At 42.6% G+C, this 72,089-nt stretch overlaps 4 protein-coding genes across 4 annotated transcripts; 2 read left to right on the top strand and 2 right to left on the bottom strand.

The window, feature by feature from the left end:
* Positions 1 to 19,980: 19,980 nt before the first annotated feature.
* LOC306786434 (dexamethasone-induced Ras-related protein 1-like) lies at positions 19,981 to 21,009 on the top strand (the record flags this gene model as incomplete). The annotated part of the gene is made up of 2 exons (XM_079281209.1): positions 19,981 to 20,251; positions 20,370 to 21,009. 2 exons carry the CDS (start codon positions 19,981 to 19,983, stop codon positions 20,891 to 20,893), a joined length of 795 nt encoding a protein of 264 aa, XP_079137335.1. The 3' UTR covers positions 20,894 to 21,009.
* A 504-nt stretch (positions 21,010 to 21,513) lies between these two features.
* med9 (mediator complex subunit 9) lies at positions 21,514 to 22,527 on the bottom strand. The gene is made up of 2 exons (XM_079281051.1): positions 22,435 to 22,527; positions 21,514 to 22,221 (listed from the first exon to the last, which is right to left on the bottom strand). Exons 1-2 carry the CDS (start codon positions 22,512 to 22,514, stop codon positions 22,002 to 22,004), a joined length of 300 nt encoding a protein of 99 aa, XP_079137177.1. The 5' UTR covers positions 22,515 to 22,527; the 3' UTR covers positions 21,514 to 22,001.
* A 4,131-nt stretch (positions 22,528 to 26,658) lies between these two features.
* On the top strand, positions 26,659 to 49,435 carry LOC306786603 (ubiquitin carboxyl-terminal hydrolase 22-like). The gene is made up of 14 exons (XM_079281420.1): positions 26,659 to 27,075; positions 27,968 to 28,000; positions 37,676 to 37,808; positions 39,251 to 39,364; positions 39,459 to 39,560; positions 40,209 to 40,375; positions 41,794 to 41,953; positions 42,522 to 42,627; positions 43,764 to 43,922; positions 44,888 to 45,014; positions 45,750 to 45,841; positions 46,312 to 46,374; positions 47,150 to 47,299; positions 47,388 to 49,435. Exons 1-14 carry the CDS (start codon positions 26,956 to 26,958, stop codon positions 47,428 to 47,430), a joined length of 1,569 nt encoding a protein of 522 aa, XP_079137546.1. The 5' UTR covers positions 26,659 to 26,955; the 3' UTR covers positions 47,431 to 49,435.
* A 2,465-nt stretch (positions 49,436 to 51,900) lies between these two features.
* LOC306787064 (somatostatin receptor type 2-like) lies at positions 51,901 to 53,013 on the bottom strand (the record flags this gene model as incomplete). Its single annotated transcript, XM_079282076.1, has 1 exon — positions 51,901 to 53,013. The coding sequence occupies one exon, from the start codon at positions 53,011 to 53,013 to the stop codon at positions 51,901 to 51,903; it is 1,113 nt and encodes a 370-aa protein (XP_079138202.1).
* Positions 53,014 to 72,089: the final 19,076 nt, after the last annotated feature.

Genomic DNA, 72,089 nt, shown 5'->3' with positions numbered 1-72,089 from the left:
GTATTTAAAACCTGGACAAGGTGAGCTTATCTAAACAGCAATTTAATTAAACATCACTTGAATGAGTGCAACTGTTGACCAACACACTTTCAAAGTCTCCATCTGCCCAAATAAAAGTTTCAACAGCAAAACATTTATTGACTAAATCTAATTCTACTCATTGTTTTGTTTATTTCTTGTTCATTGCCCTCATACACCCATTTGGGATTTTATTCTCACCAACACATTTTTTTTTCTTTGATGAAATATTGTGTTTAATTATTCTTACATATCCAAATATAGAGACTAACTAACAACTGATTCTTAGCGCTGCACACTTCATTCAACAGCGTGCATGCTCCAGGACTGACTGCTGACGTGGTAGCTGACTTTATTTATGTTGCTGGTTGTGGTTATTCAGGAATTCTGTGTTTCTTATTTCTCATTTTCCCATCATTCTTGACACTTACCGCTCTTTCTCAGCTTTGTTTTCCTTCCTCCTCTCCCATTATAGGGTGCACAATGCATGTAAAGTGTGTGTGTGTGTGTGTGTGTGTGTGTGTGGTGGGGGGGGGGGTACACATGCCTGCTTGCACACATGTAAAATGTAGCCGCTCTACCGGGATGGGACTAATCCCGGGGTGGCAGGAGTGCAGGGGGAGCCAGCACATGTGCAAATCTTTCAACTGCGGTTTGCGATGTTTAGTCTTGCTTCGTCAGCACTTCTTGAACCCGGTCCAGAAAAGCTTTCAAATGGCCCACAATTCTAGACTCCCTCTGCATCCTTAAGCCCAATCGCCCTCGGCCCATGGAGTTCCCGGTCACAAGATGAAAACATAACAAAATCATCATCATCATAATGTGATGTTGATTTCATTAGGAGGTAAAGAAGAAGCCCCTTTGGCCTCCAAGGATTTTGCCCTGCAGGGACTTTCCAAGTATCACTCATGATCTTTCATCACAAGGCAGGTTGGCACCACCAGACTAAGGTATCACTTGCTTTTCATCCCAATTTCTTTCCCGCCTCCCTCTCTCTTGTCATCAGTTCTCCTCTGAAATATCTCCAGGGCAGCTGCTTTGACTGGTAAAACAAGCCACATTCTGGCAGGAAGGTTGGGGGGGGATTCCCCTACATTTTTGGACTACGGTTCATCTCTGGCGTCCCTGTCAAAATACAACCCACAGTCATGTAATAACATCAATTATCAGCATCTGAGAGGATGGGAAGGTGGTTGTTGCTTGCTGTATGCTCTTCATTACATTTCAGACACAAGCAGTTGAATTATTTGTCTCTTTCTTTGCTGTTTGCGTTGACTTATACATGTGCATACAACAAACCTAAAGGACACACATCTCCGCCCCTCACTCTCATTGCTGTCACTGCACCTTTAGCTACAATAACACTCGGTTGCAAAAACACAGGACAACTGCTCGGCACAGTAATAACTTTGCATCTGTCGAGCAACAGATGCAAAGCGGTCCGGTCACCCTGGTCCTCGGATCATAACAACAGCTGAGGCTCAACCACTTTCCTTACAGCAACTTACATGTCATGAGTGGCCACATAATCTCAGATACAATCCCCCCAAAGCTCTCCTCTAACTGTTAAAACATGTTTGTTCAGCCTTTTAACTTTTTACTGTACTTTCTATCTACCGTCCACCTAAAATAATTCAAACATCCATTTAACAATGATCACATCATATTATCATTCACAGAGTGCTCATTATGCCCACTGAACCCATTCACTTTAACACTATAAGGAAGTAGAAACAGGGCTTCTTGTAACAGCTAAACACACCCAGTGTATCTGTCCCACCTCCTGCACACACAAACACACTTCCTCTCTCTGGGCTGGGGGAACTTGGAATCCAACAGAAGAAGTGATCAATTTACAGTTCAAGGTGGGTGATGTGTGTGTTTATCTTTACTTTCTCCTGGAAAATATGAGACCCACAGGTGGTTAAAGCTGCTCTGGAAGAGGAGATTACCCCCCAAAGAAGAGGCCAAGTTTCACCTGTTCACCCGGTTACCACAGAACTGGCTGAATAACACGACACTGTCGAACACATGAAGCAAAGCGCGAAATTATTTTTGTTGTAATTTTGTGGCTTTACACTGGGAAAAAAAAAAACATGCACATACAGGTATGGTATGTTGTATAATGTAAAGGAGTTGTGTCATTCAAAACGGCCTGCGGACTGACTGTGGAAACACATTAAGAAGTTCACCAGGAGATGGCACTGAAGCACTTCAAATACATTCATTTTTTTATTCTGGTATCTGTTGCGCCACCGAGTGTTCAGAGGAACACATTACACACAACTTTAAATAACCACACTGCCTTTTGCTTCATTGCTCGAACTCCTGTCCCCTCTCTGCATGGTGATAGTATCCCTTTATTAATATACTTTTACATTCAACTTGACATGAATAAGCTGCTGACACTTAACAATACAGTGCACACATCCCGAGGAATGAGAAAGCAGCTAATCACATCAACTAACTGCATTAGTATTTACATTGTGACCCCCTTTACCAGTGACAGCAGATATATGAAAATGACTGCATTCTATATCTCATGAATAAGAATGAATGTTGTTTATTTGAATAAAGTACCAATTCAAGATGACTGAAAATGATTCATTGTCACAGCATAATATCAAACATGGCAAAGACTGTGAAATCAAGTTCGCCCCAAGACAGAATGAAGATGTTATGTGTCTGTACATTGCAATGCATGAATCCCAAAACAGTCTGGCACACAATTTAGCTCTTCATAGTTACAGTTGCCAAACAAATATGGAATCCATTAATTTCCTGTACACTGATGCCAGCAATGAGAGACGATGTCTCCTTAAACTCGTATCCTCCCAAACTGGTTCCACAATGAGCCACTGTGTAACCTGGCAACTCATCTTGTTTGCACATTGCTGTTTACCGTCGCAGCATACGGAAAGTTTTATTCCAAAAAACAATCCAAGTGTATAAAAATCAGTTGCATACTGATAATCACTTGGTGAATCCTAATGCAGAACACCTGAGCTGTTGGATCATGTGACCAAACCAAAGAACTCTGGGAGCTGTAGTCCCAAACTCAAGACGACGGCTTGAGTGGCATGATTCTAAATCTCTTGCTTTTTTTCCACCAATTCTGACAGACCACACTTTGTTTCCATTTTCTAACTTTTGTTTTAAAATGGACAAACACTCAAAAATATGGAAATCTGTTTGACCACATTGATGTTTGTACATCACTTTTAAAATCCTTTCACTTTACCCACTTCTGTGGTTAAATTAGGACGATTGAAAATGGCAAGTTGGCAAACTCAATGAACCACTGTCAACAGCTCAACAGAGTCCAGACGTTAGGCTGTTAGGCAGGCATTTGCATGCAGAGGCTCTGTTCCCACAAGGCAATGCAGGATTATGGTGGAAATTCACTTTCATAAACACACAATGCTGCTGGCTGATGGCTCCTACATTTTGATTTATTTTGCCCATGGGATTGTATCCTGCCTCTGCATTTGGAAAAGTCGGTTCATTTGATTGGATTGTGTTGAGGCAGACCTGGCATTTTCTGGAGATAATGGAATCACGCCCCACTATAATGAGTACACATGGCAGTCAGTGGGCATGTACCAGATATACTATGAAGAAGTAAACAAGTTACTTTTACAACAGAGGCTCAATGTATGATCTTAAATCAGAACAAAATCTTGTCCCTCTCCCTGATGTATTCACTTTTATAGTCAGCACCCAGTCCTGAAGCATGCATGTGTGTCAAATATAGGCACGGTTACAAATATAACAATCAGACATGCCGATCATGAGAAAAAGCAACAAAGGATTTAACGTGTGTGTTGTGTTTATCATTTCAATATGAAGGTATCACGGTTCTATTCTAATTATGTCTGCTGGCCATTCTTTAAAAATCCTCTGTCCATCTTCGCTGCTGCTGTCTTTTGAGCATTACCGAAGATGACAAATTCAAAAGGAAATGAAAGAAATAAAAAAGAAATGATTTTGGTTGTATAGGAAACTGCAAATGCATTTTTAATAAAGTATAAATGAACCAGGTTATAGTTGCTTTTCAATCAACATGTATCAATATGCTCCTACTGAAAAAGAGTGCAGATTGTAAATATTGCCATCTCATTAAAGAAGGTGATTTGAACTCAATTCTAAATATTAAATTAGGTTAATTATAATATTTCAGTTTTATCAACAGTTATGTTTTCTCATGAAAGAAATATAGCAATTGATTGTGTCTTCATGCATCTGCTGACATTACCCTTTGGCAACTATGCTCACAAAGCCACTAGGTGGCATATTAATGTTGCTGAGAAATTACAGGTTTTTGTCTTATCTGAAGAGGGAGCTTCAAAACAGTGCAATGCAACACACAATGCCACCACGAATCCTGTGTGGATGCAGCTTCATAATACATTTCTCGTGACACTTGCAGTATATATTTATATAGTTTAATACATAAAACCCGAACCAGAAGTCAGCATCTAGCAAAGTAAAAACTTAAGGGTGAATGTGGAGGTGAGTAGAACTTGACACTTTTACAACAGCGTAAGCACAGCTGACACAAAACACCCAATAAAGAGTTTAGAAAGCAATATGCGGGTACAATGAGAATAAAGAATAAGAAGGAAATCTATAAAATACATCTAAATTTGATGCAATATCCCAAGTCAGCGGCTTTCATTTTATTTCCTGAAGTCGCTATATTTTGTCCCCCCACCCCAAAAAAAAGACAGAAGAAACATCAGCAGTTGGCTCAGCGGATGAAGGATCGGAAGAGGCTGAAACTAAGCATATATATCATATATCATGGAGGTAAGAGCTGGCTGTAAACTATGAGCTACAGCTTTGGGAGTCGCAGTCAAAGCAAACTTTTATAGTCAGCACCCAGTCCTGAAGCACGCATGAATATTTGTGTGTGCCAAATAAAGACATGAATCCAAATAAAACAATCAAACCAGTCAACATCACCTTCATGAGTAAACAGAGATTTAATTTCCGCATTTGTGGAAATATATCATTAACGCCATTTCAGGGGAGGAAATTAATAAAAGCCGTGATCCGTTTGCCACAGAGAGGGAGGCTTGCTGAGACACAAGTGCAACCTTTAATGTGATTGCTCCTATGGGCTGGCGATGCGGAGCAGATGGCTGTTATTACAGTAGGCAGTGTGGGCTGAGGGCATTTGTGAAAATGAACTGAGAATGAAGATTATTTGACGATTATTTTTAAATTATCTTATTTTAAATGATTCATCTCACCAGGTTCCAGAGTATGGATTGTAGTTTAAAATGTTGAAGAGGCAAAAATACTTATTGGAACAGCAAACCAAGTAAACAGAAGAAAATACAAGACAAGTGAACAAAACATACACAGCAAAGGAAAGACAAGATGATAAGCAGTTCAGTCAATAATAATACACCTAGTAACTCTTATTTATTACTACATATATGTCTGCAGTATAAGTCAGTGGGATATTTACTGTGAGAACATTGCATTCATCTCCCAACTGCACTGCACTGTGCAGACCACATATGCATGAATCTGATTAGCTGTCATGAATATCCTGACCGTGTGTGTTCCCAGCCTGTACAGGATGTGTTCTGACTTTCATTGTTAAAGAAAAGAAGAGCTCAGGAGGGAGGAAGAAGAGAAGAAGAGGAAGGGAGAGCACAAAAAGGGAGAAAAAAGCACGGGGGACAGAGAAGGCTTCATTCAGCACTGTACCCTGAAAACAGTGTTATTGCCACAGCTTCCATCTGAGTCCCTGTTGTCAAGGAGACAAGCACAGGATGTATAAATGTGGAAATAAATAAGAAACATGCTTTCCAGTTTTCAAGACACAATTATATACTACGACAAACACCTTTAGGTCTTTGTGGTCTTTATTGTTTCATGTTTGTTTGTTGAGTATTTGCAGCCACACAAAACTTAACTTCCATGGATGAATGGATGAATTCATTTGAAATGAATTGGATTTGATTGTTTTTCTGATTGTGAAACATTAAGACATACATACGACATAAGACATATGGGCTCCGAGATTGCATTTCGGCAAATACATCCCTCTTTTGCTCTCCGTACGGAATGTTTACCTGCATTCAACCAAAGCCTACTCCAATGTGACTGGTACATACTACTCTGACCACAAAACCAGAAGACTTCCAATACCACATACGATTCAGCATACGATATGTAGAGATTGACTATTAACTAGTAGAAATAGTTTGATGAATGGAGCCTCTTGAGACCAAAGGTGTATGTTTAAGGGTGATAGACTCAAGTCACAGTTAAACCTTCAATTTGCCACTTTCAGAATTGGAGGTGGGGGTTTCATTGTGAGGAAACCAGATGACGCTTACGTAACAAAACACTGCTATGTTAGAGTTCACAGTGCAACACACTGCAACAGGTGAAATAAAACAACTCTTCCCTACTGAGGCAGCTGACTGCGCGTTTATCTCAGAGAGCTGCTGCAGTAGAGAAGTGTTGTTTCCTTTCACCTGGAGTACATGCAACATGTCACACCTCCTTCAGCTTCTAGCAATGTTATAGATGTGCGTTATGAAGCAGCTTTTTCTAGTTGGCCTGGATGAACATCGAAATATTTTCAAGTTGTTGTTGAGCAGCATCGTCTTCACAAAAACCCTCCTGAATTGCATTGGAATTGTATTTGTGCATATCTGTGATTTTGTTCAGTTCCTTGGGTGCATGTTTGCGATGTATCTGTTATTTCCCGTCTCAATTCAAGGAGGCGGGTTTGACATAGTCGACATCATCCAGTGTTGCTTCCATCCAAACCACTGCAAGAACATCCGGAGAGTACACTTGCTGATTACAGTTATATGTACTGGGGATAATCTGCATAAGCACCTACTTATGCACATGTCTTGGATTGGTATGTGGATCGGAGTTCACACATAAAACAAATCCCTTGTGTGTTCATTTGACCTTACTCTCCGCTAACTTTCATAGTTATCTGTTTCCAAAACACATTTTTTACATTTTTCCAAGACCTGTGTTGATTTGTTAGCATTTCCCTCACTGTGACTCTCCAAGAGAAAGAGGTTAAGACTGTCATTTGCATACACATGCATCATAATCATTCAGCTGCTGCGTTGTCATGCTGCTACTGTATGCCAGTGAATGTGTTTGTGAGTGCATGTGTGTGACATCTCACCCATAACCAATGAGTGTGTGTCGGTGTGTGTCCAAGTGGACGTCACAATGTGTAAGAAGGCGAGCGCGTGTCCCTGAGTGTGAGCTGGAGAACAGAATCAACGTCAGCAGCTCACGGTTTCAGCGCTGCTTTCATGTGCTCCACATTATGGTTTGCTCCGTGTGTGTAATGTGAAGCACCCAGCCTGCTACGGGGTCTGTCCTCTGGTTTAATATTCCTCCACCTCGGGGTGATGATGTAGAATTGGCGCGACTACTTTAACTGCCTGCTGTGAATGCTACGGGGTTGAGGGGAGACAAAAAGCTTCACGTGTTCTTTATGGAGTCTGACAAGTCGTTCATGGCATGTGCAGATTCCTAAGTCCATGATGGACAAACTATCCTTGGAAAGCTGGTTTCTCAGAAATGGTCTGAACTCTGATGAAAATGCACTCATAGAAATAGCTCTTTTATTTAAATGAATGGAATTTATAGACGGTCACGTCCATGAGAGTTAATCTATTTCGATTATATGTCTTGCAATGTTCTGAAAAATACCAAGCAGAAGAAATGAGGCTTGAAGCAAATTCTCCATCACCTCCAAAGCCCCATCTATTGCTAACATGAGGGGCAAACTCCTTTGCAATATACAGGAAAGAAAGAAACATCTGAAATTGGCTCGTCTTTTATTGAAGACACAGAACCCAACTTTTGCTCTCCCTTTTGCTTTCTCAGCCCACAATCGTAATGGATTGATACATTTAACATGCTGTGGAACAAATAGCCATGAATAAATTATTTCCCGAAGCAAAATGAATGGCAAGACATCCAGACCCACAGACAATGCTGTTAAAGTTGAGAAAAACACAGTCTGAGAATAACTCCCCACTTCTTGTCACTGGCCTCAGTTAGAGAAACCGTCCCGTTGGTAATTGCATTTGTGTGACTGTGTGCTGAGAGTCAAACCTGTGGAAGAAAGATTCCAGTGTAATCAGGTACCAAAACGTAGGCTATAGCATATCCACATGGTGTAATAAAGTTATAAATAGCCTAAAACTCAGGACCAAAAAGCAGTTGTACTTTAATCCCAATTCTATGATTTGTAGAGGGTATGATTAGATGAGTGTACTAAATTGTAGTTTCTAGAGAACGTACGAAATTACTCTTTTTACAGAAGTGGAACTTACCCAAAACAAATCTGTAGATATTATTATTATTATTATTATTATGGTTAAAATGAATCGAATGATGCCTGAAGGCAAAGGCACATCCTTGCCTGTATGTAAGCTCATATAATGAGCATGAGATATAATGAACAAGATCAAAGAAATAAAGAAATATATATATATATATATATATATATATATATATATATATATATATATATATATATATATATATATATATATATATAACAAATGAAGGCCAACTGTGAGAGGAACAATGATGGTGTATTTTCTAAAATGAACTGTTTTTCTGTTCCATGCCACCCACCACTCACTCATCTGCACTTCAACAGGATTAACCAATGTGTCCAACTCTGATGCGGAGGAGTAGCATGTTCTCTAACATAGACGTATGGTGTTTATCATCTGTTCCATCAAACTCTCGTCCTCTCTAATGTGAATGACACATTGTTGTTCAAGATGTTACCTGTCCATTACTGATGGGGATTAAAGGAGATCTGGCTGTGCACTCTGGGGAGGTGGGTGTGTCCTAAGCGGGAGAGATCTCATTTTTCCTTTTTGTCTAAATAATGGAAAGAGGGACAAGAACAAGAACACGTGTGTGTGTGTGTGTCTGTGTGTGTGTGTGTGTGTGTGTGTGTGTGTGTGTGCGTGTGTGTGTGTGTGTGTGTGTGTGTGTGTGTGTGTGTGTGTGTGTGTGTGTGTGTGTGTGCGCAGCTGTTCTGATAGGGAGATACAAGAGGAAAAAAAGTAATTTGGAAACTGGACTCAGCAAGGTGTAAAGATGTGCTCAACAACAGTGCATGCACACACAAACAGGCCAGGATGTGTTTGGCCTGCTGAGTCGGGAGAGAGAACAGCTTGTCCAGTGTGTGTGTGTTGGCGAGCTAACCTTTACCACTACAGGTTCCACTTTTTGGCCCAGGCCGTGCTAAGTGCCTCGGATAATGTTCTGCTCTTTTAATTTTGCTTTGACTGCGATGGCCTTAGCATTAAGGTCCTGTGATACTGCCACCGAGTTTATGAAAGTCAGCACTTTTCTCATCCGTTGGTGTCATTCTGCACTTTATTGCATGTCCTCTTGGGAGAACAGAGTGTTACGGTCATTTTCATTGGATTTTTTTTGTCTCTATTGCACTCAGCTATGAAAGAGATTCATTAAAGTTCAAACTGTTTCATCCTGTGAGAGCTTGACCTTAAACCTGCTGAATAATAACTATCTGATCGTTTAATGTGAAGATAAAGTCACCATTCATGCATAAAAGGAGTTAAAGTTAGTCTCTTCACTCTTCTCTCCAACTTTAACCATCACACACAAGTAGTCACACAAGTATACACACAGGGGCATGACCCCTAATAACATCCAGCCACTACTGAATTGTCCCTCGCAATCATTTTATTCAAAAAAGAAGCTTTGAATACAGCAGCAGATTAGCCCACTGACCAATCACAGCACACGCTGCACCTCACTGCAGAGCTGCACCTGAACACTGAGCTGCCTGTTAATGCTGACGTAGTTGTACGCCAGCTAGAAGCTCTGGCACGTCAAAGAATACGCCAAACATGCCAAACTAAAGATCTGATTGGTCGAAGAATATGACAATCAACAGTATCGTCCCCACTGAAACTGCACTGGATGCACTTGAGAGTCTGCAGGCCTCTGGCTCTGTTCTTACCTCGAGACACAGAGGTGAGATCTGATTGGATAAAAGCTCTACTTAAAACAAGCTGCACTGGAAGCAGAGCAACTGAGGAACACAGTAGCTGTGCAATGAGAAAATAAGATAACGGGGAAAATATTTTTCGAAATTATAATACATGTAGTGTATTTAAGAATAAATATAAAATTATAAAAAAGCTATAACTTTGTGATTCTGTTTAGGCCAGCAGAGAAGGCCTTGCTGGCCCCGACGGCCCACCACTGGTCTAAATCAAGCCAGCTCTTAGCAGCTGAGGTAAACATTCTTCCAGTACTAATCAAGCTTTTGTAACAGTGTGGCGCACATAACATTTCTAGCTGTAACTAAGAATAAGCAAACAACTACGACGAATCCTTTCAGACTGAACTTTTCTACATGCAGTCGTTATGGGTCACTGGTTCCGACAACAAAAAGATGACAATGTAGGTTCCAAATGAGAGCAGGCATGTTCTTGTCTCTGGCTGTACTGAGGGAGCACACGTCTGGGATGAGGTCCCTCCCTCCCAGCTGCTGCTGCTGCTGCTGGGAGGAAACTCAGTGTTCAGGGCTATCCGCTTCTTGCGTATGTTCCAGACGCATTACGTAGTCCTTGTTAATGTTAATAACGACAAACTGTTGTGTTCTTGCTCATAACAGCGATGAGCATTGTTTAATGACGTGAACGGAACTAAATGAGAACCTGCGACAGTAATGGATACAGCAAAAACAAAAACAAGCTGTCGTAGTCTCTTTTTAGAATTCAAGTTCAGTGCATTCGGAGGAAATATGTGTGTCCACATTCAGACAAATTTCTGTCTAGACACAGGATGTAGACAGTCTCAATGTTGATGTTACTCTCCACCAGCATATCAACTTTATCTATGAATAGACACTTTTTTCCAAAAAAAAAAAAAGTTTATCTTTGCCATCTTTCTTATTTTGTTTCTCAAAGTGCCTTAATCGCGTTGTTTTTTTTGTAAACAGACAATCAATGACTATCTGTCTTCATTATTCACGTCACATGAAAGCAAACATCAAGCATTTGGACAGACTAAGAAGTCATAATCATAAGCATACCTCAGACTCACACAAATAGATGTTTTTATACATTTTTCACAGATCCAGGTATATTATCATCAACTGTATTCAATCATCAATCATCAATTTGTTATAAAATCATGATTCACTGTAAATGCTGACATGATTGCACAGATGTGCTAGAAACCCAGTTTGTGGTTGGGAAAGACGATGTATGTCATTATGAGGATCAAAGCAACATCTCATTGCATGTATTGTGTTTAATTATAGCTCATTGTAAACACAGGCTGTTAATTGCTATGGTAAATCATGTATGTACATAGAATAACACATTTTAAATGTGTGCAGAGTATGCACTCACCACACTCCCCAGAGAGATATTAGTAACACACAGCAAACATAGAAAATATGACTTCAAAATAATAGTTTCAACATGCTTGCTGGGTGTGCTTTTGAACTTTGTCGTATAATATAGCTTTAGGGGTTGTTCCTACATCCAAGTAACGTTCTCCTCTTCTCACCATGTCACTAAATATCTTCTTCCATCGTCAAAGGCACCAAGAAAACCCATTAAAAGAAAAGCGGAGAGACACAGCTAGTTTTGATGACCCATTAAAGGACAGCAACATCAATCACATTTAAGTGACACATCAAACTCACCCTCCTTCTCTCTGTCACTCTCTCTGTAGCGCTGCATCTCATCAACAAATAAACATTGAGCGGCATTACTCAGCAACCATTTTAATACTTAAACATTTGATTTAGTTTTGCGTCACCTCTTCTCCGCCTCGATCAGGTGCCTCAGTGCTGATTAGCAACACAGGCAAAGTGTTCTGATTATGTGGGTTATAAATAATAATCGACTCATTTTAACCACAGTCAATGCACGCAAAACAGGTTCTGGTTATTGTGGCTTTCTGTTCTTGCTGCCTTTAAAGTTAAAGATATCCTCTATCCCTGCAATGTCACAATTTGCTGGGGTCACGAGTGTTGAGAAAACCTGGTGTTATCGATCCTTGCATATCTTCATTTCTATTTTTTATAATGCAATGCAAGCCTCTTCTCGGCAACTGCGAGGTTTTCCCAGGTAAAACACAGCATACTGTGTACTTAGTAAGGCGTAACTAGCCAGGTTCCCTGAGGTTAGAGAAACATTGGGTGCACAGGGTTGTTCATCGGGGATGTTGATCACTATCATGCTCCATAAACATGGTTGTCCAAATTAAGATATGAGGGATGGTCAGAACACAAAAGCTGCCATGACGCAGAGCGAACTAAGATGGCTCACAGGTTCAGATGAGAGCTCAGGTAAGAGAGTGCACCGGGGGTCAGCATTTGCATGTGTGCATGAGTTTGTACGGGCATGTGTACGCGTGCTATGTAGCTACATCGGCCGAATATGTTTGCACCACCTTTTCACATCCGCGTCTATTCTCACATTACAGAACATCAGTCCCTCGATAAGGTCCATCCAATCCATGGTGGACTCAGAGCCGCTAGAACCAATTATACACAATTAGCATGGTGCAGTGGCTAGGCTAACAGGCCGCCAGTATTGACCCAGTCTGTCATTAATTCCGCTCTCTGTGTACTCCTGCTGTTGATAATGATTTTTGTGGGGCCAAGAGTTCCAGTTAGATGATTGGGCATGGCCTACTGTTCCCTCATCGTGTCACATGGTGTCCAAAGAACCTACAGACATCTCTGCCACATTTAGCAACAGGAACATGAGGGAATTCTATTTTTGGTCGATCCATGTTGTATATTGATTGCTTTTGACTGATTGGACCTCGTTAGCTTCTCAGGAACCCGTACTCTCACTGCAATACCTCTCTCTTTCTCCCTAAATATAGCTTGATGTTTGCACTGGTGCATTTACTGGGGTTTACACTAAGCTGTGTTTACCAGTACACTGATTGCAGAAGGTGCCAGTATAAGGGCAGAGAGTTAGACAGGCACAGGTGCCCTAATCTTCTTATCACTCAGCTCATTCCTTCAAAACCCTGCACTCACTATTAGAATGCAGTATTTTTATAGTTCAGGAGCAGATTTTTTAAGAAGTATGACGAAGGGACTTTTTACAGTTCAGCCATTTGTCCAAAATAAGCCATGGCTTGGACCTTTTTCCTGATATTTGGCAAAGGGCATGGTGTTCTTTTGATTTTGACTGCTACACATGTTATAGTTGATGTCAGTTACCGGGTTGAGCAGCGTAATGTGAACGTAACATAATCAGTGAAGACGTGACACTAAAAATGTATATTTCAGTCTTGCAAATGTCCAGCTGTTTTTTTTGGAAAATAAATGTCGTTCACGTTTTAGTTTTTCATTGGTGTGTGTGTGTGTGTGTGTATGTGTGTGTGTGTGTGTGTGTGTGTGTGTGTGTTTTATCTGTCCTTCTGGGAACAAAATGGGGGGGAAATGCACACCCCTACAACGTAAGTCATTGCATTTTAGGGTGAAGACTTGGTTTAGGCGTAAGGTTATGTTTAGGTTAAATTGGTCTTCTAATTCATCTTCTTGTTTACATATCTGTTCAAACTCCAAAGGAGATCAGCACAAACTCACACAGATACACACAGATCAGACTTCATTAGGAGGGCTAGCTTGTGTCCAACTTGAAGCCCACTACCGGCGCTATAAGCATGCCTGTGCATGCTGCCTGTGTAATTATTTGAAAAGAACGTGCATATAGTATGCCTTATTAGTCAAACGGTAATGTCCGTGCTGGCCACTGAGCTGTAACCCTCCTAGCAGTTGGTGGGATTGGTGTCACACTGAGCCAGAACGGGCGCTGGCTACACAGCGTAGATGTAAACAAAAACAGAGGAAATGGGCAGTACAGGCCACGTGTTTGTGCATATGATTTACAACGGCTCATCTTCTGTTATCAAATCCTGCTTTGCTGATTTGAGTTGTAGCACCAAGAGAGATATTCTCTCATACAAGGATTCAATGCAAAATAAAATAAAAAACTTCTATATCAATGAATAATACAACTTGTATTGGACTCAATTTAAAAACGATCATTTCCTCCATATTATTAAAAAAAAATGCCAGTTTGGTATAGTGATTGATGAGTGGGCTTTTAGTGGCGATTCGTCACGACGAGGTTTGCATTAAACCGTGATGAATTGTAATGAAGCCCTTTGGAGACCTGCGATCAGCTCATGCAGTGTTAGAGGGAGGGCATGTTGGGTGTCATTTAGGTCTCACAGCAGTCAGCAATGTAGAACCATGCTTACACTTTGCTGCAATTTAAATTCATACAAAGATGCTTTTGAACCAACTGCATCGATCCAGATGAGATGTTTCATACACCAGCTCATGTACCACCTGGAGTTAATGTAATGTTTGTTTGGGGCTGGGAAGGGGTGCTGGCGAGGAGATCGCAAATGTTTGCATAACTGCCTGGAGGGTGCGACAGCTGATGTTATTCATTTTTAATATTAAAAGTGTGTGTGTGTATGTGTGTGTGTGTGTGTGAGACAGAGACAGAGGTGGAATTAAATGTATCAATCCTCACCAAAGACTTGCTCCCTTTATTTCTTTCCTTTCTTCCCCTCTCCCTGTGTGCGTGAAGCTGTTACGTAAACAGTCCTGCAAAGGGCAGCAGCTTGCTGACGTTAAGGATTTATAAGATCACTCAATGGTAGTCACGTTTACCAACTTCACTGTTCAGTGAAGTAACACAGATTTGGAATTGACCATTAAGTCTGAAGAATGCCTCATGGAAACAGTAAAGCGCCTGCGGCCAATTTTCCATTTTCGTTTGCTGACTCAAAAGGAAAGAAATGATCTCATGTTCCGTCTATGACATACAGCTCTGAAAAACAGGTTTGATATCCACCTTAAAACAACCTGTAACCTGTGTTGCTTGAGTTGACTTATGTGATCCTTTTGTTGATGTGTTTATCATACCACCTCCACAAATGCAGGTTGGTAGAAATTGAGAGCTAAGAAAAATAAAGCTGGGCAAGTGATTCTCAATCTTAAGGAATAAGGCCCACTACTGAATTCTGAGGACCACCTTCCCAAATAACATCTAAAACCCAAAAAACATCGAAATAAAAGGAGAACAAAATAAAGTGAGCTGTAAATATGCCTCTATCCGCTTTAATGATAAATATACTGCCTACCCTCACCGATCACTGCCTGCCATTATGAATCCAAATGTTAAGTATTCAGGGTCCTATTCGCTCACCACACACTTCAGAGCTTAAAACAAATTGAAAAAGGTTGGGCTGTACGCAAAATAACCAAACACAAAATTGGTAACCAATTTATTCTTTTTCACTACATACCTGATTTGAGGATTTTTTGAGACATATTTATTTAAAAAATAAAATAAGCCGTGTCGAAAGTGTCTGAGGTTGACTTGCAGATGCAATGTCACTTTTCCTTGTGCTCAGATGCTAGTTGATTAGTAACTAGCCTGTCTTTCTGTTTGTTTCATGAAGTGAACATGTATATTGATCAGATTGACATCCTTCCAACTTTGTAAAGTGAGTTCAGGTCTCCGGGTCCACGTAATCCGATGTGTTTGTCTGTGCGTTCACTGCTCTTCAGTCCATTAGCAAAATAACCACCTGTTCAGAAGAATCGCAGGTCAGACAAGAACCCTCTGAACCGCCGTCTGTTCGGTGCATGTGATGTTGTCGACCGATGCCAAATCATTTCTGATAACTGACACAAAGAGTGCTTATAGGTCTAGCAGCCTGTTCTGTCTTCATAAGAGTTCCACCGCCATCACTTCTCAAAAGGTTAAAATGACATTGATGGATCAAACATGATCATTTTCTGGGTATGTTTCCCTCAGAGTGGGATGAAATTGGTGCCGACATCGGATCATACAATACTGAAAGAGTCTAACCCTGATTGTGCATGGAGGCCTTAAAATCACACAGAATGATGTTTTGCTTCACATATTGTACATCATGCAGGGAGTCTGACATGAGGTTGCATGTCACGGATAATAACACAGTTAACAGATTGTAGGTTTATCAAAACATGCAGGTGGTCGGCAAAGCTCTGATTGGCTCTGAAACCTGAAGCCTTTGTACTGGAAACCGCAGGATGATGCTTCATTCAACAGTTTGAACAGTCATGGCCCGGCCTGACACGCAACAGCCGCAAGTCTCACGCCATGAAAACACAGAATGACCCCTCCGTCCCTCACCATACAAGATCAGATAGCCTCTCCTGCACCCGGAAGACTGAATTAATCAAGTCTTATCGCTCCATAAGGGGAGATTGTATCTTGCCGAGTTAAACTGGTCAGTGGTGATTCTGCAGAGAGAGAAAGATGATGTTATAAACATATCATCCATTTGTGGAATATAAAAGAAATGTCCTTAGAATTTTGTTTCCTTGGTTGTTCCAATGAACACAGCTGACTACACTTGCAGGCTTCATTGCACATAGTCGACAGATGACCTTTTTACATTTTTGTATTTAGATATTTTCCAGAAAATTGGGGCCTTTTAGCAAAATACATGGATACAAACACAGCTCAATTATCATCCTCTTGTGAGGTCAGAGATTTTGAGTCGAAGGAGGGCAACAAAACAAATCCAAACTCTTTGCCGCTGTTTAAAAATAGCACCAAGAAAAAAAATGAGTCGTGTAGAAACTGTCAACCAAAAACAATTAAATGGCTGTAATATCTGGAGGAAATGTTTGGAGAATCTAGAGTTGTTGCTGTCTCACTGTCACCTGGCCTGCTCATGTGTTATAAAAAATATTCTGGAAAACAAGTAAACCCAGCAGACTTTATTGGCCTTGCTGTACAGACACATTGCCTCTGCGGCGTAAGCATAAAAACATAAAAGCTCCAAGCAGCAAAAAGACTCTCAGACTTCTCCATGCCGCAGCTGTGTCTTTAGACTTTATCGTATTTTAACTGGCAAAAAATAACGAGACAATCCATTCTCCTATTTCATCTTTCTTATTTTTTACAAGATTGGATCCTTCATAATAAAACATGGCTTGGATGTGTTTAACTGAACACAGCTTTAATCACTTCACCAATTAAAAATAAATAAAAACATCAGCTGTGAAGCTCGGTGTCCTCGCAGTTTTTTCTGTCCTCTGCACTAATAGATGAAGGCAAACATGGCTGAGAAGGAAATGAGTCTAATGTGTATCATTGGCCGTGGCCTCAGTGGGCTGCAGCTGGTGTGCTTACTCTGCTTGAGGGCCCCGTTGCCAGGACAGTGCATGTGTCGAACAGAACAAGCTGCAAACAGGCTGAGACACAAACACAGGTTAAGACTAAAGACCCGAGTCAAGAGGCGCACAGAGAAAGAGATTGTGCCTTAAAGACGAAGTATACTGTCCTGTTTGTGTGTTCTAGGACTGACCCTGAGCCAAGTGTGTCATAAAAAATGTGATTACTTAATTAAATGCCTGAAACAACTGGCCAATCAAAATGCACAGAAATAATTACCGTTGCGTTTCATGATATTCCCTATATCGTGTTTTTGTGCAGGTGTAAATATGTAGTTTTTATGTAAATATGTAGGGTTTTTTTACGCCATACAACACTGCCTGCAGTGTTGTATGGCAGTGCCGTGCTGAGCAAGCCTGTCTGCATGTGTGGTGTTATACGCATCGCTGGGAACACACTGGCTTAATTACTCAACAATAGTGAAGGCAGTAGCAATGGTTCACTCCGACCCGGTTACACAAACCCGTTGATCAAGCAGGGAACAACCAGGCTTAAGCACACCGATCTGATTTCATCCCCAATGCCCTACAGAGGGCGAAAAAAGGTCATCAGTGTTGGCAGGTTTTAGGTTTCACATGAAACCAATGTAAATACCACGACTTAGGACTATAGGTTTTTCTCAGATCTGTTTTGGACATTGTGTAAAAAATGTTCATGATTAATGATTTAATTTAAACCTTCTGAACCTTGCTGCTTTCTTCAACTTAATCCAGTGATGATGCAAGTTTGTAAACTCAGGGAATCTTGACACACTGACAGATACTGTATATCTACCAACTGCTGTCAAACTGGACATTAAGTAACACAATATATCTTAAATTAAAAGGGGTAAAAATCCTTATGGCTAGAATAATTTATAATGAATTATGATCATAATAGCCTTTCCTAAAAGCTCAATAACTGTGTGGTTTGGCTTATGTTCTTTATCAGCCCTTTGAAATGACACGTGATGGATATATTATCTGTGTTTGTATAACTTATTTATGTTTTACTATAATTTGTAATGTACACATATATAAGTTCAGACATGATAAAACAACAGCAAATAGAAGAAGCAATACGAGGCTCATGTATCGGAGAAACGTTAGGGAAATAATTGAATAGATGGTTAACACGGTTTATATTAGTGTAGATGCTGACACCGTCTTGGGAGCACAAGTAACACATGAACCACAAACAAGATTTTCTTTTTTAGAAGTAATTTTCTCCCTCCACACTGATTCACAGGTGAGAAGAGATGAAGGTGATAAGTGAGTAAGGTGATAAGTGAGTAAGGTGGCAGAGCGGATGAGCAGAGGTTCAGTCAATAACGGGGGGCTCTATCTTCAGACCATCTCTGTGGTACTTTAATTAACACATACGTCAATACTAATTTGATTCGATGGCTTCCAGGCACCATTGCCGCTGTTAGTTAGGTTTTTTTTCTTCTCTCATTGTTATTTTTGTACATTGTTGCTTGCATTCACAATGATCTTACATTTGCTCTCACCCAGATGTAAAGCTTTTATGTTTAGAAGTTGGATAAATCCATTATCCTCTTGGATTCTAATTTGAACAAGGATCTGGACGATAGCACTGCCACTGCTTCTAAATGTGTTGTATATATTTGGAAACTCGTGCTTGTTTAGCCTCCTTAGCTGTATATTGTTTTCAATCTGATCGCATGTGACAGTTGTCAGCCTGATTATGTGGTTTGTATTGTATTTATTGTTGTAACAATGTTTTTGCTGCCCTTTTGGCAATCACTCTGAAATATATGTTAATCCCAATGAAACTGTTTACCTTAAGTAAAGGAAAATGTCATTTAATTGCATGTTGCATTTTACGAGACTTTCAGTTGCCCCCACAGAGGACTGTGGTATACAGTATACTCACAACTTTTTTAAATCTAATAAAAAAAACGTTTTTAAACAATAACTACAATCGATACGAGGAATTAAACACATTTTAAAAACATGACTTCAATATAAGACCGCTGTACACAGGCCTATGAGAACAAGCTTTCAGTGAAGATGATACAACATCACACATCAAGTCATAAAGTCAGTATGAAGATTATAAGAGCAAAAACACACTTTTCCAGTTTTAACAAGCCCCTGTGTTCACCTCACTTCATCCCGCTGCTCTCTCCTGAGGGAAAGTCTGTTCACTAATTGTGATTGAGGAAACAGATAAAGCCAATATTGCGTTTCTATAAGCTACACAAAGAAAATGCTGTTTAGGTCCACGCACATACGAGGTTTATTAAAACCCAGTATGCACGCAGTTACTTTTGTTTTTAAGATTTAAAAAATGTCAAATGACATAATCGACATTTCATAGGAAGTTCATTTGTGGTAATTACGCATGAAACGATGGCAACTTGTTTTTAAAGATTTGGCATTATTTTTGGAAACAAGCTATATCTTTCCCCTTTTTCTGTTGAGGGCTGAGGGCTGACGCACAAAAACAGCTATAGTAACATTATAATATCGGGTCTCGCTCCAGCTCCCCAAACTGGTGCGTGACGCATGACACATTTGGGAGGCGCGGCTAACTTCCCCGATAAATACCCAGCCTGCTCGACTCGGGATTCAGAGAGACAGCGAGGTTAGAACCTCTCACTTCACTGAAAGGACTTTAAAAAAAGCATCTCTCGCTGCAGCACCATCGACCTCCGGGTGCAACTGCTGCAAGCATGATTAAGAAAATGTCACCATCCGAGAATGAGTTCAACATACCGGCCAAGAATTGCCAAAGGATGGTGATTCTGGGCTCCACTAAAGTTGGAAAGACAGCCATCATCTCTCGGTTTCTGAACGAGAAAGTTGACGACCAGTACACACCCACCATTGAGGACTTTCATAGGAAACTCTACGGCATCAGGGGAGACGTTTACCAACTGGACATTTTGGACACGTCTGGGAATCATCCGTTCCCTGCAATGAGGAGGCTTTCAATTCTAACTGGTGAGTTGAGCTTTAAAACGTCACGCCGATAGCATCATGCAGTTTGCAGAGTGCATATGCTGCTATTAAACTGTTATTATTATTTGACATTGATCGCGTCTTCCGTTGTGTTTTCCAGGTGATGTGTTCATCTTGGTATTCAGCCTGGACAGCAGGGAGTCCTTCCGAGAGGTGCAGCGCCTGAAGCGCCAGATTTACGAGTCCAAGTCCTGCCTGCGAAACAAAACCAAGGAGAACGTGGACGTCCCGCTGGTGATCTGCGGCAACAAGTGTGACAGAGACTTTTACCGTGAGGTGCAGGAGGACGAGGTCGAGCAGCTGGTTGGTGGAGACGAGCACTGCGCTTACTTTGAAATCTCAGCGAAGAAGAACACCAACGTGAACCAAATGTTTCAGACTCTCTTTACCTTGGCCAAGCTGCCGAACGAGATGTGCCCCGGTCGGCACTGCAAGGTTTCCCTGCAGTACTGCGAGGTTCTTCGCAGAAAGTCCTCCAAAAGCAAGAAGTGCAAAGATGGGAACGCATATGGTATCGTGGCGCCGTTTGCACGGAGACCCAGCGTGCAGAGTGACTTGATGTACATAAAGGAGAAAGCGATAGGAGGCAGCCAGGCCAAAGAGAAGGGCTGCATCATATGCTGACACTTTTCTTTGCCTGACTTCCTGAGACTTTCCAAAACTGAAACGAAGCCATTGTGCATACAGCCCTAACTATAACACTGTAGCCTGCAGCGCCCGAGAGACTCATTGTGATCCAAACTGATGAGACACTTACACAGGGCATGTGGCCCAGCTCATAGGCCTGTCCCCTTGAAGTGATGCAGTATGCTCTGAAAATGCTGTACAAATCTGCCTCGATATTAGATTGCCGAGAACGGCACTGCAGAAAAAAAAGTTTACATTTTGCTATTTTTTTCTCTCCAAACTTGTTGGACCTTGAATGTGTTGCGTTACGAACAAATTTGAATCTAAATGTTTGTCTACATCAACTTTTGGATAAAAGAGAAAATAAAACCACTTGTTACTCAGTCTGTCTTCATCTTCTCTTTCTTTTCAAGCAAAACAGTGAAGTTACACAACACTGCACTCACAAATGTCATGAAACAGTACCCCTGGGTTGTCACTTTACAGGGAAAGTCATACTTTTTGAATACGTGCCCTATAGCTCATCCTGTCACTTCTTACAAGCAGATAACTGACATGGTGGTCAACAGGGACCATTAACAAGCCCCACACTTTTTCAACTGTATTTCAGCCATCTACCATGGACCAGCAATTAAATGTGGATAGGTATTATATATTCCACTGTTGAAACAAATCCCCAAATCAAACATATCCCCTTTTAAAACAATCACTTTTCGTGTCAAGATGTTTCGGCTACTTTATAATGATGTTCACAGGCTTAAAATAATGTGTACGACTAGTTAGCAAATAAGGCTTTAAGCCAATAGTTGATAATCAATTATTTTAATACAAAACATGAAAACATGCAAAATGCAAGATATTACAAAAGGATTAACTGAAAAACTACATTGAATACAAATACTATAAAGCAACTTTGCATTTTCGCAAGGCAAAAAAAGGGACAGTGTGTGACGTTCAAAAACAGAGGGAAAATAAGTCCTTGTTCATTTAATTTGTCCACACAGTGTTCTTGAATGCCACAACTGCCCCACATGTGAGGATGAAAACAAAACCTCAACAGTCTGTGAGCTTCCTCCAATCAGTGCAGTAATCCAGTCTTCGGCTGTCACGATGCTTTCGGCACGTCAAACATGCACAAACTCTTGTATTTCTGAAGCAGCTGGTTTTTGGTGCGGACCTGCTCCCGCAGGGTAGCTAGCTGCTGCTGCTGCTCCAGCGGACTGCTGTCTACCCCGGGCATGTTGGATATCTGCTCCCGAGCCTCCTGGATCTTTACCTTCAGCTTGGCCAGTTCTTGGTGGACATCCTGGCTGTCCTTGTCCATGCTTAAAGGCAGTAGGGTGAATATGGGGAAATGTTAGTGCCATGTTGACATTGTCTTGGACATTTAGCTACCGTTTCTAGTTAGCCTAGCGGAATAAGCTAACGTTAGCTTTAGCTAACAGAGTTTTGCTACACCCCCAAATCGACTATTTACGACAAGCAAATATCTTTTCACATAGCAGCGAGTAAACACGTGAATCTTCGGGTAATCTTACCATTTGATAATATCATGAACTAAAGGCAGCAAAGAGCAATCCTCGCTCTCTTTCTCTTGCGTCGGTTGAGACACCGCCATCGTCTTTTCCTGCTTCCGCGGCGCAGATAGTTTACGTCATGCGCCATATGATGACGTCGAGTCATAAAGTAAACATTCTGCTCCTGCTTCAAATGGGCCCACAACTCACACCACGGGGAAACATTCTCACTTAACCTTATTGAACATTTTCTTTGGTCACACCTCCGACTGAGTGGTAGTTGTGAGAATGACATTGCTCGTTACAAACTGAATTTACAGAGATGGATTATGTGACCCAGATTTGAGTTTGTAGGGTAATTATGTGCATCAAGTGTTTTACCTTTTGGGTCATGGGGGAAGCTCTGACCCGTCAACATTGATGAGGAAAAATGGGCCATTTTGTGACCCAATAATTCAATTTCACACACACAATTGAACATATTCGACTGGAATGAAATGCACATTGTTATTGTAATTAGACAGATATTAGAACACAACAGCTGTGTCATAGAGTGAAATTATGTGTGTGTGTGTGGTGATAGTAAAGGTTGTAAAATATCACAATGACCATATGGAAAGCATAAATAAGGTTACTCTTTTGATTATGTCCTCATCTAGTTTTTTGTTTTAGTGTAAACTTGCTATTTAAATCACCACTGCAAAAAGACTTTTAAATAAGAAGCAATAATTCTGCCACAGAGCTCTATCAGTAAACTTGCTTGAAATGGGAACTTTTGGTCTCTAAAGCAATTCATTCTTTATGAATATATATTCATGAATACACTCTCTATTCACACGCACGTCCTTCCCTCAGCTCAGCAACAATAGTACAGAAAGGCAAAAATCACTGTTCCTTGTATATGGTTGACTGAAGTTCAACGTTCTATTTAAAAGCCTAATGAAGCACCATTTAATCAATTATAAATTAATTTGTATGTTTTCCCTCCACACTGTGTAATGGTCGTTCTTAAATATGTGCAAGGAGAATATAATATAATTTATTTCGAGTTAGTGTCTGAATTGGTTATCCATTTTTTAAATAAAGTTTAGATTCACACAAAATCCTTCATGTGTCATCATCTGTCTTGAGAAATACCTCTGAAGAAATGAGTCTAATCCCTCAGCACTTCTAAGAAATTTCAATGATAAACTATTAACAAAAAATGAAGATCACTTCACGCAAAATCAGTGAGAAATGCCAAAGTTATATTGTTTTTCATAAATTCCGGGCTCTTAGCAGAAACTCCCATGAACTCCAGTGATGAAACACTGGAAAATATCTCATATGCTGAGTAAACATGTGTTTTATGACTACCATAACTTTTATGGCCTGGGTGACTTCAGGCCTCTTCTGGTTGAACCCCTCCATAGCACTCTCAAAGTGGCTTGCCTTGCCCCACCCAGCCCCTGTGATGACATGAAAGGGCCTCTGACTGCTTCCCACAGATATGTCACCAGCAGAGAGCTGGCAGGATGCAGATGTCCATTTGACAGGAAATTGATTCCCATGAGTCCAGAGAAGCTTCTTGGAAAGAAACCTTCACCAACTGTAGCCAGTCAGCTGCGGATCATTATGTAATCCAAAATCACCTTTAATTAAATTAACAAAGCTCCCATAGCCATGCATTATTGGGATCATTAAGTCATAAATTCCTGTGTGTGTCAAATGGATCAAGAGTCAAGAGTCTCAACCAGGTCCGAAACCACCTTATTAAGTGAATCAACGAAATGAATCAGTGAAAATTGAATTAATTCAGGTGCTTCATTTTACTCAGAACTGGCTCGGCATAACACATACCCATCAGTGTCTGTTAGAGCGCTCACATTTCCCAGAAAGCAGAGGTTCAGTTCCATGGAGCCTAAATAATCCATTGATTTTAGCAGGCCTCGTTGGGTCCTTAACTGTTTACAGCTGGTGTTATTGCTGCAAAGGAGACACGCAAACCGACTGTGTAGTTGCTGCCTGTTCGTCAATCAGTTAAGCACTTTGAGCAAAAGGCTGATTGTTTGCAGCAGCACTTCATTCCATTTCAGATGAGGGACACGGTATGATTGTAAAATGCTGTAATGATTCCAATTACTAATGCTTAGAACTAATGGTTTACCCCCTCATCAAACTAAGAGACTTGAATGACATCTCAACTACTTTTCCGAACACTTAAGCTCATAAGTTCTTACACTATCACTCTCATTTCAACACCTTTCGTTGCCTACACTATATTTGGCCCCCTTTATCCCTGTCCTATCATTCCAACAATTCAGCTGCTCTTTAAAACAAAGTTAAGCCCGCAATGCAGTTTATCTCCCAGACATTTATCAAATAATTCGGTTCAGCTACCAGCTATTCATAATTCGATTTAGTTCAGTTTACAGCTTTTCAAGCAATGCAGTTATGCTCCTCCATTTCAGCGGCAGCATTTCCCAGCACAGTTGTGTCTAGTTTATAGCAAATGTACCATTTATCTATGTTTTTACTCCTTACATACCTTGGACAATTGAAAAATAAGTCATCAGTCATTGAGAATATTTTACTGAACACCCTTGCATTGATTAATACTGTGAAGGGACATTAATCAAATAGAAGATGGAACGTGAACACGCTGTTCTTTTTGTTTAAGATGTGTTGTTTCTCTGTTGTTGCAGTCTCTCTATTGGTCAGTTGGCTTTGTTAACCTGTACACAAAGACATATATTCATTATGTTTCGCCATACTCAGTTCTTATCATGATTATTTTATTTTCTGTTAATACCAGACAATGTCAATGAAAACACCCAAAACACATAATTTGATGATATAGAAGCAGAATGCTCAGACTTAATTTATTTATACATAAGATTATAGGGAATGAAAACAATGATGCAAAAAGCAGTCTGCGCAGAGAAGACAAGAGAAGAGAAGTGGAGAAGTGCAAACTCATGTCATTTGTATATGTGAGTTTATTTTAAGATTTTAAAATGGCATACATTATAACTCATACAGGACTGAGAAGGAATGATAATACACATGTTTTCTTACTTGAACTTATATTCATTTTTACAATTAGTAGTACAGGACTCTGACTAACAGCACATTTTCCTCCTTAGAGATACAAAGTTTAACTGTGGGGCTAGGTAGTCTTGCACTGCCCCCAAGTGAAAAGTTGAGGGAATCACAATTTCACAAACAAGGCGGAAGAGCCTTTTTTTTAAATCTAGAGATATAAAGCATTATTGAGAGACAGATGGAAGTCAGCATGTAGTTCAGATTATGTAGTAATGGAGTAGGAGTACCCAGACGAATATGAAGAATAAACAGGTCAGCGGCTTGCTCTGGGTCATCTCCCTTGTCCATTACAACTATCTCCAAAGATGAGCGATGCCAAATCTTATTTTTGAGTTCATCAGGGCTTTGGGATTGTATATTTTTAAGCTGTTGATGTGAGCTGTCGTCATCGGAGCATCAGCCCTGCAATTGTTTTGCCTCCATGTCAATCACAGCTGAGATCCCATTTGAGACATGTGAGGCCGTCATGGTCAGAGAAGCCTGGGCCCCGGTCCAGTTGGCACATCACACAGCATGTATTCATGGAACCCTGTTCAATTGAGTCTTGTTATGCTATCGGTGACTACACACATACACCATACAACCACTAGGTGGTAGGCTTTAATTGACGATACCAACGGGTTGGACGTTTACTATTATAAATAAGGAAAGGGGCTTTTTGCTGATGTTCAGATTAAAATATTTAGGCCTCGTTTCTACTCTTTAGATGTCACACAGTCAACTAAATTGCAATCATGAAGTGACGCGTCTGCGTACGTGATGAATACATCCATCCATGAGACAGTGGAAGCATCTAGCACATCAATCAATGATTGACATAAAGTAAGGGCAATAACAGATGACTTTGAGAAAAAAAAGACACCATTCAGAATACCGTTGTAAATGTCAGCCTCGGTTATATCTTCCACACTACCCTGCGTGGTGGGTGTTGTTGTGTCGAGGTATCGTCACCGATGCATTATATGATTTTAATACAACAATCATACGGAACACATAGGAATCAAAACCAAGCACACCCGACGTGCCCTAAACCCGACGTGGTGACGCAACGTCTTTGTGTAGGCAAATCACGGTGCACGCTGGGCGGGCATTGTGAAGCTTCAGTGTTGAGCGTTAGCAGGCTAACTAGAGAAAGAAAGCTAACTAATCGTGAGAGTGGAAGTGGAGCTAACGTTTTGAGGAAAAAAGGCAACTGTCAAAACAGCAAGAGGAGCAGAAATTTGAGTGATTATTCCGTTCGATGACCACATGAACAGATGCGTTGCTAGTTGATCGCAGACCGTGTTTTGTCAGATGCCCGAGGAGCATTTTGGATACTACACCGATTGTCCCGTTTCCAAACGGAAACCATTTCTGGACAGACAGTTTCGGGCTAGCTTAGCTGGCTAGCTAAGTGAATCATCCAGGAGACTTTTCATTGTCGCCTAAAAAAACCCAAAACTGAATGTTTTGTCTGTCATGAGTCCGGCCGGGTGCTCCCATGTGAACGGTTATAAGGTGGATAACTGGAAACAGAACCTTCGAGTCATATACCAATGCTTTGTTTGGAGCGGTACTGCTGAGACCAGGAGACGCAAGGTAAAAACACAGGAACTGCAACGTTACCTTCAGAAACAAAAGTGAAATAATGTTAATGTTGCACAGACGGACACAGATAACTGGAGTGCAAATGATGCCCCGACATGAAGTACAACCACTGAACGGGTTGGAACAAAACTACGGTGGTAGTGAAACTGGACTCCTGGAGCAGTAGTGTTGCTCGCACCAGGGTTAGCCCGCTAACGTTAGGTTATCACCGGTAACTGAGCTAGCACGGCTCTACGTGACGAGCTGCGGCGACTGGTGGCTTCTTCGCAACGTTTCATTTTTCTTTATTAGCACAAGCAACTATTGTTCAAGCTTTTCCGCCGTGAGTCAATCGGTTAGGTTCTGTTTGGTCGAGGCGAAACAGTTAGCCGCATGGCTAAACTTTGGTTGTAGCCACGAGCTAACGTTACCGCACCAAAACGTACCCATTGTGGCTCTCCACGCGCACACATATTGTGGTCCACAGATTAGCGGCGCTCTCCTGTCCAGGGCATCCCAGGACAGTGTGTGTGTGTTTTTTTTTTTTTTTTCTGCACTGGTCATTCTCTCACGAGCTTTTGGATGCTGGGACGTCAGCTGATTACTTCATTGCCAGTTTCCTTTTGGGCTTATCCCACACCTGCTCGGCCTACACGGCTCCGAATAGCTCCCTACAATGTGATGTCATCCCCGGACTGTGTTGCAGTTCCCCTTCCATTCCTCTTTTTGTAAACATTAACTTTCATTTTTTATTTTTCTGCCACTATGTTCATTTACGACAAATTTACAGCTTGATTTGTATTATAGATTAACAACATTTATAGCCTGACTGTTATACAAAAAAAAAAAAAATCCATGCTTCACTTAAACATGTCATACATTTTATGTCGTTGTGATAAAATAGGTTCTTCAGGGTGATTCAGGATGGACAGAGCTGGTGAGTTGATTTATCCCCTCCTCATCTTCACTGACATACTGTAGTTCAGATGAATACGAACTGGCTTGCTTTCTCTCCTCTTGCTCACCTTTCTGTGTGCCTCGGTGCCTTTTCATGTAATGGACTGAATACTAGATGTGAACCTACGTAGTGGAAGAATTCAGCCCCATCCCCGTACCTGCTGTGATACTCAGTTTACAGCCAGTGAGATTAATGGGTAAGATGGTGGACTATGAGCAGCCAAAAGCATAGCACAGTTACATTACAGGCATGTCAAAGCAAATTGCCAGCACAAAATGGTCGATGACCCTTTTTTTTTTTGTTCATACAGTGTTGTAGTGTCACGCTTTGGTTCGAGCACAAATGTCTTTATGAATTATGTTTACACTCTGGTGTACATCAGAGTTATAGTGTGTGCTGAGAATGTACGAGGCAGTCCTAAAAAGTTAAAAGGGAAGTGTAGTGGGTGACACTGCAACCGTTTTTACCAGCATTTTTATAAATGTTAATATTGACTGTTTAGTTTCTTTTTCACATTCTTCCCGTCAGGAATGCAATCAACGGGAGCTTATTCACCTTTCATGAAATTAGGAGTGGCTATGGGTGCTTTCTATTGCTCACTTCTTAGTAATTCACAGTTGTTCTGCCCAACCCTGAGGGCGCAGTCGCTGTTACAAACCTTGCCTGTCGCGTTTACTTCTGGAAGAACCGTTTCTCCATCCGTTTTGAAAACGTCACTGTCTCGGCGTCATCACCCGTAGCCTTTTTTGCCAAGATGACCAGCACCACAACCAGTGCTTCAGCACAAACCACCACCGTTTCCTCTAATATTTGCCTCCCACAAAAACTGCCGAGGTGGCATGCTGCATGAATACCAGTCCTCCAGATCTGAAAGCCGCTATTCTCATAGTCTTTGAAGTTAGATGGCATTTAAAGTCAATTGTGTCGTAATTATTTAGTTGATCTGTTTCTGTGCACTTTAAAGCTGTCATTGGTAGTTTCAGACTGGATTGTAGTTTAGTTTTATACACTGTCCAACTCATGTCACCCATCACTGCAGTTTCTAATTCTTAAAAATGAGCACCACCTAGATCCTCTCACATGCCACTGCGTCACAGTACACCTGTGGCCTTGGCATTTTGAAGTAACAATAGGCATTGAAAACATTGCTGTGTAATACCAGGGCTGTATCTAACAGTGACATTTTAGGAAGTATATTTCTGGCTGTGATGTCGGTGAAAAGAGGAGGACGCGCCTCTGTTGTTCCTTTCTATTAGAAATGCTGCTCCATCTCTTATCTAGTCTGTGGTTTGAAATAAGAGTACAGTTGTTTACAGTCAATGGTGATTGACAAATGGCATTAAGCGACTGATGCAGAGTGAAAGGAGAGTGGCTCCTGAATGAAGTGTACTCTCTACTGCTTTAATGGCACTCCACCAGTCCGAGTCTTGTGTCTCGAACCCCCTTTCACCGAGGCTTTTTACCGCCGGCCCACTCCGACATGCAGATCGGCTGACGTGCTGCTCCAGTGGTGCGCGGGCAGTGCAGTCTGTGATTCTGTTCAGCTTAAAGACTCGGTGCCTTTTTAACGTCACATTCTGGTATCTTAACATTATGGAATAGCAACACAAATCCTGTACTCGGTCACTCTGAATGTTGGCACGGTGGATGAAACAAAAGCTCATCACTGCACTGCTTACTGCTCATTCGTCTTACAATCGTACAATAATGGCAAACACACGGCAAGCTCTGTGGTACAAGGGGCATGGAGGGAAGTTGAACGACCCTGCCATGCAGAGACTGATGAATGGAAGCAATGTTTTTACATTGTATTCAGACTTGGGTTGATGAGCGAGTGCCTTTTGTCCTGAATTGCTGGGTTTTTTTCTCCCCTTTTCCTGTCGTCTGTCCTCAGCAGCCTCCCTGCAAGCTGTCATCCTCTCTACCTTAAGCTAAAAATCAATTCCTAGGCAATTTGCAGCAACATGAGTGGAAAATCTGTCACCTGCTCTGCGTGCACAATCTGAAACCCACATGGGTCACAAATGCTAGAATGAGTGCCAGAGACGAGGGTTTGCAAAGATGATGTCACAACCCAGTGTGGCTTGGGATCTGCCATCTTTTAATTAGTGCGCATTAATTATAATACAAATTATTTTGGGATGTTGGTCCTAGATGAAATGCCCCATTAGCTTCCGATGTGCATGCGGGTTAAAGCTAATGCAGTGTATGGGAGCGTGCACAAGTGGTGGCCATAAATTATAGATGTAATTTGGTGACAAATTTGATGTTGTTGCAGACTCCTCCAGGCCTCGAGTCCGATGTCCTTTTGCGTAAACGTTTCTCAGTTGTCCCGTGCCGACAAACACCAACTATACTATGTGACACAAATGCTCCATGAAAAAGAAGAAATTACTTAAAGACTGAGCGATGTATTAAAGATGCCCCACATAGGAAGATGGCAAGAATACACACGTATGCAATAGTGTTTTCTCTTTGCTTTTAATGAACGTTAAATCTTTCATGATTTCCTTCTGTGTGTCTGGGCTTCATTATATTATTTTCTGGTCGAGGTGTGCTACATGCCAGAGGGGCTACACCCACCGTAGACTGTCAGTTAGCGTCATGTTACAAAAATGGGGCTCAGTTTCAGATTGCAGAGGAGGAACCATTGTTCTGATGTGCTTCCTCTTCCATCTTCCCGCTACCTTACTTTTGTTCCCGTCTCTTAATATATTCTATTCCTGTTGTGAGTGTTTGTTTCATGAGTCTAGCGAGCGATTGTTTGAGGACGGCACGTGAGCCTTTAGACTGCAAAGATTTATTGTTTCCTCTCTTAATATAGATTCATGTTACCCCCCCCCCCCCCCCCCCGTATGGCACAGAAAGATGCCGGCACAGAGCAGAGATAAAAAAAAAACCGGCCGTTGCTTTTAACAGTTGAATTCATTCCTCTTCAGGCCCAACTCCAGTCATATATTCATAATTTATAGTTGGTGAATGGCTGTGGTGGTGGAGGCAGAGAGTAAATATTCATGAAGTGCATGGTTATGTATTTTGTGCAGCAGAATCGGCTCTATTTGCTCTATCTCTTAAGAGGACGTCTACTAAAACACTGCCGCCATAAAGGAACCTGCTCTGCAGTAAAACCAGAGCCATTATCTCAGGTTGAGTGGATATTGGATGAGATGGAAGCGCGGTGGTTGGGGGAATTTTACAACCATAACTTCTTTGAAGAATTTGTCTGTCACTTTGATTAAAGGGGTAAGGGTCGTGATTAAAGAGCCGACTGAAGTCAGTTTTTTTTTATCTTCTAGTTTTGATAAATAACATGATCAGAGGAACCACAACCCCCCCCCCCCCCGTTCTGCTTGTGATGAGAGAGAAATCGTTTGCTCGATGTTTCTGGGAAAATGTATATATTTCTCAAGGATGACACATTTACTTCCTTCTGTCACTCCTTTCTCCCTCCTGTTCTTTCTCTTCACACACACACACACACACACACACACACACACACACACACACACACACACACACACACAAAATGCACTGACGCACGACCAATCCCAGAGAGCGGCTGATTCCCGTGCTGTGAGCAGATCTCTTTGTCGGATCGGTCTCCTTCGCATCACAAGCCTGCTTCCTGACTCATCAGCATACATTTGTAGCATCAGAATCTATTCGTCCAGCCTCTTCACAGCCCTCGCTTGTTCCTCTTCTGTGCTCACTCCCACGCTTTTTCTCCCTCCTTTTCCTTACTTTTGCTATTTTTTTTTTTTCTACTTGCAAACCTAGTTCAGCTCACAACTCATTGCCTTTTGATTATCCCATTAAATGCGTGCAATAGAAATACTTGTATTGTTTATTTTTGATGTTCTAATACTATAGCAGACAGTTTTAAGATTACACTAAATATACAGTGTTTTTTCATGGGATTACCTCGAATCCTTTTGAAATTCAGAGCACATTTTCCCATCTTCCCGGTCCGTCCTTCCCCCTATGCCTCACAGGAAACACTCAGTGGGTTCGGTGATGTCAGTCAATGGTTTCTGGCTGCCTTCCAGCTCCATTTCTTCCACGTCTGTTTGCTCTCCGTCACTCCCAGGTCTCGTCTAATGTGGCTTTCGGTCCGTCAGTCTTTCTGTCTGTTGCTCAGTGACTAAACAAATGGCTCGAGCCCTATGACCTCCTCCCTTAGCAATGGGCCTGGTGTGTCACCTTGCGGTGTCTCCTTCGCATGCTATTACCTCCCAATTTGTCAGCGTCAGATATTCTTCTCACACTTGAAGTCTATGTCATTTTACTGACTGTGCTGGATGTGCTCTGCTATGGCGCTTTCATCCTTTCTGTTTATTTTAGATCGGAGATGCTAAAGAAGACAGCCGGAAGATGCAACACTGGCACGGGGAAAAGAATCATGAACAAAAACCAGTCGTTTTATTTTGGCCTTTTGGGGATGGGTATTGTAGCTATAGTACGTTTTTAATGACTACATATGCTCATGAGGCTTGAAGAGTGGTCATACATTTTACCAATCTAGCTGCCGGAGGAATAGCATGACTTTGCGTTTTGATTAGAAGCTCCTCTCTTGTGTAAGCTGCATCAGCCCCTCCTCACTAGACAAGTTCACTTTGACTGATTTCTTCTTCCATCTCTGCCTCTGACACTTCTTTGGCCTCCCTTCAACCGGAGACAGAACTTCTCATTTGAGTGTCTCACAAAAGTGTGCTGGTTATGGCCTGAGCTGCTGTCCAGCCCTCCCATAGTACCGCCATCTGGCTAATGAGCTGTCAATCACTCCCCAGGGGCCGGCCCTAGCCCAAAACCAAGAGGCGATCAATCTCTTCCAGTGTGGACACTCAATTATTCCCTTTTGTTAAAACCGTGGGCCCAAGTGACGACTTTTCTTCGGGACAAGGCCTTTTGTGTGAGACTGGTTCTCCTTGTGAAAAAGATGACGATTGTGGCATTAGACCCGTGAGATTATAATTTATTACTTCAGTCTGCTCCATATGTACTCACTTTTACTTACTGTGCCTCTTTACTGCAGTGCGTAGATCTTCCTGGAGGTAATGTTCAAGGCTCTGTGGGTCCTAATTGGTGCTATGGGGATAAAGAAGGAATCAATTTACGATGTGAATAGATTTGAGTCCAAGGAGTCACGTCGGCGGTCTCTCTTCGATGTGTGTTTGTGTGTTTTCTTTTGGTGGCTGTGGGCATCTGGTAGCTGCACGGTTTGACCGGTGATCACGCACCCTTTTGTTAAGCTGAAGCTAGACTGTTAGACATCTGTGCAGACAAACACAGAGCCGGCTGCAGGATCCTCCCTCTTGTCAAGGTTTGTTTTTTTGCAGCCTTTGGTCGGTCTACTCACTGGTGAATTGGATAAATATTGGCTTGGTACTCTTTAGTGAGCGGCCCCTGTGTGACTCCTTTTGTGAGGCAGTGTGGCAGTTTTCAAAGCGTGCGTGTTTGGTTTGTATTCCACTAGTCCCGCTGTAAACAAATAGACACAGGTAGCCAGTGTCGGACCAACTGATTGCGTCACACCATCGCTGTGCTTTCATGAGTGGAAATCTTTCTTTCTCCTCCACCCTCTGAAAATCCAGAAGGAAGCACAGCCTATCTCCCCCTAATCGAGTGATCTTAATCAGATTCTCACTTCACGCCTGTGTAGATCCATCCCATGTGCTGCCAACCTACACAACGTGTTCAAACCCCCGACAATCATTGGGCCACATTTTTTTCATCACGGCATCAAAGCTACTCCACCGCATAGAGTATCTCAGCTTAGTTCCACTCCATCCTCACTTTATCCACTTTCATTTCTATTCCCGCGGACGGCGAGAAACTAGACTCTCATCGACTGGGGCTCAGAATTTAGCTCTCATGTCCTTATAGCATGTGTCTGACAGTATGAGGCCAAACTGCACACCAACAATCCCTCAGCTCTCCCTCCACTCGGATTCATTTGAAGGCGGTGGGAATACATGTTCACGCACAGACCATACAGCGTGTCATCGGCAACAGAGGTTGCAATGAGCTGATGGGAGGACGGAAGTGAAAAGAGAATAGAGTAGGATTGTGTGTGTGTGTGTGTGTGTCCGTCCCTAGGGCTGCTGACTGAGACTGCATATTGCAGGCCAGGCATTGTCATGTGGGGATAGTGGGAAGCGAGGCTGCCAAGGCACTGACAGGCTGCAGCCCCACGGGGTCAGTCGGCAGCACGGTTCTGGAGCATCACCATCAGTTCCCCTGCCCCAGCCTCCCTCGGCTTGTTCATGTTAGTTAGAGAATGGGGAAAGGACGGGCTTATGAGGCAGCTTGGTGAGTCACTGCTCTCATATAGCCGTGCTCTCTCTACCCTTGTATTGACTCCCTCTCTCTCTCCCCTCCCCGGTCTGTTCTTTGCAGCATCAGGAGCGTGCTCTGTAGAGCCAGACCTTTGTCCACATCATAATTGTCGTCATAATTGTCGTTGTCATTTTCTCTCCTCAGTTACAGCTCATCGCATTGCTAGCTCTGTTTGAGTATGCAAATGCATGAACCTTAACGTTGAGCTAGGAATAATGCAGTCTGATTGAAAGAATGCAGGAGGAGACGAAGAGGCCGAGTATGGGTATCACTTTATATAGATGTGTAGACAGGTAGATCTAGAACATTGGGCCGCTCATGCTGTAATTGTTGGACCCGGGTCATTCTAAGCTCAGCAGACCCACACAGCATGTTTTGCTACCTTATCCTCATGTTGAACATGTATTGGACACCTATTCATCCAGCCTTTCTGCACCTGTTCTTCCGTCACTCAGCAGCTTCGTACATTAGTGGGGTGATTCCCCCGGACATGGATCCCAGCCTAACTTGTCTCAAAGAGCGCCTCCCAGATGGGGAAACGCAGCCTAGCGCAGCACAAACCTGAGCTTGCTATACCTGTCTGATACTTGTTCCAGTCATCTGAGCCAGCGGCTGATCAATAGCTGATCTAATGGAACATTAAAAGCCTCTGGGCGCAGAGGAAGGCAGGACTGCTGACACTGATGAGTAGACAGCCTGTGAAACATGGTGAGAGGGAGAGATTGCAGAGAAGCCAAGGGGGTGCTGGAGCAGAGATGGATTTTCTACCCGCCAAAGGGGTATTGAGGAGGGGGAGGGAGGGCAAGGCGTGGCATTGGCAGGGTTTCTTGTTTTTGACTTGGAGTCCTGGTGCAGTGGAGCTGAACAACAACAGCCCTGCCTCTGTAAGATCGGCTCAAAGAGGCAACTACGACATATATGTAGCAATTCAGTTGACCTCAGCTGTGTTCCACAATGTTTGGCCTGATTTTTTTTTTTTAATCTTTTGCTAGTGCATGTAGGGTTTCATTTAGATTTATTTTTTCTCATTGCATGTCAATGACACAACGTCCACTGTAAAAGGTTCAAAGAGCCTGCTGTAGACGTGGTTGGTTTTTAGTGGCAGTCCACACTTCTTTCCTTTCCTTTCCTTTCCATCACTCCCCATGCATCCCTCTTGGAAAAGCATCGCTCGCTAATTTGGTTCCACCCTTTCTCTTTCACAGCCAGTCAGAGCCGGCTGGCTAGCAGACCCAATATGAAAAAAATAACAGAGCTTACTGTCTGCGACCCTAAATATCCCCTCTACTGCTATGTCCTCACAATCCAACCCCCGCCCACTAATGCGCAGCCAAAACACAGACCCGACTGTGAGTTTTGCAGCCTGTCTCGGGCAGCAGTGCATAGTAGCAATACGTTATATGTATCACCCATATCCCTAGCCTACCATGATATGTACTTCTGGTACCCTCTGTCAGTATCCATGCAAATGGAGAGATTTGCTTGGGACTGTTATTTAAATTTTTCCCCAGTCCCACAGATGAGCTATTGTCCTTTTTCTGTATTCTTGTTGTTACTCATTGCAATACCAGATGTTGGAACATCAGGGTTCAGAGCAGCAGTGTTAATGTTTAAATAAGATGTGGATTGGGGATGAAATTATGTACTATTTTGAACAATAACGCACGTCTAGAATAGAGACTGAGTGAAGAAACAGAACTTTGTTTGGCATTGCACTTGGGTATCCACAGTTTATTGGAAGACAAAGCATTTATCCAGAGTCAAGAAGACCATTATCTTAATGTTGTCCTCATTATGCCCACTGCCCACTTCCAACCATAGTTTGTACTGCAAATCCTTTGTTTTAATTATTGTGGGAACAAGCAGCTCCCAAACAAAGCTTCGGGATGAAATTAACCTCAAATGTGTCACTGGACAGTTGAAGTTTTGAGTCATCTTGTAAGTTATTTACAAGGGTTTTTATTTGTCACTGTACTACAGGGTTGCGCCACGAAATTTAGATTGTAGTCCCAATTTGCTACATGGGAAAGAAAGAAAAAAATTAGTTTTGTAGTCGTCCCATTGCACAGACCGCTCTGAGTCATCCAGAGAGCAGGAAGTGAAACTGACTGGCACAACCTCCTTCATTGCTCTGCAACAATACGCTTAAATGTTGTTCATATGGTGTCGGGTTATACTATTGTCTCTAGTCAAACGATAGCAATAAGCCGTTGAGTTTCTGTGTGTAGGAGTGTGTGAGTCTTTCGAGCTAGTTTCATAGAGCGTACCAGAAACAAAAAAAACAAACTGTTAAATCTCTCCAGCCAATAGTTCTCATTTTGTTTCTCCTCACCTTTGCCTCACACCTACTTTCCCTCCGTCTCCTCTCTACAGTGTGAGTCGGCGACTCATTGTGGCTGTAAGGCTGCGATCAGATCGTCTTATTTAATTTCTCCCTCTCAGCGCAGACTGTGTTGCTATGCTTTCACTGGCATTACCAACAGAACTGTATAAGGAAAGCATTGAGTGTAATCACGGCTAAAAGATTGTGCATTTCTTGACGTAATAATTGTTTTTAAAAATGCTTTAGTTCGGTGCACAACCTTCGTGCTCTACATTTGTTTTAGAGGGTTAGAGTTGGGAATATTCCTCGTACTACATGTTTACAGTTGTCGACTCTTACCAATATATATATATACCAACAACCCTTCTCTGTTCTCCCCTTCCTCACAGTTGTTTTACAAATTTTAGGCTGCAACCAACCACCTAATCTGAACTGGCCCCTGTGCAGCCAATGTAGGGCTCATTTCTGCAGTAGATGTCGGGCATTCTAATGTCCGGTTACCTCTGGGTGCCGTAGTCGAACCAATCACACACACACACACACACACACACACACACACACACACACACACCTCTGCTGTTAGTGTGTGTGTTTCAAATAAATTCTGCTTGCCTTCTCCGGTCTGCCTGCCAAGCATCAAATCCCATCATGCCCTGCATGTGTTAGAGGGCAAAAGATTCAGTGAGGAAATATGTTGTTATTGAACTGCAAAGAATTTGTCAACAGGCCCAGCAATCTTGAGTCTGTCTCTTCATATCAGGTCTATTCAAGCATCGTGTTTATGTGACTGACTGGAAGATAGAAATCTGATTCAGCTAGCAGGGAGTGCCACTCTGCCTGCCTATGCCACTCTACAGTGGAGCTCAGGGCTCTGTCCTGCTGCAGAGGATTTTCTCACCACACTGACGGTCCTCGCCCTCTTTTTTTTTTTATTTTTTTTTTTTACTGTCAATTCCTCCCCAACCCCACTTCTCCTTTGGGTGTTTTCTTTCCAGGCCAAGTCGTGCATCTGTCACATGTGTGGAGCCCACCTGAACCGACTCCACTCCTGTCTCTACTGCGTCTTTTTCGGCTGCTTTACGAAGAAACACATCCACGAGCACGCAAAAAACAAGAGACACAATCTAGGTAAGCCAACACACTCTCTCCTCTATTAAAGGAATCATTTTGGAGCACATTTGAATTGATTTGTAGTATGTGCTGTGTATGATAATTCTCTACATTCAAAATAAAATCTAACAACAGAGCTGAAAATGATGATAGCAACATGCGTGTTGTCCCTCCCTACGTCCAAGGCCCGGTCTCATCACGTCAGTCCTCACATTCACATGCACCCCTGTAGGCTCACTGCAGCATCAGCTATTACCAGCAACGGATTATAGCATTACTTTGGGCAACTTCCTCCTCTGAGCAGACAGGGAGCCTCACTCTAACCGCAGCACATTACCATGCTGGTGGGAAGTGCCTCAGCCAGTCAAATGTCATGAGTTTAAGTTTGCACTCTCCCTTTCACACAGCAGCAAGGGACCGGTAGACGGTTGCTAATCCACAGCTACCCCAAAAAGCCTAGTTTCAACCCTACATGCTAATTAGGCTAAATGTGGTAATGACACTAATGAGCGAGATTGTGGTGTTGCTCCTACAGGGACGGCTAAATATAGAAACCAGGGAAGAGAGGGTACGGAGACTTGGTAGTTGTTTTGAATGGCTTTAATTGATTTAATGCACACAGATACCCCTGGTGCACGGCCACAGTGTTAATTACCTTTGAGCTTTCCACAAGAGCCTCGCTGACACCGGCGTGCTGTTCGTCTCCTCCTCTAATCAAATTAAACCAAACTCCCCGTCTGCTCTAAAAGAAGATCGCAAGCTCCCTTCTCAGGACTCCTTTTTACGTTCTTTTTCATCATTTTTCTAACCTCCTCAGGACACTTTCCTGTACTTATTTGTCCTTGTCCTATTCATTCATTCTCTGGACGCCTTTCACATCTCCTTCTAGTTTTCTTCCCCTTCATCCTTTCTTTGCTCTCATCCTTTGCTCCAGTGAGCGTGATCTACACTCCTCCCCGTATCTTGTGCAGCAGTCCACATCTTCATCCTCTTGTTGCCATGGTTTACCAGAGAAAAGAACGATGATTTTCTTCTTCACTTTATTTCTTTGTATGTTCTCACACACACACACACACACACACATATAACATAACACAGTGACGACAATATAACATACACCAGGTTTTATATATACGATGTGTTTGCTCACTTCTCAGTGTGGGAAGCACCAACAACAGAAAGAAATGTCCAGTTAAGAATAGGTTGTCACGGCAACAGCTGAATTGTTAAAAAGGATGCTGTGTTAGTTAGACAGCCCAGGTGGGGTGGGGGGGCGGTGCAAATACACCTATTCCATCACTACTACCCTTATATCTCCTATAGTTGCTGATTGAAAGAAATGAGATGGAAACCGTTGTACTGTAAATAAAACCCAATGTGTGTTACTGTGCTGGAAAAAAAAATCTATTTTTAATTATGGCGCAATCTCTCCTTCTCCTTCTCTTCCCCCCCGCTCACAGCAATAGACTTATTATACGGTGGAATATATTGTTTTGTGTGTCAAGACTACATATACGACAAAGACATGGAGCAGATTGCCAAAGAAGAACAGAGGAAATCCTGGAAATTGCAAGGTGAAGCTTTTAGTTTTCTCTCCGAAGGAACTCAATCATGCAGCTTTTTGTAAAAACGAGGCCGTCACATTCGTGTGTCTCTTTGAATCCACAGGCATCGGGGAGAAATACACGACGTGGGAGCCGACCAAGAGGGAGCTAGAATTATTACGACACAATCCAAAGCGGAGGAAAATCACTACGAACTGCACCATAGGTTAGCAATGGGCCGCACTGTTTAGTCTGCACTGCTTTTTATAGCGCGTGTGTGTGTGTGTCTGTCTACATGTTCCAGTAGTGTACTTGCGGTCACCCTCGTGTTTAAGTGTGACCCAAGGTCGGTAAGACCGGGCAACCCCACAGGCACCGAGAGAGACGGAACACTGCGTTCCCTCGCTGATACTGTAGGTGCACACACCGTGTCTCCCCAGACATTGTTATGCCTCGACAGGGACCCAATGTTTTAGGGTTGTCCGTCTGTCCGGTCTATCTCGGGTATGCCTGAGAGGGATTTCTTTCAAATTTGGCTCAACCGTCCACCCGGACTCGAGGATTACCTGTGCTAATTCTGAAAATTTCACACAAATTTCTAACAATAGGATAAAAATAATGAAGTGATGACAAGGCGTGATGGCAAGGCGTTAATTCAATCATTTGTTTCTTTCATTTCTTCCTGCCGTCTCTCTGTTGTGTCTCTGATTTTGTTTACATGTGTTTTTGCTGTTTTTATCTTTCCCTTTGCCCACTGCCTCCCTGCCAAATAGTTTGCCTCATGAAATGTCAGAAAACAGTAAAAAAAAAAAAAGTTTAATCTTTGTTTTCGTGCGTCTCTCATGCTTTTCTTTGTCTCCTTTTTGTCCTGCAGGTTTACGAGGGTTAATAAACCTGGGCAACACATGCTTCATGAACTGCATTGTTCAGGCCCTAACACACACACCGCTGCTGCGAGACTTCTTTCTCTCCGACAGACACAAGTGCGAGATGCAATCAAACTCCTGTCTGGTGTGTGAGATGTCGCAGCTCTTTCAGGAGGTATGGTGCAAAATCTGCGCGTCTGAACGTGTTCGTTAAATCCCACGAAAGAAAGGAAGAACGTCTGATTTTGGTTAAAACTGAGCCGTAATTTTAGGGTTTGTTTTTAGCAACCGTATAATACAGAATGTTCTCTCTCAGTGTAAGCCACTGCAGAACGCTGAGTCACTGTTCAGCTCTTTTGTCGAGTCCTAAGAGGGAGGCAGAGAGGAGCGAAACATTCCTGCCTGAAAGGAATGCACAGAGCCACATGCAAATGAATACGCAGAAATCCGTAATTATATATATTTTATTGAACCTGGTCAGTCAATTCGAATTATGTCGCACAGCCATTAATAGCCTCTTAAACCCATCTCTTTCATACAAAGGTTTGGCTTTTTATTAACATCCAACAAACACCATCGGCCCCTTGACATTATGTAATATCTGCTCCCACACTGCCTCGCTCTTTTCTTCCACACTCCCACATCCCAGTATATATGGCTCCACAGATGGTGCTATAAGGAGTTGAGTCATCACCAAACCTCCCTTCCATAACATATACACAGAGCCTTGTCCCGTCTCAGTTGGCTGAACCATTCAGCTACATAACACATGGAGGAGGTAATCGCTCACCTCTATCGCCAGGGAGGCAGGCGTCGACTGAGTATTCAGGATCAGTCATACAACAACAAAAATCGATGTAAACGTACCCTAACGCACAAACGGTATCGGTCCCACGTTTTTCTGCCTCCACACCTTGTCTCCAACTCTCTAATTTCCATCCCCTACCTTCATTCTATTTCAACCCACCTCCGTATCGTCATCAAAAGCCGGCGTCTTCTGACTCTCCAGTTTCCTCCTCTTCTCGTAGCATCGTTTGTTTGTCAACCGCCTTCAAACTGCCGAAAAGGAGTTCGTAAGATTCAAAAGAGGCTTCAGCGCGGCGTGTTTAATTTCCCCTTCTCACAACTCGATCAGATTTCCGACAGAGCTGTGGAGATTAAAGCGAAGTGTGTGTGCAACATCTACGTGTCAAGACATGAGAGAGCCTTCTCTGCCATTAATGAGCTTAATTAATTCATTTCTCCGCTCATCTCTGACCTGGATTGTCACTCACTAGAATTCCCAAAGACTCCAACCAGTTCTTCTTCTTCCCCCGTCTTGCACATCACACCTCTCCTCTCTACGGACGTGCTGCCAGGCGGCGTATATTACGGAATTCATTCACATCCGACGAGGCCTGCAGAAAGTCTCTGCTAAAGGAGTCAGAAAGACACTTTGACTGACAGCCTCACAAGTGTTATCTGCTTCAGCAATGATAGATGACAGTGTGCAATGCAGCTATGAGGTTGGCATAGATGTGATAAAATACATATTTGCCTGGAAAAATAGGCTAACCACCCACTCTACCTCTCATCTTTCTTCCCTGCTCTCAGTTCTACTCGGGCCACCGTTCGCCCCACATTCCCTTCCGGCTGCTGCACCTGGTGTGGACTCACGCACGTCACCTCGCAGGCTACGAGCAGCAAGACGCCCACGAGTTCCTCATCGCAGCATTGGATGTACTACACAGGCACTGCAAAGGGGACACCATCAGTAAGCCATACAAACACGAGTGTGTTGTCTTTGAATACAGTAAGATTGGAGGGTTTTACTTTCGATTTTTTTTTTTTTTCTCGAATATTTTCTGTCAGGCCAGGATTGCCGCTTGTTCAAGTCGGACTGAATGAGGAAACGCAACACAGAGAGCAGTGTGTCAGTTGAGATTGAGAGGAGTGTGTCTGGGCCACCTACTGCCTCTGAGCCGGCATGTGGAGTTATACCTTAGATCTACCCGCAGAGCACACAGTGCCTTACTTCCCTGGAAGCGTACTGAAGGAGACTGGCAATGGTGTGTACCAAAGGGACAGGAAGCAAGCAGTGTGAGGAATGTCAATAGGCGCCGCTGCAGTTCAATGGCAGGCTGACTCGCCCACAGACCCCACAGTAAGGTTTGTTTAGATTATCTTAGAATCCAGAGTGAAGTAGCAGAGAGGCTCAGCTGCAGGGGGGGGGGATTGTGAAGTGAGAAACAGGGCTGTGCAGAGTCCTTCAGAGGTGCTAAACAGGTTGTAGGTGTTGCCTGCGTGTCTATTTATACTTTCTGCTCTTTGTGGTCCCGCAGGAGACGATAACGGCAAGAAGGCCAACAATCCAAACCACTGTAACTGCATCATTGACCAAATCTTCACCGGGGGCCTGCAATCAGATGTTACCTGTCAAGTTTGCCAGTAAGCTGTCTGTGTCTTGTGTGTTTGCGACTTTAAAAAGTGTAAAGAACCAAAATAAAGTCCCATCCGAGAGGTTTTCTTTCCCATTAACTTGATGGAGCATCACGTCGCCACCTAAAACCCCTCCTTCCTCTTTCCCCACATTCATCCATCATCCGTCTATCCTTGTTGTCCTCCGATTGCGTAGTCTCCTCTCACCGCCGGGCTGATCGGTGTGGACGTCACCTGTCCTCCCAGAGTGGCTGAACCACTGGTTGTGTCCTCTCCACTGCTCTCTTTTAGAGGCCCCGGTCTGTGCAGAGCTGCTGTAAGAGGGGGTTGTCTAGACAGCGGCACAACCCGAGCGTTGCCTGACTGCCCCCCCTAAAGCTGTCCTGTCACATTAACACGCTGCACTGAACTGCAAAGCACCTCGCCCTGGCTATCAGGCAAGCCGAGCCCAGCTCTGTGCCATGTTACCTGCCTCCACAGCGGAAAGGGAGAGGCTGATGCTGCCTTGAGTATCATTTGGCCATAACCTCCCCTGTAATCATTACACAGGTCTCCTGTTGACCACAGATGACTTATGGGTAAGCCCTCAGCAACAGAAATGCATCCCCCCCAAGGCTTTTTTTGACAAAAATGGAGCCCGAATGGTGCCATATATTACTGCTCAGTCACTCTCTTACCAATCATAAATGCATGCCGACTTGCCTTAATGGCCACCTGCTGGTACCACGGGGTGTTGCAGCACCATGACTCATCTAACGTGCGGCCCTGTGCGCATATATCTGTGTATACTTTGTGTACACTGCATGCATTCTACACTGAACGCCTCCATTTTGCCCGGGCTGCAGTCCATCACAGCCGTCGGGCTGTAATAATACAAATTCCTTATGTAAAGCCAATCTTCTCTGTAACACTTCATTGAATTGCAAATGGACCTGGAAGAAGAACAGCGTGGATATTATGCACAGCAGGCTTTTACAAAAAACATGATCGCAATATACAGCGGCTGTGTGAATTTCAGCTTGTGTATTGCCATCTGTGTCATCATCCTTTCATCATGGCCTGTAATAAATGACACACAATCACGCACTATTTATTCAACCTCACAATCCAACTCCCGTCTCCCATTTTTTTCCTCTTTCCTCTAGTGGTGTGTCCACAACGATAGATCCATTCTGGGACATCAGTCTGGACCTTCCTGGCTCATCCACGCCTTTCTGGCCCCTCAGCCCCGGAGGTGATGGCAGCACAGTGAACGGAGAGAGCCACCTGTCAGGGTCCACCACTCTCACGGACTGCCTACGCAGGTACCACTTCAGTCTCAGCTGACAACAGACAGGTTGCCCGTCAGGTTCTCTTTTCTTCGGGTTTTGTTTTTTTGTATCTATCGAAACTAAACTAAATTCCCTGTCATGTAGGTTGTAGTATATTCAATGGCGCTAAATCAGAGTCGCTTCTTACCAAAAACACTCCGCTGCCTTACAGTAGTACTGCTAGCTGTGCTCAGATTGAAAATTAATGACGTTTATAACACAAGGTAAAGGAGGTACTGTCACTCTACTTTTTTTTTTTTTTTCTTCAATAGGATTATTGTCCTTTATCCCTTCTGCCACCTCTCCAAAAATCATGGGTATCAATCGTCTCCCAATCCATTTTATTCATCTCCCCACATTGTGTGGCACAGCAGCCCTGTTATCACTGGATCTCATCTTCCACCATCACCAGGTTGGCAGATGTGACCTCTCATATCTCCTCTACTGCCTCTTCATTCTTGCAATTTACTTTCCTCCCTTCCTTATCTCATCTCATTCCCTCCCCTCTCCACCTAATTCCCTATTCCCCGCTTGTGCCCTCACCCTCTATCTCCTCGTGTTCATCTCATCCCCCCCCCCCCCCCTCTCTCTCTCTCGCCTCCTTTCCTTCTGACTTTTTCTTTTTTTTTTTACACTGCAGCACCTCACACACCCCTAGTTGCTGCAGCAAGTCTCTTAAAGGTACAGGACCGGTTGGTGCTGTTGCCGTGGTGATGGAGGCGTTGGAGTTACCAGCAGGGGTCTTGGGTTGGGTGGGCTCACACACACACAGCGGCTGCACCAAAACCCTGCATGCAGGACATGTAGGACTAGAGCCAGGTGTTGCGTTTATATTTGTGTAATATGAACCAGATAAATAGTCGTTTTCTTCTTCTTTTTTTTGCCAGTTTTCACTTCCTGTTTTGCTTTCACAACCTCTCTTCTTCTCTCCCTCCCTCCCTCCCTCTCTCCCTCTGCAGGTTTACGCGACCCGAGCATCTAGGAAGCAGTGCCAAAATCAAGTGCGGCGGTTGCCATAGTTACCAGGAGTCCACCAAACAGCTGACGATGAAGAAGCTCCCCATCGTAGCGTGTTTCCACCTCAAAGTGAGTCAGACAGTGACGACGTGCTGCCCAGGTATCACTTGTTACATTACCTGTCACCTGTCTTGACAATTTAGATTATTTAATTAAGGGTAAGCTTTTATCTTTCACACGTCTAATGTTGTCATCACTCCCAAAAAACAGCAGATGAAGCAGCGCCTCGTACATAGGGCCGTATGATGCGGCTTAAAACCATCATCCAAATGCACATACTGCAATATATTTACATGCTATAATACATGGTCCATCCTGTGTGTGTGTGTGTGTGTGTGTGTGTGTGTGTGTGTGTGCGCGTAGCCTCACATCTGATTTCGGCAAAGTTCAGGTTTTGCAGAGACTTGGCTGTCTTGTGCGTAGGCGTGTTCATAATTCGATTCAGTTGTTGGTGCATTACCTTCTACTGTGCAGCGCTTTCACACAGTGTCTCAGGACACAGTCCTCATCAGTCCATGTTTTATTAATCATAACAGTATTTGGGGGGGGGGGGGCTATAATGTATTTATGATATTCATAGGAACAGGCTGCCAGACGATTGTCTCAGATCAATCCAAGTCCTGCTATTATCTTGTTATGAATGTTTCACTTTTCGCTTTTTTTTTTTTTTGTCTTTTGTATGTCTTGTAATGATGATGCCTGTTGTTTCTAAACGTGTATTCTCCCCTCCCCCTTTTCTCTCTCTCTCTCTCCATGTTTCTGCCCCTTCCCCCTCTCTCACCCTCCCTCTCTGGCCAACTCCAGCGGTTTGAGCACTCTGCGAAACTGCGGCGAAAGATCACTACATACGTTTCCTTCCCCCTAGAGTTGGACATGACGCCCTTCATGGCATCCAGGTAAGCCTCGACTAGGCCCCACAGCTTTTTCCCCATATAGTGAGTCTTCACATCCAGGTATATTTAAAAAAAAAAAAAGAATAAACCTGTAGCAGCTTATGTAAGTGTTTTATTACATCGTAATGTTTGAACATACATCCTGTATGATACACGTAATATTACGTGTGCTCAAAGTAAATGCACACATCTGCATCTTCATCTGCAGCCAAACAACTGCATCGTTAATTGCTCCCTAAAAAATATATTGATGTCAGTGAAGCATTCAGCAGCAGTGTTGCCCCACCCCTGGCTGAAGCATCCATTCAGCTCTGTACAGAGACAGTAACATCATTAGAGGCACAGGCAGGGAAGAGATCTGCCTTCATAGACGGGCTCATTCTGCCACCTAGTGGATTCATGTGCCAGTGTAGCGTGTTTACCCGAACTTAAGACATGTTAATGTGTTGCTATTCTTTTTCTGTCTCCCACAGTAAAGAGAGCAGGATGAACGGGCAGTATCAACAGACGGTTGATGTATTAAACAACGACAATAAGTGAGTACCTTGCAGAGTTATTTATTCACACAGCACCACTGACATCATTACACATGCTAATGACCTGAAGCATCTGGCTGTGACTTCCCCAAATTAAATCACTTTGAAGCCAATTAAAAGCTGCTTAGTTTTCCTCATCCATGACAGTTACAATAGCTTTCATTTTCCAGGACGGTCACAGGGAATTTATCGTCTTAATACCATTGACGGGTTGCTCGTAGTAGAGACTAGAGTCAGTTTGCAAGGCTCCATGATGATGCCTCTCGTACACAAGAAAGACCTAATACAGCAACAGTTTGTGGAGTTTAAGGCAAATAAAGGCGCCCATGTGTGGGGAGGATAATGGGGCTTATGGTGTAAAAGGTGCGATGTGTACGATGTCTCTCCAAAGAAACTGGCACCTCAAGGCATGCAAACTTGTCACTATCGGCAAAATTCAGCATTTTGAATCCTACGTGATTTAGGCAAATCCGATCCACAACAAGCAGATTGCCGTGCATGTCAATTTCACGATGGCGAGCGCAAATGAAACTGACCTTAAGCTGCCGCACGCTCTCCTCTTGGCAAAGTAGTATCCTGGTTACAGGGCGGACGAAACGAAAATACGAGTGGTTTTCTTGTTTCTGCTTCTTTGGATTGAGTCCATTAAACAACCGCGGACTATGTACCTTCACCGTGAAGGTGTGAATTAGTTCATTCATTTTTTATTTTATTTTTTTAAGTGAAGTCTGACAACAGAACGGAGACAATTTCACGTCTCTCGGTCTATTCCTAGGTATTCCTTGTTTGCTGTGGTCAACCACCAAGGCACATTAGAGAGTGGCCACTACACCAGCTTCATCCGCCAGCACAAAGACCAGTGGTTCAAATGTGATGATGCTATAATCACCAAGGCCAGCATTAAGGATGTACTCGATAGTGAAGGGTAAGAATGGAAACAAAGACATTAGCAGCTCTACAATGTCGTACAGTATGAAATCTCAATCTGATGTTTCTATTTTGTCACCCCTCAGGTATCTCTTATTCTACCATAAACAGTTCCTCGAGTACGAGTAGTCTTTGTGACCACCGACCGCGAAGAACCACAGCTTCTAACGAGAGAGTCAAGGGGCCCCGGGGGGACAGGATGAAACCCAAACACACAAACCTACCTGAAACTCTGTGACTACCAGTCTTTGTCCTCTAGCTCTGGAGGACAAAAACAAAAAGACGTGTGAGATCATGCAACCTTTCAAAAGAAAAGAAAAAACACACAAAAAAAAATAAACAAGCACTGAGCTACTTCTTGGCATCTACTTGACAAAACTGAATGAGGAGGAGCGATGGAGGAAGAGTTCCAGGCTCGGGCAGAGAGGAAGAGGCCCCACACACACACACACACACACCTACACACACACTCTCCCTCCCCTTACCTGCTGCAGGAGCTGTCTGAGTGTGACTGACTGTCATGTTGATTGGGCACATCTGGAGTTTACTTACAGTATTCTGACCCCCCCCCCCCCCCCCCCACACACACACATGCACACCCACACACACCCTTAATTTCTCTCACCCATGGTGCTCTCGTTTCAACTGACCAAGCATTTTACTTGATGGAAGACAGTTTGTTGTCATATGCATCTGGAACTGAACACAGACAAAAAAGAACAAGAATAGAATCGTGAGCAACTTCTTATGGACTTTGCAAACTGACTTTTTTTCTTTCTTTTTTTAAAGGTATGGTTATGATTCTTATCATTTGTGAATTTTTGTTATCAAATACTGTATGAATATAGTATACATCTATTTTTTAACGAGCAAAAAAAAAAAGAAGAAGGAAACATGGCAGAGCTTAGAGAAGCTGCCTTTGCCAGTTGCTGGGAAAGTGCTGCCATGGAAACTAAGCAGATTTGGACCGGAGTGTGCTCATGTTCATTATATACTGTGTTGATTGTTTTATTTTTATGTCTGGTTGAGGGCAGGGAATATCTATTTTTTTAGCAACTCATTAAATTTTTGTTTACCGTTCTTTTCAGTGTCTTTTATCCTTTTTCAGTACAGTCACGTGTCCCTCGCTGTCCCGGTACTGGAAATGTTTTGTTTTTTTTGGACGTATTATACTTTCATTCTTGTGGAATTGTTGGTATAATGATGGTGATGGTTAAATTGGCTCAGTTTTGCTGTTTATGAATTTGTATGTTGAATGTGAGCTTTGGGTTTCATACGGCATTCTGAAGAGAAGACTCGATACACGAGGTCCTGTACTATGTGAGACTGCTGTGGTCTCTCTTGAACACCTTGAATGCTCTGTGCAACAAAAAAACAAAAAATAAGACGACGAAAAAAAGCCCGTTTAACAACACTGCATGCGACCGGGCTCTCATGATCTTATATGATGTGAAATATTGCCCTCAGTAATGCCACGAGGCCTGCTGCCCATCATGGTTTTTGTTCTGGGAGGGTGATCATGTGACATGTATAGAGGGTGAAACATATTGCACGTGTACGGGCGCTGTGCGACCACAGCCTGGCTCTGAATCCATCAGTGTTAATCTTCTCCATGGCAACTGTGTGGCTGGTGTCGAGCGGTGTGGTGCGTCTTGCCTCTGCAGTGCAGTAAACCCAGTGCTCTATTCAATCAGTATGCTGTCAGACTTTAGATTATGCACATACACATCAGGGTGTTGTGGTCTGTTTTCTTTGAATATCACTGATTGTGTATGTATTCAAAAAAAAAAAAAAATACTGAATAAAAAAAATGAATATTCACTCATGTATAAGATGAGGGCCCTAACCTATCACAGTAATGCCACATAAAAAAAAAACCCACAACCCCTGGTTGTTTAGCTGCTCTGTAATTGAGAACAAACATGCATATCCTTCGGTCTGCTGCAGAACCTCAGCTAGAGGGCAACAGCGGGGTTATTTTTCTTCCCCGAAACAGTGAAATCAAAGACTTGTGAAATGGTCGCACTTTGGTTTTGGTGTATCATGGAGCAGTTAAGGCCACCCGAGGACTTTCAGGGACGCAGCTGAAACGAGAAGGAAGAGGAGAGCTTCATTATCTGTTTCAGTGATTAAACTCAGAACAAAACTGGAGTGTGTATATGATCTGTCTTTTGTCTCGTTCCTTCATTCACACGTCCCTTCGTGGGGACAGTATGTCCTAGAATGGAAGTACTGTGGTGTATTCCTGTCGGTGTGTACTCATGGACGAACAAGACGGTACTGTAAAGAAAACGAGGTATTTTATTCAATGCGACACACTTGCAAACATGCACACTCACCGTTAAGCTTTCTGTTTAACTCTGTTATTTTTGGGCTCTAGTTAGGCGCTTGATTTTGGCGCCACTTTGTGGTCAAACCCGGAAGTTCAGGATTCGATGCAGTGTGGCTATTAGGCATGTAAAGACAGGATATGTAAACATCTTCAATGAGAGCCTCACATTAAAATATTTCACATATGTCATACCATCCAAATGTTTAAATGAATGTAAACATCGTGTCTTACCATTTTTAATTCAATATTTTGCATCTTTCTGCATTTCTCTTTTTCATAAAGAGCATCCCACAATTTTGCACCAAAAATCGACTTTACTTACTTTATTTAGTTTCAACACAGCTGTACACAATCCATGTTTATTCCATTTAATTGATGTTTCAGTATAATATAACGGGACAGAAACTGGAAGAACATGCGTTATGCAAACTTTCTATGGAAACCGGTAAAACTTCGAACAATTTGAAATGTTTTCCAAAGCTCCTGAGACATTCGTGGAACAAATGCCAAGTAGAAAATCTGTACTGTAGTCTTAAGAAATGCAGGCATGTCAATAAAAAATAAACTATGAACAGTGTTGTAAGAGAAGTCTTTGCCAGAATCCTAATTACGACTGCAACGGATGATCTTGTACAACATATGGTTTTGTTTCACATGTTGAGATGGACACAAACAATACGCATCAGGTATGTGTACATTTGGTTTTTCTTTTTTTTTTCTTCACTTGTCTAAACAATGTCAACATTCATTATTGATGTCCAGAGTCATTTCATTATGCAAATTAGCGTAACCATGGGACTAAAGCTCTTCGTCGCTGTTGCTATGGAAATATAAGACACTAGAGGTGTGTCATGCAATGAGATGTACAGACCAGGATACAAATTCCATCATCGAGAGTGTGCGTGTGTGTGTGTGCATGCACTTCTGTGTATCATGCGAGACTGACAAATGAAGGAAACAAAATGCTTAGAGTGGTTTGTAAGTATGTCTGTATAAATATATAGTCACAGGAGGGTGTACAAAACAGTGTTTTCTGTAATAGAGCACAGTGAAACAATAAATTCAACACGGGTTTGAAATGTAATATATTTAAATCCCGGTTCATTACTTCACTACATCCAGTACAGTGACCCATCTGCTTCTTGGGAGCGAAATAGTCCTTCGCAAAATATAGTCTCAGCTGACATAAAAACACGAAGCTGGGCCCCCTACTCAGCATTCATGTTGAATTATTTAGAGTCGTGCCATTTGGAATTTTTTTAACAATAGCAGACAACTGCAAGCAATGACAGCAACACTAAGACATGACATACATAAATAATGATAAATAAGCCATGAAAAAGAATAGTCCGGTAGAAACAGGCATACAGTGGCATTGATTTATATAATACGATTCAACATTGTAGTAGTTTTATACATCTCAGCAGCACTTTGGTTCGAGGCTGGCTCGGTATATCGAGCCACCACCGTTAACGTAAAATAGATGATGCATGTGGCGATATCGTAGCAGTGAGTGACACAGGACGGACTACAGGTCACATTTACATTTTATACATTTCTTCGCAAGTAAAATTAGCCGCACATAAATCGGAATGTACTACAAAACACGAGAATCAGTGGCGCTGACATTCATTATGTTCTGCGTCTGAAAAAGAAACATTACCAATTCACAAGTCAGATTTAGGGATCAAAACTAAGTGGGCACAGGTATTCACAGTCAAGAAGAGAAGATAACTTGCAGACGCGACAGGAACAAAAATAGAGGAATGATAAGGTTGCCAGTTTTAACAACAGCATGTTGTTTTCCAGCCTATGCGCACACTGTTATTTTTGTACACAATGCAGGACTGTGTAAACTTGGCACAAGCCCTCCGCTCTGAAACTATGTATGTAATCCCGGGTCTCCAGGGAAAATGAACGTCACCCCGGGGACCATTTCCAAGTGGGCGTCAGTGTATCTTCGACCTTACCTCAGAGTCAATACACGGAGAACAAATACAGCATTGAGCAAACAGTCGCGTTCACTTCTGATGACGTTAGAATAGATTTCGTTACAGCCAGAGAGACCGAACAATGTGTCAAATGCAGATAGAGGAACAGCGCAGTTTGACAATCTGTTGTCGTTTTGTCCTCCTTCCTCTGTGAACCTATTGTTTTATGATGGCCTCCTTCCTCTCTGATGTGACCCAGGTGATGCTGATAAGAGCTGACAGTTATTTGTTTCAGATATGTATGAGTGCATGGATGAAAGTCCAATCCCCTTTCTCTCAAATGCTGGTCTGCAGGTCCCCGTTCAGCAGAGTACTTTGGGTCTCCGTGGGGTCATTTATCATACGAGACTTATCCTGGCGGCTATCGCTGCGGTCAGTCTCGTCCAGCCCACCCACCTTCTTAAGACACAGCACATTCTGGAAACTCTTCTTGAAGTTCTCCGACAGGAAGGCGTAGAGGATGGGGTTGGCGCAGCTGTTGGCGTACCCCAGAACCACCACGAAAGCGAAGGTGCTCCTCAGGATGGGAGTGGTGCTGATGGTTCCCGTCACCGAGGTGACGTTGAAGACGTAGAAAGGCAGCCAGCAGAAGACGAACACAGCCACCACGATGGACACCATCCGAGTCACCTTCCTCTCCGAGCGCTTCCTCTTGGAGGAGCCCACACGGATGCCCGAGGACTTCACCTTGAAGATGATGAACAAGTAGCAAAGGCAGATGACCATGAGGGGCAGGAAGAAGCCCAGGATGAAGGTGTAGAACATGAACGCTGTGTAGTAGGCCTCTTGAGGCTCCGGCCACACGATAGTGCAGAAGCAGCCGTCATGCTTTGTGATGACTCCGCTGTAGATGACGATGGGCAGGTTGACCATCAGCGACGACCCCCACACTGCCAAGTTGATGGTCTTGGCCATGCGCGGCTTGCGCCACTTTGTGGACTTGATGGGGTGCACCACGGCCAGGTAGCGGTCGATGCTCATGACCATCAGGCAGAAGATGGACGTGAACTGGTTCAGGGAGTCGACGGTCATCACCACCCTGCAGAGCACGGGGCCGAACGGCCAGTGGACCAGCGCCAGCTGGATGGCGATGAACGGCAGGCTCAGCATGAAAAGCACGTCGGCCACCGCCAGGTTGAGGATGTAGATGTTGGTCACCGTCTTCATCTTGGCGTAGCGCAGGATCACGTAGATGACGAGAGTGTTCCCGCAGAGTCCCACAGTGCAAACCAAAAAGTACAAGCAAGTGATGACCACCGTGCTGGTTGTGTTGAAGCTGTGGTCCGTGTAGTTTCCATGGAGGTCGGACTCGTTGCCCTGCATGATGCTGTCGTACATGAGGTGCTCCGACAGGTTGGGCGGGGACGATGGGAAGATCCAGGAATCCATGAGACTTAGCTGTCCCATGGGGATTATGGCATCTCACCTGCACACATACAGATTTATTCAAGTTATCTTTTTATTATGAGTGATTTTTACAATCCTGGCAGTTGTGGTCAAGTTGACAGAGAATAAGAGAATCATTCCACTTGATGTATTCTGATATTATGATGTCCAGAAGATGAAAAGAGAGAACCATCGTCGTTATCCTCATCAGATATAGAATGTCATGTGATGAAGGGATTGAACTCGGCCAGACATTGTTTGTGTGTTTATTAGGCCAGGTATACTGCTACCCAGGGAAATCACTCTGCACACCCTACAGTCATGTATAAGCTCTCCCTGGGGGGGATGCTTGCCCTTTAAATGTTGCTCCATGATCAGCTGCAATGAGTTACACTGAATTATTTGATGGCACAAAATGTATTTATTAGGGGGTGGGTATGTAAATGAATCCCAGCCTAAGTAATTGAATAAGGGGAGTCATAGTACTGCCAATAGCCTTGCTGCAGTCAGATTGAAGTGCTTGTCACTGCCAATGCACATTAGGCAAACATGGTATGACAACTTAGTTTGGTGCCAATGAAAATGAGAGGTTTTATGAGGCCAGTTCACCATCTTCACCATGGCAGCAGAATAGGGTGGGCACCATTGGGAGTCTTGTTTTTGGTGACTACATTTCAGTAAAGGGGTTGATTGAGCTCAGTGAAAAGCTTCAATAGTGGAATATTGTATCATTTGGAAATGCATTGGGAGAAACAGCTTTAGTTTGTGTTGCATAAAATAAGATTGTTTGTCATTCCTACAGAAAAAGAGCACAACAGACCAGTGAAATCAAACATCAAACCCTCTGTACAGGAGCTCTGTTGTTGAGGTGAACAATACATCAAATGGATGGAGTCATGAGTAATATTTGTGTCTCTCTTATGCCATATTATTTCGTGAACTGCTGTGTTTGAAGAATTGTTCACACTGGTATTCAGGTATGCTTTCTTTTAAACCAGACCAAACCAGCCCAAAGCTGTCAAAAGAAAGTCACTGAGTTAAAATGTGTTTTGCCATCAGAACAACAGAATACCATTTTAATGAAGTGGCATTTTAAGTTCTGTCTTTTCATCTGGTATTTTTACTCTTTACTGCGTAAGGACATTCATTGTGCTCTAACTTTTGGATTTAGTGGCTGAAAAGTAGAGGATTAGAGGACAGATATTCAGCCCAATCAATGATTACCTGCTCATAGCTAATTATGCAGAAATAAAGTGGGAATGACGTTAAATCAGGATTTTCATTTACAATGTCAGCAAACTCTGCACAGACCCAGCTGAGGATTTGGAGGCAAAATATCACATTTGTGTCAATATTCATGCCAGAACCGGTTGACAATAACATGTCACACTGAGAAAGGATTACACACAGTGAATATTGGAGCAAGATCTTTACATTTTGAACATGGGGCTCAATTTGGACAATTTCTTCAACTTCATTTGAACGGAATAATCTGATTAACCTGTTGATGTACTATTTTCTCACACCTAGACAATTCACCAATCACTACTGCGAATCAACAAAAGTATATCATCTTACCTGCAACTGGATTCAATTTCACTATCTACAAAGTGCGCCACGCCTGAGATGAAAGTATTTCGCAGATTCATCTCATTCATCTCCACATATTCCTCACATTTGTCTCACCGAAGTGAGAAATCTCTCTGCAATGGGATTTCTTTTTCTTTGAATAATCCCGAGATCACGAGGAGAACAACACAGACAGGGGTTGGACAGGTAAATGAAACACAAATGTGCCCTGCGCAAAGCTCCGATGATGCGCTCGTGGTGGGATACGCGCTGTGACTGCCTCCGGCTGGAGAGCTGCGCGCGGGTTAAAGGACGCACACAAAGAGCGCCGAGGAGGTGCTGAGGAGACTCACCTCGGAACCTAAGAGATGATATCCAGTGCTGCATACAGGTGGGCCCAAGTGGAATTAAGCCTACACTGTAATGCCATCGAATTCATTCAGCGCGTGTTGAACATAATGGTTAAAATGAAGTTGGCACCAAAAGTCGTAACGCTGTCCACAAAGGAAAATGTCAGGTTGACTTTCTTTCCAATGCTTGTTTCGTGTTTTGTTTTCTCTAAATTCAAACTGCCTTCACGCAAGAAAGTCGGTGTGAATGGTTGAATAAATTGATCGAGCCCAGGTAACCCCCCCCCTCCTTCGACCACATGCAATTAAAAATGTATAAAACATCAAATGAATGATCAATTAGTCAAACGTAGCTAAGTGACACAGCCTTTACGCACTGCTCATTCATGTATCCAAGTTACAGACTAAACTCCGACATCAACCATGCGGTGTCAAAGTGAAGGTGTAGCCGCCCACCCCCGACCCAGGACAGCTTCCACTGATGGCCAGAAGCTGTTTTACGAGCCCGCTACTCAAAACCATCTTCCATTTAGCTCCCAGACATGAGAGGCAGCACCGAGCGCAGAGTCCAAGCAACGCTTAAACTTAAGCGCCACGAAAATAGCACGCAGTGCAGCAGATTGTTTTAATGATAGCCTCATCAACAAGATACAAGTGTTATAGTAAGTAGGTTCATGTGTGGAGGAGGGATGGGAACCCCCCCCCCCCTCCCGTGTTGTAGTGGTTGCAGTATGTTCTCTTCACATTAGTTGCACTTCCTGTTGATTTCCTGATGTGCTCCAAACAATTAATTATGTCGCCAAGTGAACCAAAGGTCTCCAAACATCCCTTCAACATACGGTGGGTGATAACAGAGGCCAGGTCCGTCTTTCAGCACTTTGATAGAAATCCAATCCAAAACCTGGTCCAACCTGCAGCTCAGGTAAGGGACACAAATATCCTTCAAGCTGGTATTGTGGTGATGTGGATGTTATTGTCAAGTGCAAGCTGGGTTTACTGCTTTTGGTAGTAATGAGAAAGTTGTCATGTATCCTTTTGTTTCTCCTTATAAGGACCGTCACGCTACGCTTTGTCATTTGTTGTGCGTGAGTGTTTGAGCTCATCAGGAGGTTGTTAATTGAAGAGATTGTTTTAGTTTTTGTGGCTCAACAAACTGCTCAGCATTTTGTTTCTGACAACTGTCTTCTTAAACTCTTTTCAGCACCTGTCAACTAAGTGGTTCAAGGAAATCACAAATTATACGCTGCAAGGGAAATGTTTGTGGCATTGGTCAATATGATGGCACGCGATCTCACGATCAGGGTGCTGCTGCTGCTTCAGAGCTGTACAGAGGTGCCCATACAGGTGTGTCGTGAGGCTGCTACTGCACGCTGTTGACTTGAATACTTCAGCTGGTTCTTAGAATAATCTGCCGTAGTTGTTGGCCTGCAGTGTTATGAACTAACCAAGCCAGGAATCATCTTCTGGAACCTGAAGTGATGACTTCAACTTCTGTACTCTTTGGCGTCTGTGGTTTTACAAGTAATGTCTTCAGTATGTGTAGCATGTAACATGTATGTGTATGTGTGTTGGGTATTGGTTTATGTCATTGCCATTCTGTATCCTGTAACCCATGACCACATATTTTTAGTTTTGCAGTGTGAGAATCAATGACTCGCGTGTATAAATTGAGCTCAACGATGTCAAAATGAACAGTGCAGGCCCGCCCGTATTGAAGCATTACTGCTAAGAGATTTCATCGATTCACAACGTTTCAGATCGCAACGTCTGCAGTGGCCTTTCCATGTCACCTTCTGAGTAAATGTCAGCTCATCTGAGCTGGAAGTCTCATCTAGCTGTCACTGCACACTCCTCTGCAATATCAAAGGTGAAAAAGGGTCAGTTGCATCAAAAACATATATTCTCAGGCGAGCAATTGCATTTTTGTTTGAATTTGTTTTTTAGCTGTTCCGGAGACTGAATGTGCTCGAGTATTGTGCTGTCAATAGATTTCTGTTCCTTCTTTTCGTCTTTTAAAATTCCCTTGAGCACACTAAACACGGAGTGATTCCACATTATTCTTTTGGCCAAAAAGTAATGAAGTGAGAGCTGGAAAATGAGCAGATCTTAATTGTTCGAGAGAGACAATAGGTTCTCTCACTCGTAACGGTCACAGAGGAAATCAAACCCGTTATAGAGGGAAAACATTCATTTATCAGGATCTTTCATGCCACCAGGAACAATAATCCATTAACTTGATTGAGTGTTAATTCCGATACGGGTTAACTAAACTATTCGGGGGACTATTCGGTGCATAGCACTCTGATGCTCTTTTGGGATTTTTTGTAATGGTTCTGCTGCTGTGAAACACATTAGCCAGGCGCTCTGGAAGGTATTGCAACTACAGCTTCAGTGTTTTCTCCTCCCACCTGTTCCTATCAGGTGAGTAACGTCACTAAGCTGCTGACATTGTGACCCTTCACAGTATGAAAGCTTCAATTCTCTTTTTTTTTCACCCATTATGCCGTAATGTTATTATCATGCTGGCAGTGAAAGTGCCATGGAAATGGAAAATAATGCTAATTTTATATATGAAAGACAAACATGCATACAAATCAGCGTGATGTTTACTCTGCGAGGCTGCAACGAACTAAACAAATGATTTTCATCATCTGATAATTGGCTGATCACTGTCTCGGTTAATCGGCTCGATAATGTTGCAAACTGGTCATTATAGTTTCTTCATGTAGCTTTGTTTTGTCCGACCTACAGTTTAAAACCAAAGTACATTAAGTTAACTGTCGTACATGACGAAGAGCAGCAGAAAAACCTCACATTATATATATATATATATATATATATATATATTAAAATAATCAACAGTTTTGCATCTCTTTTATTGTGAGTCTTATCAAAAAAAGCATTCTCAGCCGTAAGCCTCAGCCAACACGTACAGTGTGCTCTGTGTGCACTCTTTTGCACGTTGCTGTTTATTTACATATTACGAGTCTGGCTGCTGCGATAAAGCCTGCTTGTGCTAACTCCAGCTCCTCGGGGACACTATTGTCGTGACTGGGTGATTCTGAAGGATGTTGATCTGTCAGCTGTGTTGATGTTTTTCCAAAAAACGAGCACGAAGAGAGTCAGAAATCTCACTCACTTCATCAGCATTCATTCCACTCACATTCGACGTTGGACACAGACAGCGGTTATCATCTCCCCCTCATATACACAAGATGACAACTAAGCCATCTCCACTGAATGAATGGAATTTATTTATAGAGCGCTTTTCACAGACATGACATCACAAAGTGCTTAACAGCAGAAATTTAAAAACATAAAAAAACACAATGTGACCCAAGGGTCAATAAATTACATACACAGAATAAAATAAAAAAAATAAAATAATAAAAATTAAAACATTTTAAGAGCAGGTCTAGGACACTGAGCAAACATCACTACGCAGCGGAAAGCTCTGGAAAAAGCTGGCAAACAAACCTTGTTATCGGACATTTTTGTTAACTTTGCTCACTATTCGGTGTCTGTTGATGAACTGCCAAAAAGTGTCCGAAAAATATATAAGCATATCCAGCTATTCATCTGTCGAGCAGGTACAGATGTGAAGCTGCAGGTGAAGAACAGTCTGAGCGTCTGAATGATGATGAGGAATCAGTTCAGAGTCACCGCAACTCAAAATGAACACTGATTCATTTCACAATACCAACAGTATAGCCATGCAATTTGACGAAACTGCATGTAAAATCCAAATGAATTACATATTAACCGGTGTGGTTGTACTGCTTCGTTTGAAAGTTTGTGTTTTAATTTGTGGGTAAAGTTGAGAAGCACAAATGTAGACCACTGTGTAGTGTTTGTGAAAACTGCTACATTTTAAGCAATCCTATCGATGCCTGTGGTGTGATGGATTGAATCAAACGTGCACAGGTTGTTAAGTTTCTTTTAATATTTTCCAGGTGTGGCATTCAGCTACAGACTTGTATTACAGTTCTGACAATATCTGGCAGTTCTGGTTATCTGGCATGCAGAGCAGCCGCTGCTCACTTATTTTTCTTGTTGACAAGAGGAAGACTCTGCCTCCTTTTTAAAGGCTGTTAGTTGTGATCGATTGTACTGAAGATCGCACAACAAAACCTCTTCAGACTCTCAGCTTCAATCCAGAACTCTCTTTAATTCCCTATTCTATTGTAACGATCGCAGGCAGTACATTGCTTTCATCACATTCGCTCTCACAGCATCAACAATCATCAAATCGAATCATCTTGTGTTTATGAGTACACAAGACACGGCTTTTGTTTCTTGACTGTTTGGTGCCTTGTGGACTCCGTATTTCTATTTTGGTTTGTTTTTCCCGCTTATTCTGTTCCATTTCTCGCTACGTTAATTTCATTTTCTTCTCGGTTATGCATCCACATGTTTCATTTCCTGGAAGTAATTAAAATGTAAATGAAGCCTCTGAATACTCTATTTTCAGACTTTGAGATCAGTGCCATGTTTGAGCTTGGTTGCCAGCTCACAGCCTTTTCATGGATGTGGGTTGCCTTCTCAAAGTCAGTTTTTTGCAGCATTTGCAGAGATGCGAGATCTCACAACTTACAAAACACAAATGGTAAATCTATCAATAATATTGCAAATCGTTCTCACTCCTTATGCATCAAATATCGTGTCTGTATATAATGTAATACAATGTCTGACACCGGCAACGCCTGTGCGACACACTGTATGTGAAGCACCAGGCTTCCAATGCCTCAGTAACGCAGCTTTGAAAGTTACAGAGTGTTTCCAGACGCTTATTGACGGTGGATGCTGACTTTCTACGCAGATTAGAGGACTTAATGTAGTCAGAGTAACGCCCAGTCATTGTGAACAGATGAAAGTACAAAAATAATTCAAACCGTAAGAGGACCAGCTAAGTGATTGAAGGTAGTCACTGGGAACTCTATAAAGATGGCTGCAAAACTGTAGAATCTGGAAAGACACAAATGACAAAGTGTTAGGTCAACAACAAAAATTGTTGTGATTTATGTGCCCAATAAAGCTGATTCTGATTCTGATTAACCCGGCTGCCATGTCTCAGCCAGAATAGGCCCGCGTTCATAATGCCAGATTGGGCCCGGATTTGGAAGCCATCAATGGGCCAGAACCTGTTTCAGTGCTGGCTGCCGATTAACCCGGCTGCCATGTCTCAGCCAGAATAGGCCCGCGTCTACAATGCCAGATTGGGCCCGGATTTGGCAAAAATGAAATGGGCCAAAGCTGGCTCACATTTGGCCGCATCGAGCCGGAACACAGCCGAGTCAGCCGACACTCAGCCGCAATACGGCCGAGTCCGCTGGCTATCTGGGTAGTGTGGCTCCTGGTCATTGTGTGCAGTGCAGCTTTGTAATCTCATGAAACTTGAAATTGGTTTCTACTCTTCAGAGCCAGGAGATGATAGATAATGGAGCTCATGGAGGGAGGCAGACATCAGCTCACATTTCTCAGGCGGGCTCTGCCTGAATGAGCTGTCGGTGTCACCGACCACCTCGCTGACCACCGCCATCTGTGACTTACCGCACCGTGTCGCGCCCCCCCATCTGAGAATCAACTCTCATTGCAGATAAACAAACACCTTCCTTCATACAGTGGCTCTGTTTTGATTTCACTTGTCATTTCTGATTTCCAGCTCCACTGAGTCCAATCATCCCATGAAGTGGTGCGTCCTTCAAAGAATACCTCACGCCTCCACTCCTCCTAGACTGTTCTTTCAGGGAGTTTTGGAAAGTTGCTTGCACCCTGTCACCTCAAATGCCATCTCATTTATCCTATTGACAAAGCAGCAGGAACTCCTCTGTGCAAGGACTGATTGCTAATCACAATTACAAAACATTCCCCCCCCCGATACAAGCTCGGCGACTTACAAAGTTCAGTGATGCGATGAGTTTGTTTGTACTTTCAAGATTCTGTTCTCATAAATGTTGCATAATGTGCCACATATAAATACAGGATATTTCTTTGATAATATTTAAAATGAAGACGTATGATTGTGAGTACATTCTATCTATAAATTGCCTTGGGATCAGGAACTTCTACAGTGCTGTTCCCGCTTCTTTGATAGATTAAAATCTGGTGCATAAGAGCGTATAACATCATTAAAGCAACACATTGATGATAAAGTTCCGGACTGCTAATGTTGCGCACAGCATATTATTTGACCCTAAACTAATGAAGAAATTAATCACACTTATGAATGATAAATGTTCAGATAAATCCACAATTAGCTGCTTTTACACTCTGAATCTGCGGCACAGTTCTGGAGGAGACCTCTCAACTCCAGCAACGACCACTGAAACACCCTCCATCATTCAGATTGCTTCTAAAAGTAAATTGGAACATAAAGTGGCTTTAACTCAACGTGACAAATTTATTCGATGTGTTCAATGAAGATGTGTTTGCATTATGAACAAGCTATTTCGCAAGGGCTTAAATACATACAAGCCTTTGTTATCTTGACTAAACATGATATGTACATATGCTTGTTTGCCACATGATGTCTCAGTCTGCTTTTTTATATTGCATCCAAAAGGTTAAAGCATACCGTGAACTAATGAATCCATCTGGTTTATATTGCAATAAGGCATTTTCTTTCTGATATTTTGCTCTAATTTGCTGCTTCTTATACTCTGTATCTTGCACAACAGCAGCCACTGAAAGCCGTTTGTCCTTTTTATTGCTTCTCGATGTGCTCCTGTGAAATCTGATGACCGTGTTTTAAGGAACAGTCAATTTACATGAGCTGGTCCAACATCTATTATTAAAGTGTTCTTTATTTCCCCCATTATATTAAACAGTTTTTCATACCGCTTCTTAGCTTTTGTCTTCCCTGCAAATATAAAGAGACCTTTTATCTTACTGATGATTCTGTCCATTTCCTGTGGAGCCTTTTATGTGCATCCTGTGGTTTGAACTCATCAGGCATTCATGACGCATACAAGGAAAAAGCTCTTTTTAAACCTAATTGGAAGTTATCAGAATGATGGAATTGTCAGTGTTTCAAAGCCTTGTCTATGTTTATATTGCTTTATCATGGTCTGTTCACTTCCAGCACATTACAGATGTTACAGATGCATTTAATATCTCGTGTTTAATAAACACACATCCACGGCATGAGAGCCGTTGGCTAGCACAACAAAAGGCTCATTTGAATGTCCAGTTTAGTCAAGGTAGACGGAAAGCAGCCGGCTGAAGATGCGCCCGCCTCTCTCTGTCTTTGTGTTTGGGATGAGTTGTTTTCAGCTCTGGCTTTATTCATGCTTACAATGTGCACCCTGTTGGCCCCGTGGGGATTATCTCCGGTGCCATGGATGTGCATATTTATCCTGCTTAAATGCCACCGCCTTGAGTCTCTCAAACACACACACTCACTCACATATGCAAAACCTCAGGTTATAACATGAATAATGTGTATTTAAGCCACTGAACCATCAAAAGTTGGTTCTGCATTTTTTTAAGCCAGTCACCTGTATGTAATAGTGGTCACCTTACATCCCTTTTGAGTAGAGATCTTTATCTTCGGGTATGACCCTTCCATCTCCACTGTCTCCTTTTCAGCTGTGCTTTTATCGTTTCTTGTTTAGTGCGTTTCTGCAGGTTGGTGTTGTTGATTGTGTTTGGCCAGTCGATCCCCAGGAGGGGTCTTAGACAGTGATCAGTGAATGACTGCAGCTTGTTGATGATGTTCTGATTTATTCAGCACAACGGTCTTAATGTTGGCGTTGTAGATTTTGCGTTTTGTCTTGAGTAAAGTATTTTTCTTCTGTTATTTACAGTTAGTCTTCCGAGGCGAGTGAATTTATTGGCCTCGTGTCTGATTCTCAGTCTCAGAAGTTTGCTTTTGTTGTGAATCCGAATGTTTTTGGTTTTGGTTTCATTTACTTTCAGCTATAGTTGCTTAGAATAGCTGCGACTTGTCCTGCATCTGTTGGCTCATCAGCAAATGTTTAGGACCACAAGATGTTCTGTCAAGCTCCAACAGATGCCGATCTGTTTATTGCGGTTTGTTTGGTTCATGATCCATGCGATACGTAAGAGGAAGAGGAAAGTCTTACCTAACGCCTTTTTGCATGCTGCACTGGCGGGAGTCTGTTTTCATCTTTAATTGGCTGCAACTAAGTCAACAAGTCACATTAATCAGTAAAAAGGAAGTTCATCACCCCCCCCAAAAAAGATTACCTTCATTCATTGACTTGTTTCTTTGTTGTTTGCTTGTCTTCCCTTAGCAGAGTAAGTAATCTGTTTATTTTACATGATGCTCAGCAACGGCTTCGGATATAGGCTTTGAAGCTGTATCTATAAGGCCTGCATAACGTTTGCTCGGCAACGCAGATCACAAAACACAGGGCCGGGGACAGATGGCTGTGTAAGGAGATACAGAACTGTGGCAAACAGAGAGAGAGAGAGAGAGAGGGAGTGCGGGTGACAGAGAAGGTTGCTTTCCTGTAGCGGCTGAGGTGTACTAAACAACCACAGAGACGCTGTGACAGAGATGGAGAGCTCGGCTGCTTCGGCTGCAGCAACAAACCCTGTTTTCAATAAAGCATCAACCGCCTCTTCATGAATCTTTAATATTGAACAAAGCAAGAATAATGCTGCTCTTGGAAGCTGCCATGTCTTTTGAGCTGTGTAATGGAGATGGAGATTTGTAAATAGTGCGGTCATGAAACATAAATAACTCCTAATTATATTTAACGAAACAGATTACATACAGTGTGGTGTTCAGCACTCTGGCATGAATTATCACTCTTATTAAAATACAATATACTGTAGTGCCTAGCAGTCTTGTCTGTGGTGTTGTTGCACTGTGTGTGTGACTTTGTATGAATGTGACACATCAGCAGAGGAAACGGATCGTTTGGTGGTTCAACAAAACAATCCTGGAGAGAGTAGTCGGCCCACTCTTTTTTTTCCTCGCACCCTTTATAAATGACTTTCACATTGTGCTGCGGAGAGCGAGAACCCACAGCTTGTTGCTTGCGTCCGCGTAACGCTTTGTGACAGTGGCACGCTCTGACACTCGCTACCTGCCTCTGTTGAGGTGGTCTGATGTGGATGGATGGGCCTTAAAGGAGAGAGAACTGACAGAAGAAAGCAACGGACATGACTCTGTCACATTCATTCGGCGCAGAAGACCTGAGTAAACGGTGTCCACTATAGTGTCTGCTAGGAGTGTCCATGCCGTCTTCTTTGCACACAGTGGATATTTAGCGTGAGGAGAAGAAGATGTCGTTCTCTGTTCTGTTTAAAGCATTGTGTCACAGAAACGCATGTCATGGTAAATACCATACTTTGTATTCGGAATGGTTTTCTTTATTGCTGTAATCGAGGTGAGAAACTATTATTCGTTATAAACTGTGCGAATCCAAACAGGCTGCAATACAAGCTTGATAATGGTCTGCATTTCATCCTATGCCCTTCTGGATTACAGACGAGGTCTCTTGAACATGGACCTGAATCCTCTGTAGTTAATATTTTGTATGATTCCAAGGCAAGGCAAGGCAAGGCATTTATTACATTTTACATTTATTTATTATGATCATCATTGTCATGATTATTGTCGTAATGTTCGGAGAAGCTTCCGAACCACTCTAGCGCCATTATCAGTTTGTCTATTATCCACCCAGATGTATTATCTTCGAAACAAACAAATATGTCTTAATAAACTGCGTATGTGCCTCACTATTGTCTCTCTTCAAGAGCTTCCTGCTCCTCATTTCTTCATTTGCTAAAAACTGAAAATAGTTTTCCCCTTATACATACAATTTAGTTGTAACTAATGACTTAATTACTGTTTAATAAATGTTTTACGAATGCTTTATAAATCATTTAGCACTCAACCACAACCTTTTATGGGCTTTGAGAGTTAAAGACACTCCAGGCAGATGCTCTATTTCCCTCTGTCCATGCAGAGTATAGGAAATGCTGTGAGTGACCTCTTAGGTCTTGACAACACTTAAACATGTTATTACCAATTAGGTTGCCCCTTCTGGGAGATAAATCTCTCTGTGACTTCCTGTGTGTGTGTGTGTGTGTGTGTGTGTGTGTGTGTGTGTGTGTGCTTCATCTGTGTTTGTGTGTTGGTGTTAAAGTTGATTAAGGTGTCAGAAGAAATAGGACGAGGCTCAGGGGAGAGAAACATTTGGCATCATCAATCTCGTGCCCAGCAGACGTGAGTGCCAAAAGGCCAGACTTCATCCAGTAAACAATTCCCAGGGAAGTCGGTTGCTTTGGGAGAAAAGACGGTCCATTTTCAGGGATCATATTTAATTCATCTTGTAATATTAAATTTATGCTGTAGAGTAAAACAAAGTTTTACTTTTCACCAAAACACATGGTGCATACATCAACAATTCGTCAATCCGGAACGACAAAATCAATGCTTTGTCAGATACTTTGTGTCTGGACACATTTTCTACAAATTGCTTCTGATGGCAATGGCCAGCTCATTGACTGATGTGGCAAAGAATAAAGGTGGACCCATCACCCAGTCCTTTCTCTGCCTCTTTTTTGGGATCATTTCTCCCTTGTTGTAGCTCATTATATCTTACTGCAGTGACAGAAATGTTACCGTGCTGCAGTGTTACTCCCTTGCTCACTGATTAGGCCCGGCTGTGAAGGAGACAAAACTAATTAAGACTGTCAGACGGATATGGATGGTAAAACTCAAATGGTTCATTTAAAAAAAATCATGACAACCACTTTATTCTATGGGGGATAAATAACCAATTGACTCTTCCACAATCTCATCTTGCATTGCCCTTGAGCCATAGTGATCAAACACATCACAGGGTACCTATGTAAACCTTTATCGCATCATCGTTATTTAGCAGTTAACCCTTGTTTTTATTGAGTAACTTTTTTTGTGCAAGCACCATTGAAAGACACAAGTCATTGATCGCCCTCTTATCTCGCAATAGAACATTTTAATAGCATCGTAATACAACTACAACAGCTCACCGATGACTCAGCAGTCTAACTGCATTCAAGTTTTGGTCTTTTGTGAAACTAATATTGGATGTGAAACTCCTTGATGTGTCGTGTTGCACTGCGACAATATTAAACCGCTCTAAAATGGAACCCAGTTCCAGACACGAATGTGTTTTCTTCATCGGAGTTCATTATAACTCTCATTTCCATTTTGGTAATGACCTGATACATTACATATTGTATGCAGATATTTTTCCTGCAGCGCTCCTGCGTGACCAAATGCAATATCAGGATGCCCCCGGGAATAATTTAGCTGAAGATGAGAGCCTGCCGGTTTATCCAGAACATACCTGTTGAGAGAGATTGAAATCATTGCATCCTAAATGGGACATTTGTATAATGGTCTTGGGGGTTTTACATGACTAACCGGTCCGTCGGTGTATCAGGTGGCAGCCATGGAGAATGGCAGGAAACCTTAACTGCTGGTCCTGTGTTTACAGGGTACATCTCGCCATCACTGTTCCATTCCGTCTTGTTCTCTGGGTTTAACTATCCACATAAAAAGTAATAATGTAATGACATGGTGTATGATCTACTAGATGGAGGAAATTAAACTAAACGCCGCGCTCGTCTCTCACGTTTCCAATCGCAGACGACGGAGAAGCTCGCATGAGGTTGGGAATAGAAAGTAACTTTAGAGGGGAAAGCCGATTTTTGATGAAAGCTGTCCTCACCACTTTGGAAAGGAAAGAAAGGTGGCGCTCAATATGTCAGTCTGATAAGTTGGGGACCGCAAAATGAGTTTTCTTGCCTCCTCCTCTTAATGGCTTTGTGGTGCTTATCAATCGACCAAGCTTAAGGGGATTAGCAATAATACCTTCACATTGAACTGAGATATAAAGGCAGAGCATCTTGAAAGATATATGTTCATCTGTGCCGCTTTTTTTATTTTTTTATTTCACAGCTCAAAGAGTAATTGATTTTATGTGATTCTATCAGTGGGATCAAAGTTTTGCTTTGTTTTTGCTTTTGGTTTGAAACTATTGAAGCCTTCACACATCCTTTTACAGCCTGTTTGTCACAAAAAAATAGCTCACGACCCAGAACACATAATAGACCGTATTCAGACTCCATTAAATGATAAGCTAATAAATCATACTTTCTCCCTGTAGAAGTGCTATTTCTCCTTGCTTATCAATCTATTTTGTACATGTAGAATCTGTAACATGCACAATGATGTTATATGACTGTGGATTATCTACAGTAATAAGTAGCTGCCAGTCTTAAAGTTATACACTGTTGATTTATCTCTGGCGATGTGGATATCAGCAGTAAAGCATTGTTCTCTCTGGTTGCTCTCCTGTTGGCTTCATGCTTGTCAGTGATTGCCACCTGTGTTTGGCTGAGCTCCAAGCAACACCGGGGAATTTGAAAGCACCGAGACACCTGATGTGTTATCGCACACCAAAGATCACAGAACATAAAGAAAAGGATATTGCCAAAGCCCAAGCAGCACTCGTCCTCTGTCTGACACAAAGAGCGGTTTTGTTTGCGAGAGCAGTGGCGACGGTTTCCTTTTCTTCTGTCTGAAAGGTTCTCATTATGAGAGCGGATAGAAGGCTTGATGAGAATTATTTTCATTGCAGCTTCAGTCAGCTGCGTCCCCCACCATCGGCGTGCAGCTGATCTCAGAAATACAACAGGAATCATGTTCGTAGCCAACAGTTTAACAATGGGCTTTGGTTTACAGGCAGCAGAAGATAAGGGATTCTAAAAGTAGCAATAATAACATTGTGCCATTTTTATTTTGTTTTTGATTATTTTTCTCTTTCAAAATGTGTCTGCAGCATAACAGAGGTTGAGTACGGTGCAATATAATTCTTTTACTTTCTTGATGTTCACAAAAAATACATTTGTGCATTCCTTTTGTCTGTTTCAACACTATAGACGCAAGTGATGCATGCAGATAGAAAACAGGCAGGTTCTCCACTCATTGTAGGTTTTCACTCTGCATCGACACAATCACGACTACGCAGTCTCAGACAAAAGGATGCACGTGTGTCCGAGGATCTACTCGCATAGATATATACGAATTGATTAGCAACTGCAACCCAAAACACTGTCATTAGACATGACGGAGTTGGAGATAGTCTCCAACTATCGGCACAATCAATGTTTCATTTAATTATATATTTTAGATGTAAGATCTGAGCATGAATGAATATTTGATTGTGTCAGTTATCTCCATTGTAAGGTTTTAAGTGTACTTACTTCAACACAAGATGTTGATCGGCAAAATCTATGCCCCTGATTTTTTCATTTTCACAAAATTGCACCAATTACACATTTCTTTTGTCAGCCATTAGGCTCTACAGCTGTTGATATGAACAGCATCATGTTCACAACCTCCAAACGATCGTACTGCTGTGAGTTGATAGACAGCCACAGTCAAGTGACACCCAAGCCTTACGATCAGTCACATGCATGTTCTGATCCGACAGTGGCAGTTACTCTTTTACAGTAAATACGTATTTTGAAGGACAACTTAGAGCCGTGGGATTTTAACAAGCTCCTGGACCAATTATCACTCTGGTTCCAGATGCTGCTGCTGGCAGGAGAGTGTTTGGATGTTGGAGCCTGAAGCAGCAGGCCGTCGTACGGATAAGAAGGATAGCGATTAAGACTTGGCTCCCGTTGGTTAGTCAGAAGAATGCTTCATCATTTGATGAAGTCTGTGCCTTGGAACAGAATCAGTTCAGACAAATGAGCAACAAAGTTAAAGGCCAGATGCACAGTGTGACTTTAATCGCGGAGTTTGCGGAGATTAGTCATTCGGGGTATCAGTTTGCCCCTGGAGGTGCACGTATGCAACACTGAATGCACCTCACTTGTGTTTCAGGTCAGCTAAAGGAAATATTAAAGAATGCACGGCGAGAAAGTCAGACGCAGGCTTGATATTGTCTTTCAATATCCTGTGATATCTGCTTTGCACTCAGTGATGTGATATTGTATAAATAGCACCAGGCAAGTGTTTGATGTCTTCACATGTTCTGTCTGTATGATTCTTTACACATTATTGCCCCATGAATGTTGTGCATAAGTGTAATTTCACAACATTGGATAGATTGCCACTTTACATTTGGTGCCCATTTAAGAATGTTGAGCTGAGCTCAAGTTAATGTCACCATATAACAGTTCATGGGTGTAACTGTGCTTGCTGTACATGTTTGTTTACCTCTTTCTGTGCTGAAGGAAACCATTCATTTCTTCCAAAAGTGTGTTCACACCATATGTTCTGTAGGTGTGGTGGGCTCACCAAGACTCGGTGTGCGACCCCGATCCAGGTTTCATAACCAGTCTCACTGACCCATCTGTCGGCCTCCTTTTGTGGCCAGTACACCCTCAGCCACCAGTTCTCACCAAGCACTTCTCAGCAGTCACCCCGAATGAAAGACAGCTTGACAGCAAGTGAGCCATCCCATCAGCCAGCAAATGAATGATGAATCTTCACAGAATGAGCCACATGTCTTCATTTGGAGTCGGTCAGCTTTTATAATGAAATGCAATTCTGAAATGCAATTCTGCTCTTTTTTGTTACCAGAAGAGCAAAACGGAGAGCGTGGCATCTTAACCGACTGAGCCACCAGGATGCTCCATTGTTATTCCTCCATCTTCACTGTCAGCCTATGGTATCACTGCATCACTCTGCTGTCATCTGTCCTCAGGAGACGGTTCAAATCCGTCTCCTGACATCACAGGGTTATCACCATGGTTACTCCGTGTCATCCGTGACATTCGGGAACTCAATCTCACTCGGATTCTTTTACAACGATATGAGACCAGTTGGTGAGCGGCGGAGACTTCTCACCTCCCTCTCTCCTTGTCAAGCCAGCTGCCTCTCGGGGCAGACGTACTGTGCTGTGCTCTGTTGTCCGAGGCAGTCATAGAGCAACAGGGCTGCAAGCTGCCACGTAAACCACGAAGCAGTGCGGTCGGTGTGTAAAGCACTTTTTTTAGGGGACGTATCATGCTCATTTTTTAGGTTCATACTTGTATTTTGCAAGTTCTACTACAAGAACCTGCTTTAATGTTAAAAAAACACAAGTTTTCTCACACTATAACCATATTCAGTTATGGGCAAGCTACCTGGAGGGTAGTGTGCTAAGCTAACTGTTACAGTACGTGACGCTTCACCACACTGAAGACACCAGAGACATGCAGCAGGCTAAGCTACTTGCCTGCTCCAGCTTGTCTCAGCTTTCTGTTCTTATTGATTTGAATATGCGGACAAACAAGAGTTTATTTTTACAAGTTTGATCTCAGACACTAGCCGACTTTTTCTTATTGTAAAACACCTTTCAGCAAAAACACTTTCTGCTTAGACTGACTGCCACCTTGGGAGCAGCTATATGCATTCTCTGGGGTTGCTTTATTCATGTCTAGCTGTGCTTTGTTCCTCCCACTGATCTCACTTTTCCCCTCACACCAGTAGTTCAGTAATTGTTCTACTAAGGCCTAAGCAGTCATAAAATTCTGATGTGCTTGTTGACCTGTTTGAGTGCTTTCAAACCGACGCATTTCCCCTCGATCGCCTGCGCGGGGCTTATCTTCCACTTCCACAACCTAATGAATCTTGGTTGAATTTTATTGCCTGAAGTAGAGTCAAAATGATCAGCAGAGCGGTTACACTATTGGCAAACAGAAGCCAAAGCAATACTGGAGGAAAATCGAATCAACCTGATGAATCCATCATATTTGACAACCACAACGCACAAAGTGCCACTCGAGGCACAGCTTCGCGTCTGACAAATGTTGTTTGCCTTCAATTTGCTGAATTCAAAAACCCTTTCCTGCATATTGCTGATAATATTGCCTCTAGAAAAACGTAATACATTGTTTCCTTGGGTTAGCAGGTAAATGCCAAGACTTCCTGCCCTGGTTTGTCATCATCAGAGTCACATGAGCTCCTCTACATTTTACGTCCTCCAGCTCAGAGGCAAATCTACAATACTTGTTTGTCTTATTGGAATCTTCTCTCATTCTGTTTGTCACTGTAGTTATATATCAACAGCAGACTGTGTTATGTAAACCTCTGGCTTACTAGCTCAACATTCTTTCTCTCTCTACGTAATGTTTGTATGTTTTAGCAAGAAGGATGAAGTGGAGCGGGGTTTCCTGAATGTATTCTTCAGCTCATTGCAGTAATAGTAGTGTTGACTAGCCATTATTGATCAATTATTAAACACAGTGATCAGTTAAATATTTCAAAGATGCTGAAAGGACAATGTGGTTAAACCGTCGAAATGACTGAATGCCAACTTTTACATTTTGTTCAATGATTTTGTAATGCATTTGCTATCATTTCTGCACCTCACATTCAACTGTGGTTTCTGTGACAGAACATTGTGCATCAAGATCACAAAGCAATATCTTTTATTGTTTTGATTTGTCATGACAGGCATCGTACCATTTACTTGCATCACATCTGTACATTAGGCAACATGGAGGAACAGATGATCAGACAAGCCTAGAGTAACTTTACCATGGTGTGTGTGTGTGTGTGTGTGCTACAGATGCTGGATATTTCTGCCATACCTGAAATGTATTCATGTACCCGTGAGGATTACATTTCAGCTGTGTTTGCCCCCATGTGCCTAAGGGACACGGCATCACGTACCACCGACTTCGAAAACAATTTCCTTCTGTTCTTAGTTACTCAAAGAAGTACTTAATAACTAAGTTGACGAGAAACATATCTGTCCAATAGACACTAGACACTGTTCTTTTCAAATTCTCTCTGTTTTTAATGAGACCTTTCAAACACACACTTTCCTCAAACTGTCGCTGAAGCACCAACAAGAAGGGAGAGGGCTCTCTGCTGAGCTCCAGTTCATTCTGAAGTTCTATTATCAACGTGTATCAGGGGCGCCCTGTTCATCATGATTGTATCAAAGAAGAGGGAAGTCATTTTTCCTGCATTCAGTGTACAACACAGATTGCCTCAATGTAATGAACATTGTTTTGGGGATCATGCGTATCACATTTAGTTTAACTGTGTGTATCTCAGCTATGATATGGACAAATGAATTCCCTTTAGATGCATTCCCGTGAGCCTTAACCTTCATGCTCATCAAGATGTTTTTTAATAAATTGTGAGTATTCAATTATAAAAGACTAAAGGGAAGACTGCGACGACCAGCT

Source organism: Melanostigma gelatinosum (genome assembly GCF_949748355.1).
Source record: "Melanostigma gelatinosum genome assembly, chromosome: 13".
NCBI classification, from domain to species: domain Eukaryota; kingdom Metazoa; phylum Chordata; class Actinopteri; order Perciformes; family Zoarcidae; genus Melanostigma; species Melanostigma gelatinosum.
This window is presented reverse-complemented; position numbering and strand designations above follow the sequence as displayed.

Excerpts from the sequence above, each read along its gene's own strand:
- med9 (XM_079281051.1), bottom strand. The coding sequence starts at position 22,514 with ATGGCGGTGTCTCAACCGACGCAAGAGAAAGAGAGCGAGGATTGCTCT. Across the intron at positions 22,222-22,434 it reads GTTCATGATATTATCAAATG|CATGGACAAGGACAGCCAGG; the intron begins GTAAGATTACCC and ends ACTGCCTTTAAG.
- LOC306786603 (XM_079281420.1), top strand. The coding sequence starts at position 26,956 with ATGAGTCCGGCCGGGTGCTCCCATGTGAACGGTTATAAGGTGGATAAC. Across the intron at positions 37,809-39,250 it reads AAACAAGAGACACAATCTAG|CAATAGACTTATTATACGGT; the intron begins GTAAGCCAACAC and ends CCCCGCTCACAG. Across the intron at positions 43,923-44,887 it reads CTCACGGACTGCCTACGCAG|GTTTACGCGACCCGAGCATC; the intron begins GTACCACTTCAG and ends CTCCCTCTGCAG.